General features: G+C 40.7%; 4 protein-coding genes across 7 annotated transcripts; 2 read left to right on the forward strand and 2 right to left on the reverse strand.

Moving 5' to 3' along the window:
- Window positions 1-516: 516 nt before the first annotated feature.
- On the reverse strand, window positions 517-4,828 carry ddx19a (DEAD-box helicase 19a). Of its 2 annotated transcripts, none has more exons than XM_068732997.1 (11): window positions 4,620-4,828; window positions 4,401-4,464; window positions 4,090-4,282; window positions 3,905-3,997; window positions 3,031-3,133; window positions 2,833-2,947; window positions 2,535-2,712; window positions 2,187-2,424; window positions 1,488-1,650; window positions 1,216-1,407; window positions 517-1,130 (listed from the first exon to the last, which is right to left on the reverse strand). In XM_068732997.1, exons 1-11 carry the CDS (start codon window positions 4,680-4,682, stop codon window positions 1,069-1,071), a joined length of 1,464 nt encoding a protein of 487 aa, XP_068589098.1. In that variant the 5' UTR covers window positions 4,683-4,828; the 3' UTR covers window positions 517-1,068. The 2 variants fall into 2 exon arrangements, with proteins under 2 accessions (XP_068589098.1, XP_068589097.1); XM_068732996.1 differs by having other exon boundaries at window positions 3,905-4,003.
- A 2,523-nt stretch (window positions 4,829-7,351) lies between these two features.
- Window positions 7,352-28,675, forward strand: vwa5b1 (von Willebrand factor A domain containing 5B1). The gene is made up of 22 exons (XM_068733725.1): window positions 7,352-7,564; window positions 9,977-10,133; window positions 10,291-10,452; window positions 11,439-11,658; window positions 11,876-12,012; window positions 13,057-13,188; window positions 14,515-14,639; window positions 15,628-15,804; window positions 16,922-17,032; window positions 17,146-17,348; window positions 18,500-18,614; window positions 18,835-19,020; window positions 19,272-19,461; window positions 19,997-20,196; window positions 21,312-21,552; window positions 22,129-22,422; window positions 22,537-22,674; window positions 22,993-23,127; window positions 23,679-23,750; window positions 24,194-24,263; window positions 25,198-25,321; window positions 25,970-28,675. The coding sequence occupies exons 2-22, from the start codon at window positions 9,995-9,997 to the stop codon at window positions 26,627-26,629; spliced, it is 3,831 nt and encodes a 1,276-aa protein (XP_068589826.1). The 5' UTR covers window positions 7,352-7,564; window positions 9,977-9,994; the 3' UTR covers window positions 26,630-28,675.
- A 6,162-nt stretch (window positions 28,676-34,837) lies between these two features.
- mul1 (mitochondrial E3 ubiquitin protein ligase 1) lies at window positions 34,838-39,533 on the reverse strand. 3 transcript variants are annotated; one of them, XM_068733668.1, is made up of 5 exons: window positions 39,462-39,533; window positions 38,540-38,682; window positions 38,343-38,430; window positions 38,115-38,235; window positions 34,838-37,058 (listed from the first exon to the last, which is right to left on the reverse strand). In XM_068733668.1, the coding sequence occupies exons 2-5, from the start codon at window positions 38,657-38,659 to the stop codon at window positions 36,329-36,331; spliced, it is 1,059 nt and encodes a 352-aa protein (XP_068589769.1). In that variant the 5' UTR covers window positions 38,660-38,682; window positions 39,462-39,533; the 3' UTR covers window positions 34,838-36,328. The 3 variants fall into 3 exon arrangements, with proteins under 3 accessions (XP_068589769.1, XP_068589770.1, XP_068589771.1); XM_068733669.1 differs by lacking the exon at window positions 39,462-39,533 and adding an exon at window positions 39,226-39,311; XM_068733670.1 differs by lacking the exon at window positions 39,462-39,533 and adding an exon at window positions 39,004-39,219.
- Window positions 39,534-49,044: 9,511 nt separating this feature from the next.
- Window positions 49,045-51,480, forward strand: fam43b (family with sequence similarity 43 member B). The gene has a single exon (XM_068733862.1). It carries the CDS (start codon window positions 49,188-49,190, stop codon window positions 50,196-50,198), a length of 1,011 nt encoding a protein of 336 aa, XP_068589963.1. The 5' UTR covers window positions 49,045-49,187; the 3' UTR covers window positions 50,199-51,480.
- The last annotated feature ends 20,123 nt before the right edge of the window (window positions 51,481-71,603 follow it).

Below are 71,603 nucleotides of genomic sequence, written 5' to 3' on the forward strand. Positions count from 1 at the left end.
ACTGGTTGTTGATTTGACAGACTTGTATGTGTCGAGTCACTTGTGGAGATAAGGTAACATCAAAATATTTTGAAACGCCGCAGAAGGAAAAGCACAGGTGTAATTATTAAAATTAAGTACGAACAATGCCGTCCTTGTTATTAGCAACACCTGTTGCTTCTCTGAGTGAAAATGGCCGCTGTGAAAAAAAGGTCATCTGCAATCAACCCTCAATGTGTTCTGAGAAAGAACTCCTTTTATACGTTTTCACACTGAATGGATCCATAAATAATCTCTGGATGGATGAAAGCTGTGTTCTCGATGAAGAGTGAAAGTACCACGACATGACGAATCAATCACCTGAATATACTGTATACTACCTGAAGAAATATACTTTCATGATATGTTTAATAAAAAGGTTCTGGGCAACATTCATTCCTTTAGATACACCAATAAAATAAATGTCAAAACCTTTTTCTCTGTATAGCTGAAGCTGTCGCGCAAAGAAAGCATTTCAACTGCAAGAAACGGAACAAGTTTAATATGCAACAGTAGTTATTTATTTTTTTTGTCCACACAAAAAGAGCAACGGCTCTGGCTTCACAGTCCAACATCAAACTGAGGAAACTAAGCGACAGAAACGGGCATTTAAACCTTAAAATGCTTCAAGTCACTCAAGGATATTTTATTTGAACTCAACCTCAATTTTTAGATCAAACATTCTTATATCTCTCCAATCCTCCATGAATAATTCACTTCAGATAATCGAATGCAACACTGCAAACCATCGACTGTAGTGTCATCACCACCCTTCTCAAATGCTGTTTTAACAGCTAGTGGCTGGTTTATAGTCTCTGGAAGACAGCGTAACGGCTTAAAGGTGACTTCAGTGATCAATCAAAGTCGGACACATCAAATGAAAAAAAACAAAACGTCGGCACAACTTACCGCCATGAAATAAGTTTGCATGTATATGAACATTAGCATGCATCTCTCTTCTGTAAACAATAGAAAGCAAACAATAAACCCTGGAAAGAACCCAACAGTTGAGGTCTAACTGTTCCAGTGTGGCGTCGCGCTCGTAGCGCTTCAGTTCATCAGCTTCTCCATTTCGTCGAGATTGCTGGTGTCGAGCTTGATGATGCTCCTGTCTGTGGGAGAAAGATAAGAGAGATACAAGTCATCCTTATATTTGCTGTTCTACGTGATTAAACTGAAAGAAAACAGGAAACGTACTGAAATGCATCTCAATTTGGTTGATGATATCCATGCTGTGTTTGCTGTCGACCATATTGACCGCAAATCCTCTTCTGCCGAAGCGTCCCGTGCGGCCGATCCGGTGGAGGTACGTCTCGTTGTCGGCATTCCCAGCCATGTCCACGGGGAGGTCAAAGTTCACCACAAGAGACACTTGTTCCACGTCGATACCTGTAATCAGCATAAACACTAATGAGACCTCAGAGCATAAAGATTTATTTATTATTGTATTTTTGTAAGCTCTCCCTCACCTCTGGAGCACACGTTTGTGGTCACGAGGACTTTCTCCTGGCCTTTCCGGAAGCGTTCGATGACGGCGGCTCTCTGCTCCACTGCCATTTGCCCGCTCAGTAAAGCCACCTGGTGCCCCTCTGCGATCAGGTTTGAAGCCAGCCAAGCAGCCATCTTGCGAGTCTAAAGAAAAAGTATCAGCTAAACACACTACGTCCTGTCAGGGGACATTTTTCCTGGAATTGGAAATATAAATAAATATACATCTTATCTGTCAGTCTACCAAAATTCAAGAACCCATTAACAACTGGCATTAAAATACCATTGGTATCTGGATATCTTAGGAGAGGAAGAGGGAGTGAGAGATGTGACCAGATCCTCTTAACGCAGTGACGATTCAGACATTTCATACATGAGACATGAATAACGCAGACCTGCTGATGTGCATACACTTTGGACCCGTTATGTGTGTATAGTACAGCACGTTTAAACATTATTACATTTAGAAAAAAAGGCTCCAATCCTCCAAAATTTAGAGCAAGCTCAGGTTGCCAGATCTATTTAAAAATAAAGAGCTAAAACCAAATCAAAAAGGTCCTAAAAATGAAATAGATTGCCTCCATGATCACTGTATATCCGACTACATTGAGCTCCCTCTAGTGCGCTAGGGTTAATCATAATCAAGTGCGTACTGAGCAGGGTTAGAACAGCTGACTCACATGGCAGAAGATCATGGCCTGTGCGACAGTGAGGCTCCCGTATAGATTACAGAGTGAGGTGAACTTGTCGTCCCTCTCCCGACAGATCACATAGAACTGCTTGATGGTGTCCAGCGTCTCCTCTTCGCGTTTCAGCCGGATGATGTTGGGATCGGGAACCACATGCTCGGCAAACCTCCACACAGAGTCCTCAAAGGTGGCAGAGAAGAGGAGCATCTGGCAGCCCTTCGTCAGCTGTCTGCGTCGACACAAAGAAAAGCGGGAAAAGCATTGTGACGAGAGAGTCGCATTGACTTGACAAAGCTCTTTTATTCTCATCATTGGTACGTTTCTCTGAGAGAAACCCACCTGTGGATCCGTAGGCTCTGGTCCCGATGACCCTGCGTGGCGATCATCACGTCAGCCTCGTCGAGCACAAACATAGTGATCTTCTTGGGGTCAATAAGCTTGTACTTGGTGCACCAGTCGAGGATTGTGCCCGGTGTTCCAATGACAATCTGTTCCTCTAACTTGACGCCTCGCTCCACTGAACAGAAAGCAGAAATCCATGTGGTGACATAACCGACTCTGGCTCTGTAAGGACTTGAAATACCATTTTTGCCGCCAATTTGAGCCGACGCAATTACAATTATGGTCAAATTCTTACTTCGGTTTCCCCGGATGCCGTAGGCCAGTTTCACATCGGGGCAGAATTCCCCCATCTGCTCGATTACTTGACCGATCTGCAGAGCGAGCTCGTATGTTGGCGAGATGCAAAGGCACTGAAAGAACCAAACGTATTTTAAATTTAGGGTGCATTTCAACGTCTACAACTGAACGTTGCAGATGTCACGTTGTGCTTTACCTGAGTCCACTTATTCTCTGGGATTACGTGGCTGAGCATGGCCAGAGAAAAAGCTGCAGTTTTACCCGTGCCAGACTGTGCCTGGGCGATCAGATTCTGAGTTCTGGAACAGGAGGAGATACACACACATATATTATTATTATTATAAATAATATGTCTGGATAAACCAGACAAACCTGATGTAAGGGACATTCTAATAGATTTTTATAACCACTGCAAGGACAACAGTTAGTCCATTTTAGTTTTTTTTTCAGTTCTGTAATATTTTACAGCTAAACAAGAAAATAATTAGCATTAACTGACAACAAAAATAATCATTAGTTACAGCCCTACACCATTAACTTCATGCCAAATTAGTTTTAATGTGTTCTCATTATTGTTATAGTACAACATTATGGTTCCCAGTCTAGTTGTCCAGAGTAGCAAAGTCATGGATATGATAATTGTATACATACGGTACTTTGAATTGACGTTTCCGTCATTTGAATGTGCTAGAACTGGCACAAAAAAGGTATATTTCTATCCACTAAAGCCAAATCCTGCACTGAACTGCATTTAATTGAATTAGTGCTGATTGCCAGAACATTCAGCAACACGTTTGATGATTGATTAATCTTACAAGTAGTTATTGTTATTCCAAGCAAAAAAAAAAAAAGTGCTGGTTCCAGGTCATCAGTAGTGAGGATTGACTGCTTTACAGTGGGGGGGGGGGGGGGGGTTCTAGGGAATTGTTGCTTCTTTTTTAAATTATTCTCTGACATTTAATTGAGTTCAAGGAGTTTTGTTTTTAGAGAGACTAAATCATTTTCAGACCCTTTACTTATGGATGAAAGCTTGTTTCATCATTACTTCAATAGAGTCAGAGTGAACTCACGGCTGTGCCAGCATCATGGGCAGAGCGTTCTCCTGGATCCTCGATGGTCTGTTGAACCCCAGGTTGTAGACCCCCTTCAGCAGTTCAGGTTTTCTATTGCTCCAAGTCAAAAGTTAGTGTTAGATGGAGGGAAAAACAACACACATATATCTGCTTCAAAGTCAAATTAAACTGCCAACACATACAGTCTCAACTCCTCAAAGGTCTTCACGGAGTACAGAGGAGATGTGGGGTCCTGCTGCAGGACCTCCACCTGGTTTCTGTTCCGCACCAGAGACCTGCGGATCAGTTTGTTCAACAGGGACTGTTCAGCCAGGTCCACTTGGTCCCCGCTTCTACTCAAATCTCCATCTTTAGTCTTCTCCGGCTCAATGTTGCCTGCACAGGTGGAAACACCCAAATAAACCAACCGTCAAGCACCACAATTAATGTTAGGGGGTAAAAATAGGTCCTCAATATGTTAATAATAATAAAAGACAAGATTTTTTAAAGTTACCATTTATGTCTCCTCTTATGTTACGTGGACCATACAGTCGGTCAACTTTCCTTGATAACTCCACCTGGTTAGAGAAAATACATTATTAGCTGAAAAAATGGTGGAATGATGTGTGCAGCTAGGTAGCGAATTAGCTTAATTGCTAATGAACGATGCGCACGTTAGCCCGTGTTTGGTGTTACTGTTTTTTTGAGGCGTTTGTCTCCATTTTAAACTCACCTGTATGGATGGAGTTGAAGCTTCTTGAACATCGACAGCAACCGCCCATGAGTCTTCGGACATTTTTAAACATTAACTGTGTGTTTCTTTCGAAACTGAACAACACTTTTCTTGTTTTAAATCAAAAGTTTGATGTCAGCGTGAATGATGTGCGTCAAAAGTGAAGTGACGACGTGCCAACGTGCCGTTGCCCCTGACCTGAACCAACGGCAACCCGCTGGACCACAACACTCATGCTGCCTTCAAACACATCGGAAATATCGGACTTTTCAAAAGATAGTACGCCAGAACGAGCTAATCAAAGTGATAAATAGCCGGGTAATAGGACGATACTGGTTATTTTTAACGTCAAATAATGTCAACCATAATTCCGTGGCATATCTTGTATGGAAATAAACCGTTTTAAGAATGCATTTATCTTTTATTGACGATTTAAGAATGACAGTTAAGTTTCTATGTCCCTATTTTTTGTATGTTAGCTATGAAATATGTGTATAATTATTTTATGTTTTTCTTTATGCTACTTTTAAACACAAATGGCTCTGTTCACTTGTCTAAACAACGTAAAAGAAACACTTGAATCCATGTGATATTCTATTTACGAAGTTTATAAATACTACTTGAAGGCACCGTAGTATTCCTACCCTGTTTGTAGAGTGAAACTGCTGACACATAACATTATGGACAAAGAACTGCTACGTAATAAGTAACTTTACCAATTAAATTAAATATACTTAACGTAGCTCTATGATCTATAATATACAACAAAAAAACCAAAACAAAATGTCATAAATCTTACTTTATTAATGCCAATTGAAGTGATTTAGTTTCTTCATAAAAGTCATTGTTGTAATCTTGATGTGTATCAATGTAAGTTTAAGTATTTTTTAATTCAAGACAAGTTTAAGTGTATTTTGTAGGCCTAGTGTCATGTAAAGTAACTAGAAAAGTGAGTGGGGCTTTAACCACATTTCTATTATTGATTATTGTGCATATTTATAAACTTTTTTTAAACTAATTGCATATTATTTTCTATATAGTAACTTAAATTTAGATGTTTTTGATCTTTAGCATTTTTTTTTTTTAATTAATCGATTAACCGTTTTGTTTATAAAGTGACAAAAGATAATGACTGATAATCACAAATTGTCGTCAAAAAGCTTGTTTTGTTGGCCAACAGTTCAAAACCTAAAAATATTCAATTTACTATCACATGAGATGCAGCAGCAAGTTTTTCTGAACCTGGGGAATGTTTGGCATTTTTGCTTGAACAATGTAACCGATTAATCAATTCAGAAAAATAGCATAAAAAACATAAATCATTCATCATAACTTCCTTTTCACCACATTAATTAATAACATGCTTGATTAGCTTGTGTTTGAAGAGGACACCGTCTCACTTTCAACGTAGAGCTGAGACAATTAGTAGACTAATTGTTGAGTCAATCCTCCAAGTAATGGTCTCTGGTTCCAGCTCATCTAACAGGATGATTTGGTTGTTTTCTTTGTCTTATGTGATCGCAACCTGAATTTATTTAAACAAGTTTATTACATCGCCTTGAGCTTTGAGAATGCTCTACGGCAAGTTTCACTATTTCCAACAATTTATAGACCAAATAATACATTTAAGAAAATAATCTACATCTGAAAATAAAATGAAAATAATCTTTAGCTGCAGCCCCATTATGTTACTATTTGTTACATAAAAAATACACTTTCAACCTTAAATTTGCCTTGAACCCTTCTACTATTTTGTTGTCATGAGACAGAGAAAGTGAAAAATTCAGATGGTGCCCGTGTGTGTGTGTGTGTGTGTGTGTGTGTGTGTCTGTGTGTTTGTGTGTGTGTGTGAGACTGTGTTGGAGAGGTTGAGAAACAGATAGACAATGAGGGAAAGCAGGGGGGGGGGGGGGGGGGGGGGGCACAACCTGGTTTTATTGGCTGCAAGTTAATTCAATTTGGAGGCGGATGCTGAGTTTCAGATAACCCACCCACACCCACACACTCACAAACACACAGACACCATCTACGTTTTCACGACTACGAAAATGACTCTGTATAGACAACATATTAATTGTCATGGTAACCTCTCAAGAAAAACAGATGGATAAAACCAAGTGATCACTAAAACATAGAGGCAGCCAAGCACCCACGCTGGATTTGAAACATTCAGGGCTTTTCCAATCACACCCGAGAGACGAAGAGAGAGAGAGAGAGAGAGAGAGAGAGAGAGAGAGAGAGAGAGAGAGAGAGAGAGAGAGAGAGAGATTATAGGGGATATGAGGGAGACATGTATTGCTCCCCCACCCACCTCTCTGTCCCTCCCAGCCTTTTTTCCCCCGCTCTCCTGGTCTTACCGTACCTGTCAAATACTCAGATCCCCGGCTATTATAAAGGATACCTGAATGTTTCCGGTTGTTATCGATACCAGGGAGGGCTGCTCGAGTGAGTGGGTGGGTGGTGCTGATGCTTTGAATGGGAAGGGGGATGTTTATTGGAATAACTGAACCCTCTGTCTCAGCCCTCTCTCTCTCTCTCTCTCTCTCTCTCTCTCTCTCTCTCTCTCTCTCTCTCTCTCTCTCTCTCTCTCAAAGCCCTCCAAATCCAGCATCCACAGGGAGGAGGAGGATGAAGAGGAGGCGGAGAATAAATGAAACTGTTTTTGCAACCACATGTTGCTGTGCTTGATTGAACTGCCTGCAAACAGCCTCTGGGCTCCCTACCTTGCCTTTCTTTGCAGTGTACATCCAACTAACGATGTGGCCGCTGCATCTGTAGTTTCTACCACCTGTGGCAGCACTCCTATTCCCTCTTCGCCACAGAGAGAGAACAAAAAAAAAAAGGGGAGCTGAGAGAGGTCGGAGAGGAGGGGGATATCTTTCATGATAAGTGGACTTCTGACAGAGAGAGATCCTTGCTGCATACCCAGTTCACACAAATGAAAGGTAAGATAATGAGCCTGATGCTGTGATCGTATCAGATGCATTTTAATGTCGCAGTGTGTCTCTCTGATGATGCATACATTAAAAATCCCTGTCATTTGTTTGAAAGGAAGAAAAGCTTGGCTAGTCAGATGATTAAAACTAGCAGATGCATCTTGATTCACAGTGTAAACAGATATACAAGACAGTGTGTTTCAACAGGTGGTTACCACAGCATCTGCTCTCTGTTTTGACACTAATGAGTGCGGAGAAGTGTGGCAACGCTGACAGGAAATGTTGAGAGTTGACGGTTTGGTGGTCTTTTAGCAAACCCCTGGAGGGTGGCAGGGTGATTCATGTGACGGAGCCAACCAGGAGGGAGGCATCCTGGGACTGCCACTTTCAACACAAATTATTATGAGCTGAAAGACCGTAAGAGAAAGGGACGCCTTGGAAAAACACCTGTCATGCAGCTCATGGAAATGTGTTGTTTTTTTTTGTTCAAGCTTAATATTAACTTATTTAGAATTTTAATTCACATCACCTTTTGTATGAGCTAGATATTTGTTGTTGTTCAGTGTCTGTATCTCATCACTTATGCTGTCATATTTTTAGCATTGGGATAGTTTGCAGTGCAGCAACCTGTATGAAGAGATTGTTTTTGATAGAGGGACAAAGGGATGTGTACCTGTTTGCTTCTCAATCTGAGGTCGACTGGACACATGATGGCACTGTCGAGACAGACAACTAAATAGACTGTAATTACATCAGTAGGACCTTTTCCTCACCATGAATAACCATGTCGTGTCTAAATGTTGGTTTTGACTAAGATCGTTTGGTTTGAGAAAGGCTGATTGAATTTTTATTGATTCTAAAGGACCGCCTGTGTGGCGAGGGAGTGTGAAAGTTGTGTCTTTGGAGACTAGTTGAACCTGTTTAAATTTCCCAGGTGAATGTGATTGTGTGTGAAGGAAAGAGATGGCTTTGTGTTTTAATTGCAATCAGTCACAGCATCATGAATAAAGGCATTACAACTGGTCAGTCTGCAGCCAAGCAAGCAAGCTGAGCTGTCTCTATGGAAATTGCTTTCGTCATAACACTTCCTATCAAGCCCGTGTGCTGGGGCTCTGGTCGTGCAGCAGGCACAGACCCTTGACAGCACATAACCAAGATTGCTGGTGGAGGAGACGACATTAACAATGAAGCACGGCCCAGAAGCAACAGATAATTACAACTTACTTGCTTCATTCCTCCTCAATGATATGTATCTGAAGATTCCTTTTTTTCTCCTTCACCTCACATGACACTGAATATTGCTTTTGTTTCTCTCTCCTGTTACATTGTTGGTGTGTTGTAATGATGATTTGACCCTAAATTAGTTTTATTGCTGTGACCTTTATCTCAAATGCTCACACATTTTAAAGGCTCTCTGGTTTTACATCACACCCTTGAAGATTAATGAGGTTGGAATATCTATAAAACCCGCTGCACTGAATTGTCATCTAGAAAGCTGCTTTCATCTAGTTTTATAGTCTGTAATGAGGTCTTGCTGTGTGTTTGATCTTCATGCTTGGTAACAAGATCCTTGCAGACCCTTTACACCCTGGACACAACCAAACTTCCACCTCTGGTACGCGGAAAACAACCAGACACAAGAACAGTTTCTTCCCACAGGCCGTCACTCTGATGCACACTCAGTCATGATCAATAACCCCGTAACACCAATAACATCCACAGCTCCCATTATAGATGGTAATTTTACAGTTTTTAACCCACAGAATTCTTATATGTAGATATCATCTGCCACTGTTAATACAAAAGCTGCACGCCATATATACATCATCTATGTACATACTGTCCATAATCCTCCAGCCCTCTTGTGTAAATCCTTTCTATGTTTGTTCAGCTTCGTTGTCCTTGTTCCTGGCTGTTATGTATATTTCTGTGTCGGTAAATTAAGAGCAATGTAATGCAAAACAATTAAGAGTCAAATTCCTTGTATGTGCACGTATAGGTTACTTGGCCAATGAAGGTGATTCTGATTCTAAACAAAGTTTTTGTTTCATAATGATATTGTTCCAACGTTTTATTAAAATCTTAAATGCATGACGTTTATGTGTAACAGAGTATTTCGACACTGTGGTATTGCTACTCTTCCACCCAAGCTATCAGGAGTTAACTGAGCTCGCTTGAGAGGCAGGGGGCAAGTGATTGGCTGGAGAAATGATCTGATAATGAATATCCAATACAACTCTGTTGTTATTAGAATAAGAATAATTAAATAACATTTCATAGTAATGAGTTACATTTTAATAATTGCTTCAATTGGTGTTTTAACTATAAGTTTACTTATTTCATTATGACAGCTTTTGTGTTATAAAATGATCTGATGATTTTTTTTTTTTGGCCTTTGTTTGACATGTGGCAACAAACCAGAATTCTAAAAGCAACACCATGCCTGGACTCATTAACAAGGAGAACCGGAGCGCTCTGCCCCTCAGTGTCTCTGACATCACTTCCTGTGTCAGGGGTTATACTCTGGCTATGACAGCCTCCATGACCTATGAAAATATTGAGGATCATGCAATTGAAGGTGAGTGTGTACAGGAGGCTAAGTTGTTCACTTGAGCTATGTCACTTTCAACCAACCTTATGCTCTGAAACACACTGCTGTGAAATCATTGGCTGGATGGTTCATTTTCTGGTTTTATGCCCTTATTTCTGTTTTTTCCTCTCCAACTGCCTTTTAGGGATCTTCATTTATCCACTGGAGGAAAATTCTATTGTTGTGGGATTTGAGTCCATGATATCGAGTCAGATTATAACACTGCAAATTAAAGACAAGGCAAAAATTGACGACTGTTATGTGGATTGCTGCAACACATCTAATGGAGCCCTCCAGAGTGGCAGCGGTAAGATTGAAGCTGCTCTAATCAATATTGTTATGTAAGTAATAGATCAAATTACTATGTGTAAAACCCTGTTTCTAGCAGCAGCAGGCAACCGTGAAATCTCACTGTACGCTATCTGCTCAGCACCAAACGACAGACAGACAAAGTTAGTGACGAGCTGGTGAACATTGTGGATCATTTAGCAGCTAAAGAGATGGATATTTTCCCAAGGAGTTGGTGGAGCCCAAAACAAAACAGAGCTAAAAGAGAATGACCTTTGAATTTACAGTTGCCATGTCGTCTGAAACAACACTTCCATGTTCATGTTAATGTTGCTCTGTGTCTGCTGGATGTGTAAATAGGCGACCGTTTCACCTTAAAAGGTGTTCATAACTCAATGTGTTGTTTACAGCGTGTTGTGCTGCACCCAAGTGACCAAAAATAATAATAATGTCATGTAGGTTTAAAGGGGCACTGCTGTACTTTAATGTTATGACTTCAGGGTTATCTCGTGTCAGGATTGTGACTACAAAATTTGAACAGAAAGCCTTTGTTACAAACCGAAAATGAGTGCTTTAAAAAAACAGGGAACAAGGGAAGGTTTCCATATGGGAATTGTAGGATTACATTTTTGGGAGATTGACTCGTTCTAAACATGAAAAGCCGGGACATGTCTGCCTATGCTGCTTCCATTTTAATCATTCTTTTTTAGTTAGTGGCTACTCTAAACGTACCAAAGCTTTATGGAAATGCATAATCATGTTTTTAGATAGATACAAGTGAAGTAATGCAGTACAATGGTTTCCTTGAAGTGTAATATTATTCTAATATAATATCATAGTGTGGTACTTCACCTAAACTAAGAAGCTCATTGTCACCCCCTTTAACTGAAAATGAAGTTGTATTTCAGGCATCAAAGATAAAAGCTTTGCATTAGCTTGGACACCTATATAAATTGTGGTAAATTAAAAGATTTGGTTGTTTGCTAATCCATTCTGGTTTTACAGGACATATAGTGATTGATGAGGATTTGGAGAGGACAGTGTTAGTGGTTAACCTCGGGATCATTCCTCCTATGGAGACGGTCCATATTCTGGTGAGCACCTCCTCTGAGCTGTCCACGCTGCCCAACGGAGGCATCAGGGTCTCGTCCCCACCGGTGTGTACACCTCGGGTACAGAGGACCATCAACGAGGAGCAGGGACTATCCCCAAACTTCTCCAGAACGTAAGAAAACAGATACAGTAATACGATATAAAAATCGCTGTCTTACACCATGTTACATGTTCAAATTTGCTATATTTTGAAGTTGGGTTTGACACTGTTAACTGGATTTGTAGGCCCCAAATGTTGTTTTGCATGGATAGAAACTGACTATACGAACATTGTATGTGTTCATTCAGGATGTCTCCGTTTTAATGGAGTTATGCTTTGCTAATTTTAGGCGGGACAGTCCTCACGATCAAACTCCCAACTCCCCTCAGCTGTGGTTGGCTTCACTGCTGGAGGAGGAGGCCATCAACTCCATGGACTACGAGTTTAACTTCCAGCTGGAGATACGGGCTCCTTATCTCCTCGCAGGTCAGAGAAATGACCCAATAGTGATATATTTGATTGCTTAGCTGTATAAATCTAGGGCAAAGCCACTTGGAAACCGTAGAATTGCACCCATAAGCTATCTAGAAGAGATAGAGATTTTCACTTGAGCTCTCCTGTAATCAAGCATTGCATTTCAGTGGTCCTTGAAAGTTGTCATGTCTGCAATAAGAGGCTGTAATTGTGATGCATCCAGCAGTTAAGTATAGAAAAAAAGCACAGTCCTTTTGTGTAATCACAGTTATGTGAGTGTGTCTGTTTTAATATGTCACATTGCTGAATGCTCTTATGGGTATTGGGAACATTATTGGGCAATACTAATTCTTATTAAAGTAATGATTTGACTTTTTGGGAAGTATGCAAAGTTGCTTTCCTGTCAGATGAGAAGGTTGACATCATGTCTGTCCATTCGATATGAAGCTACAGCCAGGAGACGGTTAGCTTAGCTTAGCATAAAGACTGGAAATAGGGGGAAACGGGTAGCCTGCCTCTTTTCCAATGGTACCAGCACCTCTACAACTCACCAATTATCACATTCTATCCAATTTGGTTAATCTGTGCACGTCTTGTTGAGGTTCTCAGGCAATTACAGGTGCTGGTAATTGCATTTTGTGACATTTGCACAGAGCCAAGCTAGCTGTTTCCAATCTTTATCCTACACTGTTGTCTACTGGCTGTAGCTTCATATTTATCCTACATATATGAGAGTGGTAATGATCTTTTCATCAAATGTTCAAGAAAGCATTTTTGATAAGCAAATCTCCCAAAATGAGGGATTGCTTTACATTTGGTGATTTTAGCATCATGGAAATGGTCACATTAAAACAATAATAATTGCTGGTTGTTTACTCAAACTGCAACAGCACTTGAAGGCATCAGCGCATAGGTTGCTTTTACATCTTGTGGAAGTTTTTTGTTCTCATAGTATGAGTGTTATGTATCAGTGGGACCAGCTGGTTTGTCATTTCTTTTATTACTGGAGGTGAAGCCACTGGTTATTTGATCTGCTGTGTCTGTTGCTCTGTGTAGGTGTAGAAAGCCCGTCTCACGCCATCCGAGCTGATGCAGACCCTCTGGCTCGCTCTGCCACGAGCGTCGTTATCACGCTGGCTGACAAGTACACTTATGACTGTCCTGTTAAAATCCTCATCTACCCCAGCGGTAGGTCCACAGCTTCAAAACTCACTAACAGCACCACCCTGCAATTCATTATCCTAACCTCTCAAGTACAATATTTTGAAATAGTTTTTTTCAGCTCTGTCAGGCTTATTAAATAGCATTTTTGGTGTCAAGGTCAGTATCATGTAATTCATCGCCTCACTTTGTGTTTCTCTTGTTGTATGACATGACAGTCAGACTGTATTGTGTGGGTGTGCAATGTCAGGTCTGTTTTTTTTCTTCCCTTGTGCTTTCATTTCCCTCTGCAGTCTTGACCTACACTATGTGTGGGCCAGTTGTCTTCCAGAGGCAGGAATGAGCAACGGCCTCACAGATCCAATAGCCCTTTTATGAAGGTTTTGTTCACAAACAGACCTGCTGCCACTGCTGGGCAATTTAATTCAGCTCAGACCGGCGCTGCAGTTTCAATCACAACATGGATGCTCAGCTCGAGCAGAGATGGACAAAACTGAGCGGCATTACAGGCATGCGTGTGTGTTATAATAAACAAAACGGAAAGGAGCGGTGAATTTTCATCACCAGCTTGGTTGATTAATGGACAGACACGCAATGCTTTGTCATATAAATTACTGCAAGGATTCTGCTGGGTTCACCAAGTTAAATTTTAGATTTTGAAAGACATTTTTAATACCGCATCAACAATCTAATACCTGTTTCATTGCCAAAGTAAGACCAATATCTATTAAACCAGGATGATAATGTCTATAGAGTTATTCACTGAATATATTCATTTATTGACATTTATATCACGTTGTGTCAGTATTTCCCTGCAGTATATATTAATAATTACCAATAATATAATTCAATTGACCAATAAACATAAACCTGGAACTGGATAAGCAGCAGAAATGATGGATTAACTGATTTAAAGGTAACTAATTAAGGGTCCACCTATGAATTTTACATCTGGACTGGTCTGGAACAATAGTACTGGAGATTTTCCAGTTAGTTTTTGCAAAAATCACATTTAAAAACATTGCAGCAGGTTATAAAGAATATTTAGGATATTTGTAAATAAATTGCAATCCTTTTAATTTAAGGCAATTTTAGTAGAAAACTGAGATCAATGCCTTCAAAGACTTTTCAAGACCTGCAGGTACCCGGCCTGCACTGATGAGAAAAAACACCCAAATCCTCAACATTCCCTCAACCCTCTGAGCTAATTTTGTCTTGAGGCCCAGCTGTGATACAGCATCTTTATACACAACCATCTCCTCTTTCTAAAAATACGTGGATAATTCTGCACCACAGATAGATATAATCTCTCTGTAATATTTATCTATATTTTGACCAAATGTGTCACTTTAGAGCCTCATCTACCAAATGTGCTCATTGAGAATGGAGACATGACGCAGGAGGAGTACGATGAATACATTCACGGCCGGAGCGATTTCATCAAGGCCGCCAAGAAGGACTCCAGCAATGAGAGGAAAGTGAGTGTGTCATCGATATCCGCACCATGTACTCGAACTGAAGGCAACATAATCGCACCACCGGGAGAGTAGTAAAGACTAGGCAGCAGCGCAATGTCCTGAACAATGCCCTGCAACTAATAGAATATTAGTGAAGCTGCAACGATTACGTCATATTGTTTTGCTGTATCTAACAACATAATGGAATCCAATACCAGTGGTGGAGGAAGTATATTCAGATCCATTGCTCAAGCAAAAGTACTAATACCACACTGTGAAAATACTCCTCTACAAGTAAATGTATTATCAGTAAAATATACTAAAAGTATTAAAAGTATAAGTACTCTTTCTGCATTAAGCTGTTGTGTTTTTCTATTAGTGATGTTTTTGGATTAATAGTATTGGTGCATTACTGTGTATACTGCTGTAGATGTTTGAGGTTAATGTTGAATCCTCCAGTTTTTTGGAAACATTTAAGTTTAAAGATCACCAAATTTGGAGATACAAGGTTTTCACTGGACAGGAAGGGTGTGAAAAATTGTAATTTGTGAAGTAATAAAAAATGTGAGACAAATGGAGTAAAAAGAACAATATTTGCCACGGAAATGTTTTGGGGTAGAAGTATTAAGTAGCATCATGAACAAGTAAAGTACAAGAAGCTTAAATTTGTACTTTAGTAAACTTAGTTACATTGTTTTTCTACCTGCCACGCGTTCATTCACATTTGTGATGTGTGCAGTTAAGTGACCAGTGGCGGTAAACAGAAGAAGAAAGAGCACTTAGCCATAAAATGGGTTTCTATGGAAACACTGCAAGGAAGCTTCACATTCGGATTGGAATTTCCAGCACGTCTACAATAATTGATGTGCTCTGCCTATCAGCCCGATCAAGTCCCTTTTATTGCCTCCTTTAACTGTTAAAATAAAGCCTGTCAATGCATAAAAAAGTCCAGTTATCTCACGGTGCCAAATCCCCACTTTTCATTTTTGTCATTCCTCTTTCTTTACAGATAGATATCATTCACAGGCGACTCCACAAGGACATCCTCCACAACCCGGTGGTCATGTTGAACTTTTGCCCTGACCTCAAGTCCATCAGTTCAGACCTGAGGAAGGTTCACGGCGAGTTTATCTTCCTCATTGACCGCAGCGGCAGCATGAGCGGTGTTAACATAAACTGCGTGAAGGTATTTTTAATCTCAGTGTGCTCAGTGTGTCGTATTTCTTGCATTGGTGGACACGCAAACACACAGGCAAACGCTGATTTACATATAAATTGTAATTTTTTTGGGGGATTTGTGATGGCTGAATTTGTGTGTTACAGTCGACACATCAAAATAAAGATATTAAATGGAAAGCTAATGCCTCAAAACAACATGATATGTCATTACACATATTATTATTATGTGTTATATTATTTGTATAACTGATTTCTAGGCTCACCACCAAACTGATTCTGCAATCTTTGGAGATTATGGATGTGGTTAGCCAGCTGTGTGAAGGGCATTGCACACAAGGATATATCGATCATACAAGTCATTCATTATTCCCCAAATGTCTCCCAGTTGCTAGGTTTTAGACAGAAAGACTTTGAGGTCTCGCAGACTTCATGTGACTTTTCTTCAATATCTACAGAGCCGACTCATTCAGGGCTAATATTTTTTTTCAATATATTGGTAGATTATTTGGCTGCTTGTGCGCTGACTCTGCCCTTTGGTGCGATGCTGACCGGCAGTGTTGATTTGTGACTCGAGACTTTTTTTTTATTGGATGTGTTTGAGGCTGGGCTTAAGGCACCGGTGAAGGCCAGTGATGTTATGACTATTTGCACCGACTTTCAAGAAATCCTGCAGAATGGCTTTAAAAAATGTCTCAAAACATTACATATTAATCTTTTTGTCTTTGATAATGCAACAGATGAGGTATTTAATTATAGATTAGTACGGTGTGGTCTTTGTGCTCTTCACCTGAATGAAGGTTGAGATAAGTGCTATTCCTCTAGACACTGCCCTTCTGCTGTAAAAGAAGCAGTGATGGATGAAAAGAAACTGCGTGATGCCACTCTCCACTTTTCTCCTCTCCTTGAGAAAATCTGCTGTGCAACGATAACAGCTGTGTAGAGCACCGTGCTTTCAGTCAACCAGACGTCAGTGGACGTAGTTGTAATGCAGTGGAAATGTTCAACAGGATAATAAACACCTAATGAACAGAAGAGCTTTGCTTTTTAAAAAAAATTCTTTCTTGTGTTCTACTTTCTGAACAAGAAGTGAATCGGCTCTCGGCCTCTCTCTCTCTCGTTCTCAGGATGCCATGGTGGTGATTCTCAAGAGCCTCGTTCCGGGCTGCCTTTTTAACATCGTAGGCTTCGGCTCCACATTCAAATCACTATTCACAACCAGCCAGAACTATGAGGAGGTAAAGCAGCCCTGGAATGCATTCAGTTCCTGGATTCAGTTCTGATTGCCGAAGCAATCGTAAGATGCTGTAACTCAAGAAATAAGTTTACTTTCTCTCCTCTTCATCTTCAGGAAGCCCTGGCCCTGGCTTGTGACTATGTCCGGAAGATAAGAGCCGACATGGGGGGGACCAACGTCCTGGCGCCGCTCAATTGGATCCTGAGGCAGTCGATGTTCAGCGGACACCCCCGCCTACTCTTCTTGCTCACCGACGGAGCCGCCAGCAACACGGGCAAAGTTATCGAGCTGGTCCGCAGCCATGCACGCTACATCAGGCAAGTATTACTGTCGAGGCTCACAACTCTATTCTGAATGTTAGAATAAAGGAAAAAGATCAATAATCAGTGACATTGTGTTTGTGGTAACTGCTGAGTTCAGAGTAAGCATAACAGTGGCTACTGTTGTAGTAACAGCACTGGCAGAGAGGCTACTGTATGTCAAAGCAAATGATAATAAATTCATCTTTTGTTTCTGACAATTATGCAAATAGCAACGACACAGCTGATGGGTGAGATGAAATCTCATCCAGGGATTGTCAGGGGCTTAAATGAATAACCGGTTATGTAGCAATAATCCGCTCAAAATGAAATCCGGAAATATGTATTGAATGTCAAACATTATGTACATCATCGCAAAGGATCTGTCAGAAGAGGAGAAGAAGAGGACATTTGTGCAGCTTTGATTTTAGATGAGAAAAGAAAAAAACATTGTTTTGATGTTGCATCTGGAGTAAGGATGCATGCACACTAACTGTCAACTGATAGTTGAGCGCCTGTGGCACAATATATCTGCAATACACTGGGAAATCATTTCATTTTGAAGCCTGCATCGAAGTCTCACACTGTGAATCCCTCTCTTGAGTCACTCTGGAAATAATTGACTTTTGTCTACCCCCTTTTAATGGATGACCGCCCCCAGAGGATTGCATTAGGTACACAGAGCCTGGCCAATTCATCGACACTGCCTGGGTCATTATCACACTATGCTTACAAATCAGCGCAGCCAGTCAGAGACAAGAACAAACAACGAGGAATCTCTGTCCCGAAAATACATGTTAGGTCCTCTTCTACCAACAGTATGTAAGAGGCGACGTTTCTGTTTTAACCTAGACTCCTAGCGTAGACTCAGCCAGCTCATCCCTCGGTGAAAAATTGAATAAAAATGGTAAAACACAGCATCAACCAACCTCCCCGGAGCACTCTGAGAGGCAGCAGGCATGTCTCAACGTTCCACCATGAAAGATGATTTTCCTGGCTCTTTTCCCAAAAAATCTCTATTTTACAACATGATTAGATATATACAAATTAGATATATCTCCAACGCAGCTCTTTAGATCTCTACGAAATGTGTGCCCATCTTGAGAAGACACCTGTTACCATTCTCTCGATCTGTCCATGGAGCCGCAGTGTTTAATGTGTTTGTGCAGATGCTTTACTTTTGGCATAGGACAGAAGGCTTGCAGGAGGCTGGTGCAGGGACTGGCGACAGTTTCCAAAGGAACAGCAGAGTTCCTGGCTGAAGGAGAGAGGCTGCAGCCCAAGGTACTCATTTCCAGCTTTGTGTATCACACCTAATGACTGCCAGCTAATCTGAGGGCCACTAGAGAGCCATTATACCTTAGGTACTAAGCACAGAGTGTCTTCCACTGATACCAATTGGGAAATCACATCTCAGAGACGCTTGAGCTGTAAGCACTGGTCAGCGAGAAGCTGTGTTTCATGTCTGGAAGTTTATTTTAGTCGTCCTACTTTTACTCCACAGATGATAAAGTCGCTGAAGAAAACCATGTCTCCAGTACTCAGTGACATTTCCATTGAATGGCTCTTTCCTGAGACGAAAGAAGTGCTGCTGACCCCTGTGGGCAACACTTTCCTGTTTCCAGGGGACAGTCTGATTGGCTACAGTGTGGTTTGCGACGCCACACGCTACCACGCCAACCCCAAGTCTGTAAGTGCAAGACATCAGCTGAAAGAAGACAAAAAGACTGCATGCAAAATGACCTTATGTGTTGTGAATATTTCAGTAAAGGAAATTCATTTTGTTAATGTTTAGCTTGATAAACAGTTTAGTTGTTTCATTTTAACGACTTGTTACCTCTGAAAGGTGTTTTCACGGAGAGTAAAAAAGCCAGAAGGCCAACTGTGAAGGACATTTTCTAATCAAACGTTGGATGTGTCCCCTCCTACAAATCTCAACAGGATAAGAGGAGGAGATACAGCATGATGCGCTCCATTGACTCAGCCAGCTCCGTGTTTTACCAATCTCAAGAGGAGGACGCGGTGAAGACAGGTAGCGACTTTCAGGGCTCCTCCAGAGAAGCATTGCTGTATGATTCCTACCAGGACTCCATGACAGACAGCCCTGCCACCACAGAGCAAGACACCGTGGGTAAGAACATACAGTACATGCATCTTATCTCAATTTCACTAGTCTTTTGTAACACTGATGTCGGCCTTGGAAATCAGCTGAAACTGTCTGTCAAGCCAGTTGGGCCAGCCAATATAGTTTAGCACAAACAATGTAGACAAAAGGCCTGATTAAGGTGCTAAGTATATGCTCTTTTCTCGTATGAGGGGAGGATTCAAAAGCAGTTTAAAGGTCCATTAGGTCAGAGAATGGTGTAGAAATGTTTCTTGTAATTAGAGGCTGCTTGTAAGACTAGTAGAGTTAGATCAACATTAACAGTGGGTGGTGGTTCTAATGGCACACAGATGAAACTGCCTATTAAGCCAAAGGGCCCAGCCAATATCATACAATGAAGAAATCAGAGCTCGAACAATAAATTGGCCAGGCTGATGACATTAGCTTATTTCAGATATATCCGTATCCTAAAACTGACAATTATTTGTATGAAATGTATGTCAAAGATTGCTATATTGACTCGTTTCGAGTTGACTATTTCTATTTTGCAACTCAACATCAGGGTTGGATTGTAAGACGTCTCCAAGAAGGCGCGCATACAGCACCAACCAGATAACAGAGTACAACCCGGCAAAGAAGGTCTTCACTCCCAGTGATCCCAGCTCTGTGGTGGCAAAGAATCCACTGAGGAGAGCCAAAGTCCAGGAGCTGATAGGCCAGATGAGCCCTGAGCATGAGGCCCAGTGGAGGAACGACTACCAGGTGGGGTAGAATAACATTAACATGATTGCGTTTAAGAGGACTTGCACTGGTTGGGTTTCCAATTTAGTTGTATCTCACAGATCTCAAACCAGTGCTGCCAAACTGAGCTTTCTTTAACAATGCTAATACACATGTTATATGTTTAAGTACACGCATGCACATTTAAGACAAAATCTGTTTTAACGGCAAAGGCAGGAGAATCTTATTTTGTGTCATGAAACAGTTGCCATATTGCCATTATATGGAAAACAACAACATTTGTATTCAGCCTGTGTTGATAAATTAAACAGCCATCTGACCCTCCGGACTGGAGTGCAATGAAGAACAGACTAATGTGCTCTCCTCAATAATGAAGGGCAACAAATATATGAATGGTAATTAGGTTTTAATATTGCTCGGGGAGCATCTCAGTATAACTAAACAGAGTTCGCTGGGCTGTGAAGACATTATATCTTCTATTTGTAAATTAAGCTGAGGATCCACTGCCCTCGTTCCATAATTCATTTATAGACAATAATTATGAGTTAATGTAGTAACTTTCTATTAATTTGTTTGTCTATTGCCAGAAAAAATAAAGACATTAAATTAAAGTATTAATTTAACCTGTGCAAGAGCAGTGAGAAAATGAAGGCTTTTACCGTCCTCCAAAAACTCAAAACAGACCTTCTGTTATGTTTATTTGTATTTTTTCATCACACTGCAGAAACCTTATGTGATAATAAAGTAAATATCTTTCTGGTTTTAGTCATTCGGTAAGAGAAAATGAAAAACTTGATCACATCAAGTTGGGTTTTAGGAAACTGTGTGAGGTACTATTTTGCTTTTTTCTGACATCTTATTAACCAAACAAGAAAATAAACATGAAAATGAACTAATTTTATTAATCTACAACAAAATTATTGTTTGCAACAGCCCTATCTGCAATATGGATGATTCACATGAGTATAATCAGTCAATGAGTCCTGAGGGTCCAACTGTTTGCTGTGGTATGTGTGTAAGAGTCTGTATCTCACTCAAAAGCACCATGAAATACACATCATTAAACACACGGAAATTACTAGTAGATGAGGTTCCATACCTCGTTTAAACCTGGGTATGTTGAATATTGTTTTCAGCCACAGTTGGCAAGCCTGTGTGCCACATCTTCCAGAGGGCATCCAGCCAGCTGTCACAGGCCGCTCACGCAACAGGAGCCGCTCCTGCAGCAGGAAGTGGACTCAGAGTTTCATTTCCAGCCTCAGGAAAATCCTCAGCCCAGCAGCATCAGCGCGCCGCCTGCAGCTCGCAACTCAGCTGGAGAAGATGGATCCAGGTCGTCCACTGACAGCCCTTCTGTTGGCAGCGTTGGAGATTCGGGTGAGACCACAAACACCACAAGTCTGTTTTACTGAAAATGCAAAGAACCAGATGTGTTATGTGCTATTTAGTGAGATTTAGAGGTGCTTGGCTAGTGGTTTCCACCTGTTTCCAGTCATTATGCTAAGCTAAGCTAAATGGCTGCTGGCTATCTCTCCAAATTTATTGTAAACACATGAGAGTATTATCAATCTTCTCATCTAACTCTCTGCAAGAAAACGATTAAGTTGATTATGTTCAAGTATTCTTTGAACTTCCTTTGATGATAGAAATCCTAATCACCGATTTCAAACAAAATCTGCTTTTAACTATAATGTAATTAAGACCACAGTGGACTTATTCAGTCTGATGTGACAAGCATCTTACGAACGGATTTAAATGACATCCATCCGAAATCCAAGATGAGAAATGATAACTGATGTTAAAGCACAGAGGGGACTCTTGAGAAAGACAGGAAACGGTTTTCTTCCAGTCGCAAGTGAGCAGTAGCAGATGACGAGCTTCAGGTGGATTTGAATACATGACTAGTCACAAAAGAAAAATACGCATTCAGGAATCCAACCTGTGATATTTCAGATGGCTATGGACACCAGTTATGTCAAGCAGAAACCCCACAGGAGACCCAAACTTCAGATCTGGGTGCAGCCATCCAGCCCAAAGGGGACTGCAAGGCCGTGGTGTCCGGGCTGCTGTGTGGGAAACCAGTGAAGTGGGAGGTCGTCTTTGATATCGAGCCCTTCCTGAACGGCCGAGAACGTGAGGAAAAGGTTCACGAGGAGCTGTGGAACGAGACCTTCCACCACATGGCTGGACGCTCCATCATACGCGACTTTGAGCACATGGCGGATAAGGAGTGTGAGATTGAGCACGGTGAGCTCGACCAGGATTTTATTGTTTAAAGGACATTTTTAGGATTTTAACAATATAATATGTAATCCTTTGATATGTTAATCACTTGTGATGATTTTATTTTATAATTCACAGGCTCTGGCAGGAAGTACCAGCTATACGCCATTCACACCAGCAAGGCCTGCAATATACTGAGCAAATACACAGCGTTTGTTCCCATTGACCTGGACACTAATGAGTATTTGCAGACATGTATTGAATACATAAACAGTGGTAAGTCATATGGATTTGCTGGAAATCTTAATATCCCCCATAGTACCATCCTCTCGACATGTATGAACAGAACATTGACCTCAAACAAAACCTGCAGCGACTGGAAATAGCTAGCCAGGCTCTGTTCTAAAGTTAAAAAAAAATCCTATTACCCACCTAGAACCACTAAAGCTCACCAATTAACATGTTTAGGTTTTGGTTCAGTCTAAAGCAAGCCTACATCCAAAAGCTAAAGAAGTACTTCCAAATTGTCCAGCTAGAAAACTGTTTATGCGGGCCTTCCTCAACCTGCCAAAAATGATTTAATGTTGTTTTCAGGTGACGGTCTGAAGCGGGGCTCACATTCAAGGTCTCGTTCAGGGAGCAGGAAGAACAGAGGGTACTCCATAGGTCTGGGTCGCTCTCAGTCTGGTGGCATGTCTGAGGAAGCTGAAGATGTCCTGCTGCCCAACAGTAGGCTTTATTCAATATATTTAGCTCACATTTCATTTCCAACCTCACTGGGATAGAAGTACACAGAGGGTCTCAGACTTCGAGAACCATTGCTATAGACAGATATCATATTTGAATGAGAAGGTGGAATGAGATTTATGTTCATCTATTAAAATCTATTCTAATATGAAATGGGAAAGGTTGCAGTCCTGAGATATTGAGCACTCAGAAAGCAGCGTGCTGCTTTACATTAAAAATACTTCAACTTCAGCAAAAGGGCACACTATTTTAAATTGGCTTTCAGTGGTGGCATAGCAACAGCAGGTGATCGAAACTAGCACACTGCTGGAGCATCTGCTCGCCACTGCCAGTTAAAAAGAAGAGGTGCACACACAGCGGGGGAACAGATGCAGATGAGCGTCAATGTTGGTAATGCTGTGGGTTTTTTTTTTTTTTTTTAAATGTCTAGTTATGTTTTTGAGGAAAAAGAGGGATTTTGTGAAAAAAAAATAAAAAATGAAACAAAATAAAGGACAGCTGAGATTTCATTTCAATCTTTGAAATTGTCTTAGGTGGAGAGGACGGCGGCTCTCCATGCAGCACCCCCTCCTCCACCGGCTGGGAGAGAAGTAGCTTCACAGAAGGTATGTGCAACACATCAACCGGTCAGTGAATTTGCTGCATCGCATCCATTTTCCTTGAGAAAGACCTTTGACATAAATTGTCTGCCAGTCTGTCTTTTTCTGGGCAAAAGTGTTGCATTGTTCCAAATGTGAATACATGAGACTGTTGACATTTAAGTCCCTCTTCTTGTAAGTGATGACTGAAGTCGACACAATGTTGTGGCTTGTATGGACAAATGCTGTCCAGACCTTTTAAAAGATAAAAAAAAAAACAATACAGTGAGCAAATACTGAAGGCAAAAACACAGAAGAAGAAGTGTTTTACCTGCAGAGGAATATGTGTCCTCCAGTTTCACGTCCATCTCATTGGGTGTTTCACCTCTTTGTTCTGTAAGACTCGTGTTGAGAACTAAACAGTTTCTTTCTCTCTCCTGCGCTTGTCTAATACTGCCCCTGTCTCCAAGTCTTCCAAAGGAGTCCGTCTGTGACTTCTGACCAATCACAGAAATTGGTGGAGAGCCTTTTTTCTGCCAGGTGGGTGATTGGAAACTGGTTGGCTGCACACATGTTGGGTACCAGTCGTGACCACGTAATAATGATTGACAATAGCTTCTCCTTTTAAAAAAAACAAGACCAAGAGTCTACAGCCATGCTAGCAGCTCTATGAGGCTTTACGTCTGGGTTATGCTAAAGAATGATATGTTCGTACTATGTGTTGTCTGACCTCTGGTGGCCTCACTCAAGGGAGAAAAGCTGGCAGTCAAAGAAAGGTGGCGAGACAGAAGGCATTCATAGTGTTGCACTCGCTTGATCACAGGAAAAGTGCGAGAGAAACTGTCTGACGCAATCGTACCTGATAGATAATACTATAGCCACAGCGGTGATTTGAGCTAAATGCTAACATGCAGGTACAATGTTTACCATGTTCAGCATTTTAGTTTAGCGTGTTTGCATGCTAACATTTGCTAATTAGCGCGAAACACAAAGTACAGCTGAGGCTGATGGGAATATCTTTAGTTTTGTAGGTATTTGGTCATTAACCAAAGTATTTGACACATTGAAATTCTGACCTGATGGATGAAAGGTTAAGTTATTACATTATATCTTGAGGGCAACATGAATGCATGCACAGTTGTTGGGACATTTCAAACAAAGCCTCATGGTGGAGCTCGAGGAAAAGTCAGGTGATCACCAAAGTGATTAGGATTCATCCTCTGGGGACAGTGAATGTATTTACAATCCATAGTTGTTGAGATATCTCAGTCTGAAACAAAGTGACTGCTCGACCCACATTGCCATAGCTAGAGCCACGCTGCTAAAAATCGTCAATTTATTGGCTTTCTATTGCAAATCTACAGATGTACCAGAATAATCAATAACAGTTGCTTTCCCTACCTTCGTGAAAACAGTATGTGGTGTGTGCTTAACATACTGTGATGTACACCCGCCTCTCCCTCTCCGCTTTAAGGTTGGCCCTCAGCAGGACTCGTCTCCTGACTCGAGCTGCCAAAGGATTCATGGGTCGATCTCACAGCAAGTCCGGTGATTCAATTGGAGAGAGTGACAACGAGAACAAAGACTACATTCCCCTGGTGAGCAGCACATCTATAACATGTGATTGCTCTTGTCAACCTGCATTTCTTTTCTTTTGTTGGACATTAATTTGGACTGACTTGACTGTAGTTTTGTCTAAAGAGACAAATGTGACAATGTGACAGTCTGTGTGTTTTGCACCATGCATATATGATTTAAATCCAACACCCAGGCCTGACTACAGGCTCTTTGAGAGCCCGCCTTACTTTGTGTGTGTGTTTGTTTGTGAGACACACATACTGTACACATACTCACAACATGACATTAAAACTGCTTAACTATTGTAAATCCACAATGGGGTGTGATCGTATTGTCATGTTTTACAATTTTATTGCAATCAAATAAAAATAAAAAAGCACCAACTGTCATTGATTATTGACTGCATGAATCGCCGAGAACAGTTTTTGCTACCTTGCACCATCATTTTCTCAGAAGGCAGACTGTTAAGGCTGTTAAAAAGTTAAGGCTGTTTCAGGTACAGACAGACAGACAGTATAAGAAAAATGTGATTTAATTAAATAATTAAAACCCAGACTACAAGTATGAGCCTGAGAATGAGCATGATATGTCCCCTTTAAAGGTTGGAGAAAAAACAACAACATAGGCTTTACTTTCTGTCAAACTGTAAACTATTTTCTTCTGCACAGGTGTTGTTGCAGTTGGCTAGTGGTGCATTTCCACTAGACACAGCTCTGTGTGAAGCCATTAGCGTTCCCATGGACAAGTTAAAGTGGACGTCCCCCTTCACCAGCCACCGCAGCAGCCTGGGCCACCTGTCTCACTCCAGCAGCCGCCGCGCTGAGAGTGCCGATGACGGACACAGATCACCGTGTGAAACAGAAACAAATCATCAACCTGCAGAACACACTGTGGGCATCTACAGCCCTTCTCAACTGTCCAGGAGTTTGTGGACGGATGCTGGTCCTTCCACGTTAGGCAGCCCATCCACGGCGTCTGAGCCCCCACCCTCCCCATACTCCCAGATGGACAGTGGACGGGGCTCTGGGTCGGGGGGCTTGGAAGCAGCATCGCCCAGCAGCGTGCCAAAGAGAATGCTGGATCCAGAGAGCATGGTGTGGGCCACCGCTGTGGCCCTCGCTTGGCTGGAGCACAGCTCTGCCAGTCATATCATAGAGTGGGAACTCGTAGCCGCCAAGGCCAGCATGTGGCTGAGTGCGCAGGAAATTCCAGAAGGCCGAGACTTAGCCTCCGTCAAGGCTGCTGCCAACCAGCTCTTCATGATCCTCAGACACTGGGATGAAAACCTGCAACTAAACATGCTCTGTTACAACCCTAACAGTGTCTGAGGCCTGCTAATCCAAGGATGAAACAGACCACGGAACGCACTCAATTCCATACTATGCTAACTGGGGCTGTAGTATTCTCTGTTTGGCAGTTTGTCCTCTGGAGTCTGATTTTGCCGTTGCAGTTGTGAACAATATGTATTGTCTTCTGTTATGTGCTGTACCTCCAAACATATCACAGGCTCTTCAGAGGCACTATGTGCAAGCTTTTACCTCGCTGGTGCCACATACTGTAGCTGGATCCCTGTTAGCTAAAGGATCTATTCAGATTTATTCCACAGATTTGAGTTTCATGGCAAAGAACGTCAGTGTTAAATTAGTAGCATGCTGGACCACTGACCGTCAACATCTGAGAAAAGCTCTTATTGTCATCATATTGATGTTATGGGGTGAATGCTGCAAAAACGATTGTAAGAGAAAAACTGTTCGACTACAGATTTTTCTGAATTGATTGTGTTGTGGAAAAAAACATCTGGGTACTTGCAAGCAGTACTGCCAGTCTTTTCTATTACCATTACAGTGTTCTTAATATTTGCCATTACTGCAGACACAGAAAAATATGCAAAAAGCTAAAGAAAATATAAAATACATGTTAAAATTTGTTTAAAAAATATGTGGCTTTGGTGGGAATCTATGAATGTGTATCCCACTAGCATGTCATTTACTATTTATTCTTTAATGATACATATCGTTTATATTTTCTCACTTATCTGAGTATACCTGTGTTAGAGGTTTTGATCATGCATTAGTTTTTTTGATTCAAAGAGAGTAACACAGACCAGGATTCAGTAGCCCCAAACAAAGATCGCCTCGTTATAACTAAATGTTTACTATGTACTATGGATATTTACACCTCACTAATTTAAAAAGGGGTTGCACCACACAAACCAGATCTCATAACATGAGATGCCCAAGACTTGGTGACAAATAATCCCATTAGAAAGGTGCACTCAGTAGAGCGCAGATCTCCGCCAGGTGTGTCTGCAACAACCACCACTGTAATGTGTGATTGAATGGATACAACCCACAGTTGGGTAACCCCCCTGGTCTTGAGACTAATGGGCTGTAAGGCATCGTAAAACACACTTATTCAAACTTAAAAACAAGCTGTGATGTACGCAGGCAAACGGCTCGAAGTTGTCCGATATGACATTTCATACAAACTTGCTAAAAACAAAACTAACTAAGCTGTATGCATGCGTAGCCGCTGCTGATTGTCGGCGATGTACTCAGTAATGTGTGTACTGGTAGTGCAAACGGTTCTCCCCTATTGTGTCTCTGTGTGACGAGTAGCGGCTGGGGTTCGGAGATGTAATATGTCATCTGACTGTCGGAGCTTCAAGAGACGATTGTCGGTTGTTTGTGAAACTTTCTTCACTTTGAGTTGATTTATTGAGAAACGTGACATCTGATCCGATCGTTCCCTGTTTCCTGCCACCGCAGAGCAAAACAAACGGACGAGTTTTATTCCAAAATCTGATGTTTTAATACTCCGGCTCTCCTGTTTGGACAACTAGAGTTAGATATTCCACATTGTGGACACCATAACGTGTCTAGACAAGAGAAGTGAGAAGTCAGCAGACAACAGGCAATAAAAGATGTTTTGAAAAAGTGTGAGTCACTGCAACCATGAGAAGTACTCGAGCATGCAGCCATAACTGGCCACCCGAACCATTATGCAGTTTGCTGCAGCAGAAAGCGAGATTAGCCGAGGTGCACACTCACTCACGGACGCGCACACACACACACACACACACACACACACACACACACACACACACACACACACACACACGACCGATTGCATGATCCTCCTGGCGGAGATAATCAGACAGCCCTTCTCCACTGCATCAAATTCATGTTGGCACTGAGAAAAATGTATTCATCGTTTTACAGACGCTCTTTTTCCAACGATGTGTTTGGGAACAATTCTTTTTGAGCTGCTGTGTGTCACATGATTAAGTTGCAATTCCCTGTGCAGCTAATACTATAAAAATCGACTGAGCTGCAGTCAAATAGTAAAAAAAAAAAAAAAAGAGAAGTCGAATGTCTTTTCCTAACCTCCGATGTCCCTCTAATCCTCGTTAATTATAAATGAGGACGTGCCGATACAAACAAAGTTAGTAATTGATTTATTCACAGCTGGTGCAACCTAATCCTGAGGAATATGGGCAGTCCTGCTCTGGAAATCAGAGACAAAGGAGCCCTGCTAGTTCTGTCATGCTCACAGCTCATTTACCGCAAGTGCCTGACCAAGGTCTAAAGTTGGCAGAAAATGTAGATCTGTTCATTGCAGTATAAGCTGCGTGGGTAATGATTGGCCCTTTTCCTGATATATAACCTTTCTTTCTTCTTTATGTGTTTCTTGAATCTGTGTGTGGCCTCTATGGGCATCTTTCTCTATTGATTGACTCTCTTATTCCATCACAGTGTTGCTTTACTCAGGTATTTCTTAATTTTTTTTCCACTCTGACTGAGTTGCATAAATCCTTCTGCATGAACACATGTGTTTATGTTACGATGTTTAATGACTGAATTGCCACGTTGGAGCCAGTAGTGCAGTATTTGCTCTCTGAAATGACAAATGCAGTAGATGTCATATAGTAATATTTTTGTGCTGTAATTGCAGTAGTTAAGTGCAGCTGTAAGTGTATGTAAGTTTTATGTACTCGGTCAGTTGTATAGTGCAGTACCTTTCAACTTGCTGTGTGTGCCTTTATAAATGATCGTTGACTGTTTGAGGGTGTTGAAAGCTTAGTGTCTTTATAAATGTTGATGCTATGATCAGCTCTGCAGGTGCATGTAATAAAATAACTACCACCAAAGTTGCAGGTTCTATAGCTGTTATTTTCCCGCTGCTAGCAACAAGGGGTCAGCAACAACAAGGATCAATGCTCGGACCCTTCTCTTCTTCATGCTCCCCAGTGGCACTTTGTGCGAAATGCGAAACTGTGCGTCGCGACACTTATTCTCAATGGCTTCTCCATCCACCGTGGTTTGGACTCTACCTTATTTGTAGGTCACTTTTAATAGAGTTATTTCTGTCTGCTCCACACTTTACAGTACAGTACACACCACATCTAGTTATTGTAATTAGCAATGAACATTGAGCTTCAATCGCGCACAAAGATGTGCTTAAACGGTGCATACAAGCGTTTTACACTCAGATCTATAGGATTTATCAATAACTTCTTACCCAAATCTGTTCGTGCTCTGCAGACAAATTTGGAACTGCTGAAAAAACACACACACACCCACACACCCACACACACACACGCACACGCACACACACACACACGCACACACACACACACACACACACACACACACACACACACACACACACACACACAGACATATTCAATAACTATGCAATTGACACCCTTTCATCCTTATCAGTTATTTTCATGATTGAAATATTCAACTATAAAAACTGTGTCTGCTGTACAATTGAGAATGTCAAAATTGAAAAGTAACAGATTTGGTTTTCAGAGTTTTCATTATGAATGGACGGTTACTTCCACCATTTTCTTATGCCTTCTGTAGTCAATGTTTAGTCGTTAAATTCGTATGCTTCTTTGCTTTAGAAGCCATGCGTCTCTCTTACAACAACTTCACCGCTTTCTCCAGGACACACCTCCCGGCTAATTTACACGTATTAGTGAATGAGGCCCATTGTCTTCATCAGTAGATCTCATAGTTCAAGACAATGCTGTATGGTTCCACCGGGCTCAGTAGGTAATGTTATGTCAAGGTGAAATTAACGGCATTGGTTGTATTTCTCCGGCACATGTGACACGGGCATGTTGCCTCATTAACAACAAAAGCTGCCATAATATGGCTCCTTAAAATTAAAGAGGGCGCTAGCAATTAGGATGACAAGACATCAATTAAAAAAATTCCACCCTTTACAAGATAAAACATGGAAGGCGTGAGAGAGAGGTAGAGAGAGAGAGAGAGAGAGAGAGAGAGAGAGAGAGACATTTGAAAAGCATGAGTGAATGACATAAAACAGAAAAATGCTTATTACAGTGTTGCTAATAGCCGCCCTCACCCCTCCTTCATAGATCAAACAAGACTCAACCCTGACAGTTAAGTGCTTTGAAGAGCACACATGAGATTTGTGTAAATCTATTCAGGTGCATTGTGATATTACATATGGAAACAGAGCGTGCCTATTCATTTTCCAAATACACAATCGAAGGGAAATTACCAGATAGAAGCACGTACTGTTGCTAGGCTACTGACTATAAGACAAGGCATGAGAACATTTATACTTTTTGAAATGACATAATTTCAATTTGTATATTAGGTGATGATTAAGTGAGAAGTTGCAGCAGAAGGGTTAGTTCCGTTCACTGATGGAAGCAGTAATCTAACTGAGATGTAGGCTGAAAAACATCAAACCTCTCATTTAGCGCCACACAATCGTCATTACGCTCCTTTATATTTCACACAGGTCTGTCTGACAGTCAATCTTCAGTGTGCCAATTATTCTCTTTGCATTAGAGCTACTTAAAACTACTCTGGCTGCAAAAAAACGGAAGCTGATGTCTAATTTGATCTAGGCCTCTAGATCACAACAGTTTAATGTACACATAAATAGCGCACAGAACAAACACAAGTAATTACACTGTGGCGGTTGAAAGCGAGTCCGGAGGCAGGTCCACTCGTGGGGTAAAATAAATGAAACGTGTCTCAACTTCGGGGATGATGAGCAGTTCCCATGGAAACCATTGTTTTTTTTTGTTCTCCGTTACATCGTCCATCAGAAGTGCTGCATAGAAACTCAACAATGATGTTTAGTTTGCTTTGGTCATAAGTGTCTCAGAATATTATAAACCGAATTATTCGCTGTATCTATTGATATGTATTGGCTTGATCATGGGTACATGTTAGTTTCACTTATATAGAAGATATGTCGTATTAATGTGAAATGAAGTATGAAAAGATACCTTGAGCATTAGTAATGCCATCTTCATATCTTTGAACAGCTAAAAGAGAAATATGATCTATCTAACAAACACTTTGTTTGTTATGTATTTGTAACTGAGAGCCTTCCTGAAAAAAAAAATAAAAAGTCCGGGTGAGAAAATTATATTACCTGGCCTGACAAAGGTGCTTCACAGGAACACATTTGGTGTGATTTATGTGACACCCCGATACAAGCCGAATCACGGATACACCAATCCCATTAGACTCCGAGCTCTGTCTCCTGGGAAAAGTCAGAGTTCTAGAAACAGCTTTGATATATCTGCTGCTGCTGTGTCCAGACTCTAACATGTAAGCTGTGTTCCCTCCTCTCTACAGCAACATAGAAATCACAGCTGAATAACTGCATGTCGTGAAAATAACGTATGAAGTGTTTTTAAGTATTTTGGCAGCCTTTGATTTAATATATGGAAACATTAACTCTATCAATGGCGGACTTGCTGTTACCTTTGAATTGGCTCCAATGTAAGTCAATTTTAATGTCTAATGGTTGAGGCATCTCAGTGACAATTAGGCAGTCATCACAAAATAATTGTACCATTGATGTTAATATACTTGTTTTCTGATTCTTATGTATTGTATTGTTGAGTTTGAGTGGGAAAGAGTTGTAATGTTGTTGTATATTTGAAAACTTTTAAATAAAATATCCCCATATATATATATATATATATATATATATATATATATATATATATATATATATATATATATAAAATTAAGTCCATACCCACCACACTTCATGAGCCATTACGTTATGAAGCCAACCGGAAATGTGTGATTTAGCGAATGACTGCAATATACTGTAACTCACTCATGCTTTTAGATGAACCTCATGTTTGAGTGTTTTTGAGTGAAAAGGACATTGTTATCTGTGATTGGCTGATTTAATGATTGCACGTCTGTACGACTGTACGTCACAATGCAATCACAATCAGCGGAGAAAGAAAAAAGTCTTATCAAAGGGTAAAGAATTAATGACGGACCAAACCGTTTTAGTCATGCTGATTAATTATTCCTAAAAATAAATCACTCAAGTTTTAAGCCATTAGCCAAGCTCCCACTTGTACGCAGTGACGGAGTGTCACTGAGTAGATCTACTCGAGGTGTGTACCCAAGTATAGTTTCATGTACTTATTTCCATTTGATGGAATGACACTACATTTCAGAGGACAATATCGCACTCACATTTACATTACAGTAGATTTGACAGCTACACTCAATATATAGCAAACACATCATATAAAATGTTACATTGTTATACATATATTTAATAGCTATATTTGATCCACCTCAAACAACTACAACATGAAAGTGCTGTTTACCTTGAAATACATTAGTAATATATTGATAATATAACACTAAAAGGGTCCATTGTACATAATAAGTGCTGTTATTTTATACTTGTAGTACCTTTTGTTGATAATATTAACTAAGATGTTGAATGCAGGGCTTGTGATGGAGTACTTTTACACTTTGGTATTGCAATTTTCATGTAAGATTTCAATACTTCTTCCATCACTGCATGCGCGCCTTCAACCACAACAAAATCCTACAGTCAGAAGCATGGACTATGTCAAGGTCCCTGTAGAATCAGCTTCATCTTGAAAACTATGAAATTGGAAATATTAATGCAAAATAATGACAGGACTCAAAAAGCTTCCCAAATACCCAAATGATTAGAAAATTCCTCTCATTTGGAAGTTCGATTAATTAACAGTATGGCTTCTAAAGAACCCTTTTATTGATTGCAACATAGCTGTGTACTGCAGTATAAAAGAACTTGTATGAGCTTTAAGTGCAGTGAAAAACATATCAAATACAAATAATTTAAAATAATATATGATGCCATTTCTATAAAAATGCAATAAATTACAGTACTAAAGAGCAGTGAGTTTTACATTTACATTCATGTATTTAAACCAAAGTGAAACCAACAGTTATTATTATTATAAATATTAATCTGACGATTTAGTCCCCATGGCTCGTCGGAGCAGATTACACAGTAATCACATGTTTTTCAGATCGACATGTCTCAGGTGGTATTCGCCTGTTTAATCTCACCGTCTGAGATCCTCTTTGTTTTAGCGAAAATGATATCCAACATGTTGCGTGTCAGACCAGACCGCTGTGTGAATTCTGAGGATTTGAATCAGGGCCAACTGGTGCATGTGCAGGAACATGTGATCTCTATTCAATTTTAAATTGGTGTTAATCTGATTTAAATGCTGTAAACATGTAAACGGCCTGCTATGTAGCTCTAGGTATAGTTCTTATCATGCGGTTCTTGCACTCCTCATGTGGTGCTGAAATTCAAAATCTCATTTGGGGGTGAATGGAGGGAAAGTGTTTGGTGGTTTTGCTCACTGTTTACGTGGCTTGAGGAGGGTCGCCGTCTCCTCATTGGTCCAAACAGATCGGATGTTTTCGTCTCTCCAGCGGAAACTTCAGCGGACATTTAATGTCACATGCTTCATGCAGGTCATGGTTTATGTGACTATTTATTCCACTCAGGTTTTTAATAAGCAAATTGTAAATGCGCATAAAAACAGGTTATGGAGATGTCCTCATTACCAGCCCCCTTAGAGCCACGCTGCATGCAGGGCAAACAAACAAACACAATGCAAGAAATCATGGAGCAGGAGACCAAGAAATGGAGTGATATGAATATTTGTAAGAATAGCTTAGGGTCAGTTATGGAACTGATAGTTAAGTGGCCGTGATGAGGCTTTTAGTGCCATCAATCCAGTACAAGAGAGAGTGCATAACGCTCTTCCTGCTTCATTACACTGTGTATCTGACATTTAGCTCAGGTTCCCAGAGACCAACCGGCGTCAGCTCCAAGAAAACAGATATCCGCGGGAAAGCTGCTGAATACTAATAATGCCAAAGCCCCAATGTAATGTGCAATAAAACATTCATGAGATGATGTGGAATAATAAAATGGATTTTTTTTTTTTTTTTTAGAATACAGAATCATTTGAAAGTAAAAGGGGATTCTTCTGTGCAAACTGCCTTAATATGTCTTTCTCTAGAGCCGGAGAGGGATCCCCTGCTGGCCGAACATTTAATCAAGCTTCAGCTTATTCTCCAGACTCTAAGCTGGCTCCGCTTTCGCTTTTCAATTGTCTGGCTAAAAATGTGCTTGAACGATCTAAAATAAATAAAGAAATGATAGACAGAATAAAGATTTTTAAAATGTGGCTGGATCACAGTGAAACACAACTTCAACCATTGATTTATTTAGGTTTATGTCACAAAGCTATACAGGGCCCAGCACTTACAAATTGCCTTTGGATAAATGGCTTTTAAAATATATTCTGTTCCTCATATTTCAATGTACAGCCAGTTTCAAATGAGGCCAAATAATAATAATAGCAAAATAAATTAAAAAACAGCAGGAGGTGAGAAGAGCTGCTTGCACTGGGGGGGAGCATGTGGCTTCAACATTTTATGTTTATTCATGTTCTCTGGATTCCAAATCTTCAAATCGCTGGTTTTCCTCACGGGCAGACATCCCCCTCTCCTGGCAGAAATCTACATTTCCTTCAAACTGCTTCTCTCCTAGTGTCTACGTTTTACACAATGATTGATTAACAGAGTATTTGATCTACATTTTTCTTTAATAAGATTTCTGTTGCACATAGACGCAGAGAAAAGTCCAACGCTGGGTGTCTGTGGTGGTTCAGAGGTGACCCCTGCAGGACTCTTTAACAACGCTTACATGTGATGTCAGTTGCTCTGTGCACTCGGAGCTAAATGCTTGTAGAACATGAGCTCAGGCTCTTTATAGGAGAGAAGTACGGGACAGGGTCAGCCTGTTCCCTTTCTCCGGAACAACCTGAGAGAAGCTTGTACAATTATCGCCCTGCCACGAGTCTTGCAGGCAATTTTCTTTTCTTTTTTTTGTGTGTGAACCACAAGCTTTTCCTCTGGCTCGTCTGCACTGCACAAAACACAACCTTTAATGAACCACAATAACTTAACAAAGCAAAATCCCATAACCAAAAGAATGTTCAGGTAGAATGTAAAAAGTGAGAATGACAACGTAGCTGGCCAAGCTTGGCCTTTTTGTGCCTCTGTTTATGAAAACAAAGCATTAAAACAAACTCAAGCAGGAGCAAAAAATTACTTTCCTGAACTTAATTCCACCCAATAGACACACAAGAGTGCAAAATGATAAGAACTATAGACCGTTAGCTACACATTAAGATGTTTTCAAAATGAAAACATTTCTATTGTGTCGTTCACAAAATGTAGTCTTTATTTTCAATATATACCACCACTTACTAACAGCTAAATACGCCTTTAAAGTGTATTCTGAAGGGCTTAACTCTGTGTGTGTGTGTGTGTGTGTGTGTGTGTGTGTGTGTGTGTGTGTGTGTGTGTGTGTGTGTGTGTGCACTCGCTCTTAAGCGCCGCATTGGACACATGTAAAAAAAGATCGACCAATATTTGTCAGTGTGAAGAAGTATGAAGAATGCAAAGAAGGAATTTCATTTTCTCTGATTTCACAGGTTTCAGAGTTCATTTGAACATTTCACGGGGAATATGATTGAGCACAGACACCTACCATTATTCTATCGATATTTAAAAAAAAAAAAGGCAACAAGATGCACCATGAATACCTTTGTCAAGCCAGCTTTTGAAAGACATATTTCCTGTGTTATGACTGTAAAATGAAAAGGTAGACTTCTCATGTGTATTACCGCATTAGCTGTTGTAAAGAGGCACCACCCTGTCTATCGTCGCCCTGCAGATGGGGCATTTCTTTGGCTCTGGCAGGACGTTGTAGCATTGGGTACAGGCACACACGTGGCCACACTCGAGAAACACACAGGACCGCTCGCGGCTCAGGCAGACGGTACAGCTGGTGGGCGACACGCTGCTCTCCTCTACGTTGAGTTCACGCATGCGCTTCTTCTGCTGCTCCTTGAACTCCTCGAGCATGCTCCTCTCCTTCTTGCTCTCTCTGTGGCGGAAGTATTGCTTCCACAGGAGGAAGAGGAGCGTGGAACAAGCAGCGACGCCAAAGACGACGGTCAGAATCCTCCACAGTCTGACGCTGTTCCCCTGCTTCCTGAGGAGAGCCTCGTAGTCCAGCCGCGTGAGGAAATAACGAAAGCCCTGTTTGGGAGGTTGGAGCTTGATCAGGTCGTTATCCAGGACCAGCTCTCCGACACCCGTGAAGCTGTCTCCCAGCCGCAGCATCTCCTCCGTTTCATGGATGCCCTTGGGTCGCTCCCCGCTGATGAAGTGGCCAATGACGTTGGACAAGGACTGGACAGTGGGGTGGAAGTTCTCGTACGTGGTCTCCAGGTCCAACTCGGCAGCGTCTAGCGGACGTATGACCCGAACTGTGGCAGCGATAGCGTCGTCATGAGACCCGAGAGAAAATGGAACCGTGTTGGTGCGCTGGTGGATGACTTTCTCTGTGTTGTTCCTGGTCACAAATATCACAAGTATTAATGATTTGTTTCGTGGGCTGCAACTAACGATTAGTTTCATTATCGATTAATCTGTCGATTATTTTCTCGATTTATCGAGTAGCTGCTTGCTCCGGCAGACAATATATTAAATACGTTATGGTATTTAAAGGAGAAAAACTGGAAATATTATAGGAGCAGGAATTTTTGGGGCATTTTTTTTTGTTTAAAAATTGCTCATAGGATTAAAATAGTATTAAACGAGTCGCAGATACATTTTCTGCCGATCGAGTTATCGTTTCAGCAATAGCTTTGTCAGATGTCAGATGTCTGTCACAATAAAGTCCAACTGAATATTTAGTCTGCAATAATGCAAACACATTTTAAAATTTTTGACATAATAAAAGAGGAAAAAAAGGGTCCTGTACCACTACTTTTCCCCTTAGTGGCTGGAGAGGCATGTCAGTGTCTGTGCTAAGAGTGAAGGACTCACCAACATTTGAATTGGACCAAAGTGACATTTACAGGAAACTTTGCACTCTGTTTAATGAGCTGCAGCAGCTAATTGGCCTTCTAGCCTGCAGACTGACGTTAGCAGGGCATTTTCACACTGTGAACGTTTGGTTTGGTCGTTCAGTACAAGAATAGTGTTCATTGTTTTTAAGTTAGATAAGAAGGTGACTTTAGCAGAAAAGCTAAGGTGGGTTGCCTAAGATAGAATAGTGTTGTTGTGTAATATTTGATTGTCTGTATGAAAACTAGTTATATTATCCACGCAGACTGAGACCCATCAGTATTCTGACAAATGAATGCAGAAAGTAAGAGAGATCATCATGAACCAAACTAATATAAAACGTACCCCTTTCAGTTTCTGACTTTTCTTTCCTTGGAGAACACATGACATGTGATTTGCAGAGCAGATATGTATGCTGTATTCACAATGGTTCTTGAATGCTATGTAATTTGAGTTGGACTTAAAAACAATAGCACAAACTGCCATTAGAAGCTCCATCATGCCTCCATACTAATGATTGTATGCACTTTACCATGAATAAACCCTTTCATTCACTTACCACAGATGAGTGGTGCGGTTCCACACCATCTTTTCCTCCTTTAACGTCAGTCTTTCAATCACGCCTTTGCAGTTATCAACAAACTGGCTGTTTAGAGTTTCCTTCACAGATCTTACTACACCTGCAGCGTGCAAAAAAAAAAACAGGACACAGTGTAAAACTACAGTAATAATCATGCATGGTACATTTCAGTTGTTATTTAGGCTTTTTCGAGGTGGCCAGACAAACCTTCTATGACAGCATACGGGACACATCTTCCAGGAGTCTCAGACAGGAGGTTTTTCAAATCCTGGTCAATGGAGACTTTCTTGGCTTCCTGTGGAAAGAAACATTGAAAGATGAACAAATAGAACACAACAGGCAATACATTAACCCACTGCTGACATTCACATGACCGAGACAGAATGCTCTGAAATGTGGCTGACCTTTAATCTGGCGACTGTTGTAGCTCGGCTCTTGTAAATAGAATAGAAGAGTGCAGTCAGCGCTGAGCTGGTGGCTAACACCACGATCTGCACGGTCGAGGGTTTCCCACTGGAGTCCATCCTGTGATTGGCAGCATTCAGTGCTGTTGGGACAGAGAGGACAGATTGAGAGGTTGTCTTTCAATCACAGATATGTTTGTTGTTGTTACAAGAAACCAGTGGTGGAAAATAAGTATAATTTGAAGCAACTTGTATTTTGTTTATTGTCATTTTCTTCTGAGTTCCTCTTCTACTCTAGAGCTAAAGCTACTAATAATAATTGTTTAAGTAATACAAGTAACGTCTAAGTGAGACGACTATAGCTTGATAAGTCAACAACGAGTACAATTAGAAGACATCGACACAGTGGTAAAATATCCATTATTTTGCTGGCTATGGCTTCTTAAATGACAACCATAACGTACTTCAATTGTGTATTGATGAACTTTGATTACTGAAGTCCAGTAGAGTTAACGTAACGTTAACTGAGCTGCTCATTCACCACTAACGTTAGCTGAAGTTAACCCAAGATAACTTAATGCTAACGCTAACTAAATCGCGACCTTTGTGATGCCATTGTCCTTGGCTAAATAACAGTTTAGTTTAAAGCCTCGAAAACCATAAAAACTTAGCGTTAAGCTCGTTACCTGGCAAACTAGCTAAATGCTACATGTTAGCAGTGCCAAACACTTCCTCAATTGAGCTCACTAGCTAGCTAGCGTTAACTGTTAAATGACCAGTTTGTCTGCTACTGTAGCTCGCGACGCCTCATCTAAATTAACAAGACGTGACCGCCCGTTTGAAGCCCATCGTAGCTGTTATGCTACAACGCATTTTAATAAGCGATAACTTATTTAAAGCGCTGTAAAGGGGGTTTTCTAACCTGTATTCACACTCGTCCCACTGTCAACAGAGGTTTAACAACAGCTGCAGGACTCCACGCTTCAAAATAAAAGCTCCTGAGGTGTAATATTCCTCCCTGCCAGCAGATGGCGGTGTAGAATCATTTATGGTAAAGAAAGACACGAATAGTGCAATTCATGATAGGACGTCTTAGTGAGCCATCTTTCATCTTATTAGTGCTTTTCCCAGTGGTGGAAAAAGTACTCAGAATATATGCATGTTAACGTGTCCACGTAAAACATGTAAAAGCAGCAGTACCACTAGTAAAACAATCAAGTGAAAGACTGCATGCAGAATGTTATTTAAGTAAGAGTTCAAAAGTACTGGAATCAAAATATACGTACAAAAAGTAAAAGTAACCTGAATCTGCAAAGTAACTAGTAACTTAAGTTATCAAATAAAAGTACTGGAGTATAAAGTGCAACTTTTTCTTATGAATTGAAGTGGAGTAGAAGTACAAAGTAGCAGGAGATGGCAACACTCAAGTAAAGTAAAAGTACCTCAAAACTGCACTACGAGTACAGTATATCAAAATACTCTACCACAAGTAAAACTCCTTAATTCAAAATGTGGCTTAATGCACTTAAAATGTGCATTCAAATGTATTATCAGCGAAATGTATTAAAAAAAAATCTAAATGAAAAGTACTTATCATGCAAAATGGCTCATTTATATTATTATAGACTATTAGATTATTCTGTTTTTCATTGCCAATGAATACATGTAAGAGCATTTTGCTATTGTAATATGTCAATGTGGAGTGAATTTTAGATACTTTGTCTATTGTAGATTAGTACTATTGTATAGACAACTGCATCATATCATATAAACATACTGTATCATGTGTTTTAATATGTCATAAGTAAATAGTAACTCTCAGTGTCAAATCAATATAGTGGAGTATAAAGTACAATATTTATCTGTAGTTTAGTGGAAGTATAAAATAGTATAAAATGGGATACTCAAGTACAAGTATCTGAAAATTAGAAGTGCTGTACTTGAGTAAATGTTCTCCTTCATTATTGGCTTTTCTAGTATGACAAAGTAAAAATGTCCTCCCCCACTGGACCCATAGCTGTGTCCTAATTACATAATAAACACAAATTCAAAGCAGGTTTTGAGTTGGAGTCTATTCACACCAAAAAAGCACAATGGACTTTATATGGAGACCAGAGTTGTGTAAAAGACACATTTGCAGAAACACTGCAAACGATGTGTGATTGCACACACAATTTACGAGCACATTTACAACCATGGATTTAGATCTAAAATCTCAGTCCATTTTAAGGTGTAAAGATCTCAAGTACCAGATGATAGTATCGGGTAATCAATTGTAATTAGTAAAACCTATATTCATTAAGGTCGTCTCATTGAGAGCAAGCTCTGTTTTGCAAGAAAGACTTGCTTAAAGCAGGAGAAAAAAGAAAATATGTTTACATAAGGGCACATTCTTTATCATTTCCTGTTTGTACAAAGCTTTTTATTATTTTTTAAACCATAAAAACAGTATTGTATGACAAGATTAGTACATAATACATACTGTATGCATGTAGTATGGATTGGGATACTGTGTTACTTGTGTTGTAGTGGTGCAACCATTAACATTAATGATGGCTCTGCTCCTTTTTGGAAGGCCATTCTTCCGTGCAACTACTTATTAATGTCATGCCTATCACGTATTTGCTTCTCTGCACCCAAATAAATAGAGTTGCAGTAATTGGTCAAATGTTCATAAATTCATTAATTGAATATCATGAAGCAATACATTGATGTCTAAGGAGATTTAAAGCAGCTTGTCTCTGTTTTACTCTGTTGGTGTTAAGAGAGTTTTCCATCTCACATTCCATATGTCTCCAGCACCCGTTTACACATTCTTCTTGTGCCACTGCAGAGGACATTAAGTCAGTTTTTTAGGAAAATTAATTCAGATTCCAACCCATAAAAATGTGAGGGGACACCGGCACCCACAGGCCACCTGGAGGGCATCAACACTTTCTTGCCCTGATTTGACCCTTTCAGCCACAGTTCATCTCTGCAGGCTGCATACAGATAATGCTTTCTGCTCTAGTGTTAACGGCACACTCCAACCTTAACCATGACTTTAGGTATATATTTATTATTATTATTATGATGTCGATTTCATACTGTATAAATATGGCCGGATGAACGACACAAATGACGGAACTGATGACTTGTAATGTAAATACATGCAATCAACAACAACATGACTTTGAGTTCTAATTCATAAAAATTGCACTCAGATAAATTTGGTTGAAAAAGAAAAAAATCCCAGGAAGATTGGATGTTGTCAGACAACAGATTGTTGGTAGATTTATAACAATGTGTGCAGAAAGCCTTTCGTTGTGATGAATTGCGCCTCATCTCTGACAAGCACCATATTTCAACTGGAATAACTGAATTTGCCTTTTCATATATTGCTTCATTGCACATTGTCATTGCATCATGCGTGTGGTGTACTTCTTCAGAGTTGTTAGGACCTCAACAGGAAGACGCTTCTCTGAACAAAAGCTGTTATTTTACTTGAAAATTCATGCACCGCTAACCAGTAGCGTGAGGTAGCTGTGACAGGCCCTGGTGCCGGTTAGTAAAGAAGCACACGCAACGACTCGCACCATTGTATTGTCGTGTCACATGATCAAATAGAGACAATCATCATTGAACGTCTAAAAATATGAAAATGTTCATTTAATTGAATGATTTCTTCACAGCTTTTATACTCGTAGAAGAAGCATAATACTTTAGCTTGATATCGCTACTGAAGGGAGGAAAAACCTTGATGGAGATGGGTTAGCTTTTTCAAGGTGTAACAAATGGCAAGACCACAAGTATGATACGAGTTTAAAATTAAACACAAGTGTATTTCTGAAGTGGGAAACAAGGATTTTATTAGATGGTCCAATCTCTCTTCACCCCCCCCACCCACACTGCCTGCACTGTCTATATTTACAGCCCTGCTGCTAGCACTGACTGAGACTGTTCATAATGTCAGGTGAAGCACACATTTAAAAATAAACATATATCATACATAGCACAGATTTTTGGAGTTTGAGTCAAGAGCAATATAGAAAGAATACTCTACTTCAGTGATTTGATTGTTTTTGATAAATTAATAGATTTTAATACACTACATAATAGAGACATCCAGATGATGGATCATATTGGAATTACACTTTATGCTTTGATTCTTTATTTGCTCCAGGTTCTCAAAAAAAGCCCCATTACAATCCAATAAAACACTGGAAGTGCACAGACAGTGTTAGCCTGCACCAGAGCAAGACGAGCTGCTCTGTGCTAAAAGAAAGAAGATATCTCTGTATCCAAAGCCTGTCGAAGCCTGGTCACTGACACTGACTGAGCCAATACTCTTCAGTCTGGAACAACCTTCTTAGTGGATGCTCTCTGTTGAAGTAGGAGACACAATTATGCCCTAATTACTTAGGACTGTACTGTAAATTACATTGCTCTGGTGACATTTTCAGCCTCTACATCAAAAATGAATCATCAAATAAAAAAGACAATTCCCACCATGTTAAATGTTTTTTTGTATGATATGAATTTTACTGTATTTACACTGTAAAAAGTGTTGACAGGCGCACAGCGGAGATAGATCTGTTCAGAATTTAAAAAGTACTTTAAGGAGGCTTGTTGAGCTAAATTATATCTCACAAAAGCAATGTGTGCAAACTGGTGAATCACTAAAGGGTTAAAGGATAGGTCTCAATTGATCATCTGTGTCAGCCAATCCAAAGCGTGATTGCATCCACTTTGGGGTCTTTGAGCCTTCTCTTTAATTATTTTTCTCTGCTGTCACTTGATCATATGTTTTATATAAACAAAAATATAACTTATTTGCAACATCAATGGCTTCTTCTCTGAACTACCCTTGAGAAACATTAAATATGAACAGGAATGGCTGCCACACAAAACTCCTCTGGCTGATTTAGTCTGACATAATCAATCTGACATGTGAGTGATCACCCTACAAGAATTTTGCGGCTCGCCTCAGAAGGGAAAAAAAGGTGCAACCATGTTTTCAACCCCAGCAAAAGAACAGAAATGTCCTCTGGGCTTCTATTCCACATTAGTCACCTAGTGCTGTGGACAAAGTCTACCTTGTAGAGCCTCTGCCTACGTAAAAGAAAAAAAGAAAAACTCCCACTTCCTTACTTCCTTTGTGTGCGTGTGTGTCACACAATGATTTCCGTTCAAATGCCAGCCTAACACACATTCATGTCAATTTCAGACAGACAGAAATAGCGACAGCAGATAGAGGCAGCAGCTTAAAGGGACGAGTACAATAGTCGAGAAGAACATCATATGTGTCCTCTTGAGCTGTTGTGTTGAAAGGATGACAGTTGGAATTTGCTATGACTGGTTCAGATAAGCCTCGCCTAACTGTGCGACATCCTCCAGACAAACTCTCCTCCTTGTAAAGTCTATCCAATTATACAATAAGAACCAAAACACACAAACAGTCACGTACACTTCACATAATGAGGTGTTGGATTTATAGCACAGATGTTGAAGTTACAAGTCCTTTTTAAAATGTCAAAGTAATTCAGTGTGGATCAGAAGAAATGAGACATTTCTTTTGTGTTGTTATTATGCAGCCAAAAAATAACTTTTGAACTTTTGAAATGTCAGATTTTAGCTGCAACACAGGACAAAGTTGGCCCTTACTGTCTCAAAGTTTCAGCAAAACTCTAAACTTGTAATGTCATTCTGTCTTGACAAATAGCATTGTTAAGCATATAAAAAGGAAACAGCATCAATCTCAAGTGTTATTTGACTTCAGTCAGGTGCCTTTGATGGACTCAAACATATGATATCGAGGATGCGATCAAAACTTTTGGAGCATTTGGACAAAAACTTCAGAAGCAGAGTCTTATGTAAAACCCATTTGAAATAATTTGAAGATTTTTCTTTTGTTGTTCTCTCACCGTATCGCACGGCTTTTAGCTCTACCCTGGCACGCAATCTGCTCATTCTCCCGCTGAAAAGCACATTATTTGGAAAAGTCTCAGTTCCTCGAGATATTGAAATCAGCTGGCATTCTGTGCCTGGAGGATTGCCTCTGAGGATTATGCAACAAGCGCACTGAATGAATAATGAAGCTATTTGGCACAGACTTTATTGTGGCATGCCTCATAGTCTGTCCCTCAAACCTTCAAACGTATTGCACATTTACCTGCAACACTTGATGAAACACTAATGATGCTACTGATGCTCAATATGGGGGTATCAGTGATGTCCGTATAGCACACTGTGAATAATGGATGATGCTGGATTTCTATCAAAGTGTCCACTCGTGGTTCATTAAATTTGATATTATGAGAGTATTATCAGTCTTCTTAACTAACTTTTGCAACCCGTTAAATACAGACGCTTGGTCAGCGACCCTCTGCATCTGATACCGACACACCGAGGCCTTAAGCGTCATATTTTGTCTCGTCAGTCACGTGACTCGTCAGGCATTCGCTTGTCAGGTGAGCCGTTAGTCAGTCAAGGTAGCATCAACCACAATCTTTTCCTTAATCCTAACTAAGTGGTTTTGTTGTCTTAAATTAACTTTAATTTGTGCTTCTAGCCAGACTTCTTCTACTCCAAGACTTCTCTGGCCCGACAAAGAAATAGTCCCCATTAAACAAGAAGTATTTTGAAATGAGAGTTTCACCAATCTTCTTCATTTAACTCTCAGCAAGGGAGGGAATAAACATATTTCTCCAAATGATGAACTATTCCTTCAAGTGCTTCAAATTCAGATCAAATACTGAAGTTACGTATAATTCTAATTAGTATGCACTGATTTGCTCTTATTTCTTATTTCATTTGGCTAATTTAAAAAAAAGAAAAAAAGAATTGACCTTACATGTAAACTGATAATCGCTTACTGTCGTGCAACACTTTCCCTGTGATGCAATGCCGGAGTCAATGAGGTGGAGTTGACCTGCAGGTCTCCTGTGGATGTATCATTCTCCTGATTAAAGGTGGGAATGAGCTTACTGTATCCAATCTCTTACACGCTCCCTGTTCATTAAACCACGACTGACTTGAACTGCATTATGTATTCATCCAAGCCAAAGGTAATCTATAGTGTCGGAATGAGATGATATTGATTTCAACCCTTTGAGACTTGTACTTTCTCTTTTTGTAAACAAAGGAATCACCTAAGCCCTGATGTTCATGTGGTTCCCTTATCCTTTCTTTTTTTTTTTGATTGGATGTATGGCTGTTATTTATGGCACCGGTCTGATTTATGAAGCATCCCTTTCTGGCATTATTCCCTCTCTCTCGTTCTTCACTGTGTGCTGGGCTGCCCCGCTGACGCCATCACGTACAGCCGTAAATCAGCCATCTAAGAGCTGGGACCCTCTCTGCCAGGCCCCTCTAATTGATTACACCACGCTAGGTAAGTGTCACGCGATGAAGAGAGAGACCAATTCAATTAGGCTTGCTTTGCTGGATATGTAGCATATGCTGCCCTGGATAACAGGATGTCTTCAAGAGCAATGAAAAAGGTGCCGAGGGTAAGGAAGGGGAGGATAAGGTAGGTGAGGGAGGAGTGTCACTCTGATAAAAGTAATTGGATTGCTATGATAACATTCTGCACCCTGGGTTGCTTGTGTGAGTTCATAATGGATGTGTATGTTCAGCTGAAGGAGAGCGAGAGAGGGAGGCAGAGTTACAGGGAATGAGGAGGCCTCAGGAGGCAGGACTGAGCTGGGGATCCTCTTTTAGCCTGAAATATCTCAGCAGCTATTGGATGGATTGAAATAAAATGTCCACGGTCCACAGAGGATGAAGCCTGCTGACTCTGGTGGTGATCGCCTGTTTTTGTCCTCGACGTCTTCGGTAGAAACTAATATCAAAATTCTCCACAACTATCGGATGGATTGGAATTCAATTTAGATACGTTGTAAGAGCAGAGAGTCAAGACATTTCCTAATTTCATCAGACAAACCCTCTTATTCAGGAGGGTAACTCGGATGGCAGATCAGTCAATACTGAATACACTTATCCATTTCTGTAAAGGCCAAACCGTGATGGATTATCTTCAATTTAGCATATCAGGGTCTGCGCTAATCTCCTGTGGTTAGAGATGAGCTATCTCACATCACAGAGATGAGTAATGGGACTACAGCTGTTTGTATGAGGCCTCCTCAATGTCTCTGCACTTTGGGGGCTCAAGAAGATACCAGCTCATCCTGGATCAGATCATGGTCATGCAATTTATTCACTGAACATCCAACTGCTGTCTAAATCACATCTACATATGAGATAGTGCCTTTAAACCCTTTGAATCTCTATATTTCTATCTTAATTAACAGTACATGCATCAAAGAGACATTCTTCTGTAGTGTAGCCACAGTAACTATACCCTCTCAGCATAGAATCAGCAAGCATAGATCTTCATCCACCATCCACACTTGAAAAATCATGTCCATGCTGCACGGACCAGCTCAGTGGCAGACACAGATTATACTTCTTTTGAATTATCGCACCGGAATCCTCCTCAAAGAGAGCAGCCGCCTTCTATCTGCCCTCGTTACACTGTGTCGGCCAGTCACACAGATGTTTACACCGTGTTCTCTAACTCATGTTCACTCCAATCTCCAAAACAAATTAATTTATAATACTAATTTGCAACAGCAGATATATATTTTTAAGGGACCATCTGGAGTTTATCATCAGCATAATAAGGCCAAGTTATATAATGAATATGTAGTTATTTTTCACTCACGGCACTTGTTTGCATTTTGAGAAAGATGGCAGCCATATTGGACAAGAGTCTACATCAATGCTACCAGCTCTGTGAGGTAACATCAGCATGCTCACAATGGCAATGTTATCGTGCTGGAATAATGTTTACCGTGTTCACCATCTTAGATAAGATCTGGGGTCGACAATCTTTTTCAATCAATTTCTAAATGTTCTTGTTTATCAGTGTGCCATGTCAACGTTAAGGTTAACATTAAGTTTAATTAGGTTTGCCATCCAAATGTGAGTATGCTAACACTTGCTAATTAGCACTAGACTCAAAGTACAGCTGAGGCTAATAGGAATGTCTTTAGTTTTGCAGGTATCTGGTCGAACTGAAGTATTAGAGAGATTAAAGTTTGACCTGATGATGGCACTAAATGATAAGTCAGAGGATTACCAATGTCATGACGATACATCCTATAGGAACCATGAATATCTGTCCAAAATGTTGTGCAATTTAACCCATTAGACGTTGAGCTATTTCCCCATTTAAGTGTAAGTTTTGACCTGCTGGTGGCACTGTAGGAAAAGACAGAGGATCATCACAGTTAGTGGGATTCAGCCTCTGGGGAGCATGAACGTCTGTACAAAGTTTCATAACAATCCATTTAACAGTTGTTGAGGAATGTCAGTCTAGACTGAAGTGGTGGACCGAGACACCGACTGTGATTGCCTTCTCTAGAGTGTTACTGTCAGCCTGGCTATAAGGTCAATAGTGACCTGAAGCACAAGACCGGATGTCCTTACATTATTAACACGTGACTAAAAATGTTGTCCTTCCCTAACCTGACCACCACACTCAGTACAGGAACCCCAGTCTGGGATGGCAAAGTCCTGCTCTTTGACCACCCATTAATTCCAAATGCAATTGGCAAAAACAACTAGTATGAACACAAGTCATGGCAAACAGCATTGAGAGTTTATATTATATTATTTTGCTTCATTGCTCTACTTCAAGTGATGACATGCAAGTTGTGATAAATTGCACTGTGTAGAATTTAAAGCACATTTGCAGTTACAAATGAGACTCCTTATATCAAATGCATAATTGATGTTTCATCCTCTGAATCTGTAGATGCAAGGGCTTACATGCTTTTTTTTATTACAGAAACTTGCTCTTCCTTTGAGTTGCTCTTGAATTAATTTGTAGCATCACTCTAATGGAAGTAATAAGTCGAGTCCATACATGCTTGTACTTTAAACCTGCTGATGCAACAAACGTTTTACAGCATGTAGAGGACAGTACTTAAAACTTAGAGTAAGTTGTTACACAATGATAGTGCACGTTTTAAAAGACTGACGGATTGATTAGTGTCATACCTGGTTGAGATTTTATGTTTTGGATCCAAACTTCTTTTATTCTCATGCTAATGAGATCAATCTTTTTACAAACGCATTTAAACCTCACTCTAAACATAAAGAATTAATAACACTGTGGACTCGACTGACTTTTACAGCAGAATTAACAAGTCACAAAAGTCCCCTGAGAGAAAGAGAGAGGTGCGTACCCTCTTCCCTCTTCCTCAGGTTTACAATAAACATGTACAGTGATACCTCAGGGCAAAGCTGGACGGATAAATAAAGCATTGGTAGGGAGCCATTTGGAAGCAAAACATTGAAGCAGGGAGGGGGTTGAGGGTGCCTGAGCGCCGGCTGAGGCTCCTGCACTGATCTGCGCTGCATGATGCAGACAACAGAGGAGAAAGAAGAGGAAGAGGAGGAGGGAGAGAGGAAGGAGGAGCGAGCGGGGTAACCGACTGGTTGAGGCTCGCAGCTCGCAGTCTCTCCTCTGTGCTTTGCGAAGCAGCTTCTCTCTGCTTTTCCTCTCTCCCTCGCACACACCGCCTTTTCCGACTCTTTTGCCTGAGCTGACAAGAGCAGACGTAGCGGCAGAGGGCTCACTCGCTCCAACTACTCACGCACCATGCTGCCCTGGAGAAGGAATAAGTTTGTTCTGGTGGAAGATGAGGCCAAGAGTAAACCCAAGAGCCTGGGGACTGGGCTGACCTACCACTCCATCCTCTCCTCTCTTCTGCGCTCCTGTCCGGACCTGCTGCCCGACTGCCCCTTCGACTGGGTGGGCAACATCTTCCATACCAAACGGCAAAAGGTGGAACTGAACAAAGAGGAGCCTGTTTACAATGTGCGCTACCTGGGGAGTGTGGTCACCATCACGGCAAAGGGAGACGGCTGCACCCAGGAGGCTGTGGCCAAGATCTGGGCGAGGAGCAACTACGGGGAGCAGAGTGTCAAGATGAGGTTGACAGTGGGACCGCAAGGCATCCGGATGAGTGCTGACAAATCTGGAAAAAAGAAACCCATCCATCTTTACTCTCTGAACAGAATCACCCATTGCGGCACTGACCCCTCACGGCCCAAGATCCTGGCTTGGATCTACAGGCACCAGGTCAAGAACATGGCGGTGGTGCTCCGGTGTCACGCCGTCCTGGTCAGCAAGTCGGAGAAGGCCCGGGCCATCGGCAACAGCCTCTACCAGAACGCCTCCTCCGCCTTCAGCGAGTTCAAGCGGCTGAAGCGTCAGAGCGATTTCCGGCACTGCCAGCAGCAGCTGCTGGGGGAGGAAGCGGTTCCCCTGATGCCGCTGAGGAGGCTGCTGAACGGGCAGTGCCACTACAGACCGCCTGCCGACAATCCCGGGAGCACCACCCGCCTCTGCTCCATCACGGAGGAAGAGGAAGAAGAAGAAGAAGAAGAGGACGACGAGGACAGTGAAGATGAGAAGCAGGAGATAGAGAAATCAGTGGAGGATGTAGAGGAGCAGCAGGGGAAACAGATTTTCACAACAAACACAGACCCGACTCAGTTATTATCAGAGTTGGACATTGGGGATATTGCCAGACTGGAGCAGTGCCAAATCAACTTTGTCTGTGACAGCAACAACAACACGTTTACATTTGTAACCTCTCTGGTGTGACAGCTTAAAGAACGCAGCACTAGAGTAACACATTCCTCTCTTAGCCCCTCACTGGTACCCGACTCAGGCTCACTCCTGCCCCGTCCATGTAATGTGAAGTGTTTACCAGAAACTTCTCCTACTACCGGGGGGGTGGGGGGGCTGGAGAAACAGGCGGACGATGGTTCTGTGGGAGTGATTTCTGTTCTGGCCAGATGGCTCAAATGCTGGTTTGACTGTTGCAGTTTGGGAAACTGCGTGTTTACAAAGAGGGCTGGTGATGCACAGACGAACGATATAGCACAACGACAAATGAGGACAACGGTTTCAGAAAAAAGAAAAAAAAAGGAGAGCTGACGCTGAGATCACTCGGTCACATATTGAACACGGCACCAAGCAGGATGCTTTCATTAGTCTTCTATCCTTTTATTTTTGTGAGTATGCTTAAAACCGTGTTTGCCAGCAGGGACATTTTTCAGATCGACTTGTAATATTTTTTCAGGGACGTTCTTTGTAAATGTATGTAATTTTTCTAGTATGACAATCCTCACTAAAATTGTTTGCAGACTGACCTTTTCCGAGAGCTTACAATCGCGGGAACTTTATTACGGTTTTACTAATGATCACGGTCAACTAATGAATAAGGCTATAATTTAGGAAGCAAGCCATTGAGTCGACGTGTTTATTGCTGTCATTTGTTACAGTCCTTATCATTTATGCATGCCGTGTCAGCAGTAACCTTTTCGTGCTGAGCTTTTGTCTTATTCATGTGAAACCTTTGATCCTTTGGCTTTTAAAATTAACACTGTGATAAATTTGTGGACAGGTTCAATGTCTAATTCATGTAATGCATTTCTTTTTATATACCTATCGTAGTGTCACCTGTCTTGCCAAACAGCAGCAACAACAACAACAACAACAACAACAACAACAAAACAGATCTCATGGCTTTGCTCTTTTTAGCCAAGTTTTGCAAATGCAGATTTTCCACATAAGCCCTGATGGACAATTACAATTTAACACAAACTGTTTTGAATATGACTTTAGTTAATTTCCTGTTGATAATATCTGTACAACCGTCTAAAGATGCATTGTGATTATTACAAGATGAAGCTATTTATTTTCCAAATATGATGAATAAAAATGACCCTCACTTGGGTTTTCTTCTTGAATCACAGGGGAGGGTATTTCTAGATGTTTTGGAAGAGATTATTCAAATGAATCCAACAACTTTGCATTCCACTAGTGAGCATTTGCATATTTACTGATTTTGAAAATGTGTCTGACCTACACTTCAAAGAGAGAAAAAACAACATATTTACACCAGCATGATCTGCTTCTTGAGCTATAAAACTGCATTAAAAAAAAGTATTTTTTCCCACGAGAAAAGACACAACTTAAAACTGCCAGTCAATCCCATTATTTGTTAATGTGGTTTGAGAAATGTCTGCAGGCCTTGAACTGGCTTCTCAGCCTTTTTACTCTGAGGGGAGCAATTAATCAGCGCATTGAATTGTTCAGGAAATGAACATAAAGCACCTGGCTCGGCAGGACTGCTGTCAGGCTCTGACGGAAGCGAGTGATCCAAAACGGGGAATAGGAAGTTGACTCACCCATCAACCATTTTACTGCAAACATCAGCCATTTCAGTGATGACGGAGTCTTCGAGATCTTTTCACAAACATCGGCGAGTGACGACGATGACACATTTAAAACCGAAGCATGTTTGAACTCTGGTGTTTTACAATCGGCATCCCCTGTCTTTTTAAAAACAATTTATTTGTTTAATATATTCCACATTATTTCATCACAATATAACATTGTAGTGCAATACATAATAATAATAATACCCTTTGAAATTATTGAAAATAATAATTAAATCGGTGGATTTGAAATGATTCTGATGGATGGTTCTGAAGGGATATTTTCTGCTGGAACCTTTAAGATCAATATTTTTCTTTTCCGGGACTAAGCCACCTCTGAAAAACAACAGGCTCTAATGTCAGAAGATAGATAATAAAGGATTCCCGTGTCCTTGCAACAAATCATCTCGTAGCAAGGATAACTACACATTGTGAATACTAAGGGAAAACATCTTTTTGTTGCCATACTTTTTATTTTCCCTCCATTTTAATCTTCAGTCAGTTCGACAGGCTCCTATTCTGCATATATAAAGTCACACACACACACACACACACACACACACACACACACGTACGCACACAAACACAGTATACAAGGTGATAAAGTCGGTCATGTATGCTCACTGACATTCATGCAGAAATGCATTGTGTTATATATGCTGCCAATGTATATAACATGTATTGGCTAGCAGAGGAACCATGGTGCTTTTGTGTTAACACAACTCTTGTCAGGCAAGCAGAATTGGAGGGAGCAGATGGCAGCAGCAAGGTGCATGCTGGGCTTCATCACAGTCGTCTTCCAGAATAATAAGGACTCAAGCGCAGATCCAAAGCTTGTTGCTGTTTTGTCACTTCATTCAGCCGCAGGAGATGCTCTTACAGAACACGAGATCTAATCAAACGTGGCACACACTGGCCTGTCAAGTATCGCATATAATCGTGCCATTTTACAGCAGGGTGTCTTCGGAGAGCCAACAAGCTGCTTGTGCCCGCACACAGCTGTTCAAAAGCTTCCTCATCCCAAAGCAGCGTCTGTGAAGCAAGCATAGGGAGAGTGACAGCGCCAGGGGACCGGCTCGTCTCCCATCATGACAGGGAGGAGCGGAGGAACAAAATGTTGTGCCCGAGAGCAGCTGGCAGCAGGTGGTAGTCCGTTTTGTTCCAGTGATAATTGTAAAAAAAAAAAAAAAAAAAGGTGTTGAGCAGCTTCTGCGTGAGGATGGCAGAGAGGATGGACACTCTTTCTGCAAACTTTGCCCAAGGAAATTACCCACAATTCATAGCAATGTGACAGTAAACACGGGGTTATCAATGGAAGCATGGAGAAAAAAATGCACATCTGTTTTCAGGCAGGAAAATTACATCAACTCAGAAACATTAAGGCTTAAAGATGGAACATAAAAACACATGAAATCAGAGCAATGGAAGCAGAGGCGATATTACACAGATTTATTCATCAAACTGTTTTGACATAAATGAGTAAATAGATTATTTTAAATGACCTCTCATCTTGTGAGGAAAGAGCCTGGAAGACCATCAAATCAATCAGGGAGGAAAAAGTTCAAATAAATACCCACAATTGTACATGTTTTTTGACTTTGTCATGGTAACGCATTGTCCCATTCGTATTTACACCATTTCAAGCCCTCACAGTCTCTCACACTCAACCATGTACCAGGTGATGTCAGTAAGTCCCTGAGGGTTCAGGTTTTTAAGGAGGACATTGGGATTGTGCCGAGCCCATTGGCCTTTTTTTCCACAGCAGCCATTTTGACATATCATTGGAAGGTAAACATGTGTAATTAATAACATTAATTATGGCCCTGTTCCATTGTACGTGGGCCCGGGCACTAATAGTATGCATGCTGGCTCACTGGAATGTCTGTGACACACTCAATAGAACGGGAACATAATTCACTTCATCAAATACACCCACACATGAAATGAAATGTCAAAATGTCTGCTGTAAAGAAAAACGGCTATTCCACTCTCAAAAACAAACTCCGACAGGCCACACAAAGGTGAGATTAATGCTTTATGTCAAGTCTTTTCAAACAGTATTGTTTGGTGCTGCAGAAAAGACTTCGGGGACAAAGAAGACTAACTCGTTGGTTTTGCAAATGTACATCGAGTTATGTTCACCATCTCCATTAAAGAGCAGCACACAGCTGCTTCCCTAAGAACCCCTAAGCCCTTTTTCTAGTCTTGAACAGGGCTATATAAAACCATTGCTTGACATTACATATGCCATTTTGAAATGCTAAAACTGCCAATGCTCTCATTCTTCTGGAGACAACAGTGTTCTTACATTATTTGGTCCTCCTATCATTTTACAGTCGAAGGAGAAAACTTGAGTTAGAGTTACAAGTTCAAATGATGCGACTATCAAAGCTCACAAGCATCGTTTTCTATCTCATACATATCTTATAGCATATTCTGAGCAAAGGAGTTGCACACCTGGCAATTTGCAAATGAGACGCCCTGCATTATGCTGCTCAGCAACAATGTCAAAATCTGAGAGGGAGGATGGTCTCCCTGTTGGTACAAACAATAAAACTGCACTCTAAATGTAAGATGCACATTCAGGATTTTCTTTTTTAGATTGACTGAAATATCATACGACACAGCTTCTCTACTCTTAAAGAGAGTGAGAAGTCATTAGACTACGTTGTCAAATAATTTCCCGAGGCCACAGCTGTTCCTGTTGAGTGTAAAGAATCCCGCAGGAAAAATCTTGAGTGCTAGAGAGTATAACTATACAGCCAACTAATTCATGAGAATCAGGGATTCGTTACTGCAATAAAACCTTTATGGTTTCATACCATAAAAACATAATAAGCAACACCAAAATTGTTAGGGAGAAATTCCTGCAATGAAAAATTCTGCCTAAGGAAATGCTTTTTGCTTAATGTAGTGGTGTCCAGGAAAGTGAATGACATCTCCGTCGTCTCTTTCCTACAACAGTATGTGTCAGTCGGCTTCCCTGCACTCATTTTTGCTGCTGAGCTTATTGAATATGAGCCACAGATATTCCATTGCCCTTTCCGCCGTGATTTCACTTTTACACCTGTTTGTATTACAAAATCTTTGCAAATAATGATACGCAAATGTGAGCAGATTCTTTTATTAAACCTACAAGAGGAAATGTAATAACCCTGTCACACACCAGCTGATGTCTTTCTACCACAGGCTACAGAACGGGGAGATTGCAGGAAGGTTGCACATATCTTTCGTCCCCTGACACCATTAAACAGACTGATTATGAAATCAATAACCTGGGAGCACCATAGTGTGTTCTTTTACGGCACCCAATTGGCGACGGTGCAGCTTGTGTCCTTGCTGGGTCTGCTGTTAATTGTTTTTGTTTGTTGTGCGTCAGCCGCATCGCTGGTTGTAATGGTGGGGTCTGGTTACACGCTGCATCGATCTTGTGCGACACGATGACCGCTGTAACTACATACTGACATCAGCAGTGCTCACAGAAAAACAAAGCTAAATATAGAGATAAGAGGTTTTGTAATTTTACTGCATGCGATTTTGAAGGAATACCTTTTGAGAAATATGATAATCTGTTTCCCTGACTTCCCCAGATGTAGACTAGAGATGGGCAAATCACGAGCTACTCATTACTCGACTACTTACTAAATCATGGAGATATGTGTATAGAAACGTGTCTGACATTTGTACTTGGCCCGTCACATGACTGTTGCCAAACTAAACTTAAAGGACTGGGCAGCGTCAAAAGTCCCAAAACACGCTGTGGTCAGAAAGTAGGCTGGCAGATTAACAGGCAGGGGAAAATGTTCAGCACAAAGGCTGATGAGAGAGACTGATAAGGGGAATGAGGGACAGGAGTTCACGCACATGAAGTGCAGGTGGTGACTGAAGTCAAGGTTCCATCCAAATGTGACACACGTTTTAACAGAATTTCTAGAAAATGTGCAAAAGAAAATGCGAATTGATGGATGTTTCCATCCACTGCTGTTACGCAAATGTTAGGAGTTGAAAATAATTCTCCAGTTGGGTGCCATGAAACCCTTGAGGAAGAAGGTGCATCAATATGACTTAATTAAGGAGTATAGCGAAAGAAGGCTATAAGCTGTAGGTGGGAAATTTCAACAAATTGACCCCAGGAAACATACAATGAACATAGAAGATATTAAGCTGGGGAACATAGGACCCTGTATGCTCCTGCATTGAACAAACAAGATTTAGCGTGAGTTTTTGTGAGCTCTAGAGGTGCGAGTTTCCTGGCTGTAGCTTCATACTTAACAGCAAATAATGGTATTTAATCAAGTGCCACTAGCAATTCCTTCAAGAAACGGGAGACACAAGTGCAATGAAATCATTAATGGATCAAATATGGCACATTTTTCTTTTTTGCATTTCCTGTAACACCTCTATAATAAGCTATTTTAGATTAATAACATCCACTGGGTTACAAAAAAAGATAATGTACCCATTAGATGTCTTCTTTGTCTTTCCTTCAAAGTCACTTCTGCAGATGGAGAGAGGCATTAACACCAAGTCACAAAACACCAAGGGATCACAGGAGTAATTGACTGCAATTATCACCACATTTGCCACTATTTGCAGTAACAGTGGAGGTGTTGTCATTATACCTGTAAATCTCTGAGGCTCAGTCTGATGCAGCATTGTCAGCTCTTCCATGTCTTAGTAAAAGGCACAACTAATATCGTGATGAAAGTGTTGTGAAGTAGAAGAAAACAAGGCTCCATCACGAAGAGAAAAATATTCCTATTTACCCCTGAAGCATTTTGTTGGACAGCATAGAGGCAATCATTCCAGCATCCGTTTGTCTCCAAGTTTCCTATTACCTGAGGAGCAGCGAAACAAGGTACTGGAGAGCAATCACTTAGACACACACACACACACACACACACACACACACACACACAAACTGGGTCAGGACACACAAACATGCACACGCAGAGCTGGGGGCATTTCATTTAGGTAGACTGTTTTCGAGAATAAGATAAGGCTTTTTTTCTGCCTTTGATGAGCTACAGAGAGTGGCAGGTGGATAAAGCGGGCAGTGGAGTGGGTGTACTTGGCCGGCATGTGAGTGGGTTGGTACATGCCACAGAGGAGGCCGTGTGTGGACATGAGCCATGGCCACAGTACCTGAATAAACAAGGATGCACCAAAACAAACAGGATGGACCTCAGCAGCCTATCGGAGAGGACACGCCACGGTACATTTTAAGCTGCCGCAGCTTCACTTTATGCTCTGCTGACCATCAGTGTCAGTGACTGATGGCTGATTTAAACTTCCCCTAAAGTGAATTTTTCTTTTGTTGTTTGTTATTCTCTCCTTTTATTCAATTTAAATACAACAGCATTAAAAGACAGCAACAACAATAGATAAGTAAATATATAAACAATTGCAGACTTTACATATTTATATTGCCGGCCCTTTCATGCATTTCAATGCCAGAACAGATCATTTTGGATTGGACCCTTATTTCGGGTGTAGGGGTATATTGCAAATTATTCAAAAGATCAAGATGAATAAATGTATAAATTGTAGGGACATACAGAAAGATATTAAAATGTCTGTTAATGACAATATAGCAATCAAGTTGCTGGAAAGGACAAGCAGATGATATTGTATTTTGTACTTGATCCACTTAATCTTCAAGTTGAAGGCACATCATATCCTTTTTAATCCACCGCCTTCCTACTTTTGAGGATTACTTGTTTCTATGCTTTGCAAATATTGTCACAATATTGTGACGTCGAGGACAGCTGGCAGCAGAATTGGATGTTTTCGTCCAAATATCTCGATGAGTGAATGCAATCAATGGCGCGATCCCAGGTGGTGTCAGGGCTAGTCATACTAAGTTTAGTTGTTGCTGTTGTTGGAAGATTGCTGTTCTGAATTATGCCTTGTCATATAAACAACCTAAATGAAAAGTTAAGAGATCGTCGGACGTTATTGCAATTCATCCGTATTTGTTGAGACATTTTATCCCAAATCACACAACTGTTAACCTCATGGTGGCGCTAGAGGAAAAGCCAGGTGATCACCAAAGTCAGTAGGCTTCATCTACTGCATCACCAAATACTGGACAAATATTTCATGGAGATCTATCAAACAGTTGCTGAGATATTTTAGAGTGAACCAAAGATGCGGCCCGACGATGATGACCACCATCTCTCCAGCAACACTGCTAGCTCTGCCAAAACGCTAATTAAGGGTTAATCATCATTTTGGATTGTCGAAGTACGTTTTGTCTTTTTTTTCCTAAATCTTTCTTAATTTAATCTTAACCCGTGCCAAATAATAAAAAAAATTAATAAACGCCTACTCATGATAGAATTGAGGAATTTTCTATTTTTCTTGGGTTATTTAAATCAGTCTAATGTTTTCCTATCCGGAGGTATTGCGTTCCACTTGTATTACCCCATTTGGCGATTTACATGCATGACAAATCCCTCTTGCTCTCTCAAACAGTTGTCTGCGTTCATTTGGAATCAGCGGGAATTCCTTATGAAAGCTGCCAATCTCAGGGTGCAACCTTGAAGCACGAGGTTATCATCCGAGGCGTGTTTCAATAAAAGATTACCTAGATTAAAGATGCAACACGCTACATCACATGGAGGCTTAATTCAGGCTAAAAAGGTCGGGTGACATTAGTTTATTTTTAACAGCATTGCATGACGCATGCAAATGCTTGAACATTCAAGCATCTGTAATTGTCTGCGTTTACTCGCTGCCAAGTTTTCTTCATCGTTTCAGTTGAAGTCCTTTTGCCCTTTTTTGTCCATTTTTGTCCATTATCTTGCCAACACTGCGTGACACGCCAACTCCTAAAATTGACAAGCGCTGGAGGGGAATATTGATGTGGTCTCTGAAAACATCACACACACACACACACACACACACACACACACACACACATACACTGTAATGCTAATTCATTTTCAAACTCATCATCTCCCGTGTGAGTTAGGAAAACAGACAGCCATCATCACAGATCGTTCAAATAATGCTCCCTGAATATCCTCCTGCCTCCTGCTCACGCTGTGCTTGATTTCTTTCATCAAGAGTCGTCATTACCTTTCACGGGTAGAGACTGAACGTGTGCTGTTAGCTTGATACGCATCTTAAGCAACTTAAAGTTCAACTGAAAATCAAACTCCCCTCACTTTTTGTGAACTATTGTTCGGATGACATCGAAGCATATTTGTTGAGCATATTTTTTTTTCCATTTTTTGCAAAAGAGGCTTTCATTTTTTGGGGGCACAATTTTGTGTTCACACAGAACGCTGCATACAGAGTCAATGGAAAGAGGCGATTAGATGTGAATTGGCCCAGGGCGGCGCGAATTGCTGTGAAGACGCGCCCTTGCAAGTTCACAATGTTTTAACTTTTTCCAAATTTGTCTCGGAGCTTAATGGATCTATAAATGTACAAAGTTGAGTAGAAGAAGGAGAAAGACTGGATGAAAAATAAGTTAACTGAAGAACTAGTTTCTGAGTTCAATCAGTGAGTTTGAGCTTACACAAATAAATACGCACACAGTCGGTATGTCCACTGCTAACTAGCTTACAGCTAACACCAATATGCCGTATTTGCCTCCGATTGGCTTTACCTATCTTACTCTAACCCAACCCAATCTCCCTCCTCATGCCTAAATGTAACCAATGACAACAGTGAGTACTAGCCAATCAGAGGCGGGCGGGTCATGACTCCTAGGAACAGGAATTAGCTAACTGTACAGTGGGTGTATTGGCTGGCTGTATATTCCCTGTAGTGAGGGAAACGTGGACGAGACGCCTTTTCCCTGTTTTTTCAACAGTTTCACATTTGTGTAACAAAATGTATGTTGTGCATAAATACAGAGGCAGATTTACAGATACAAATCACTCTGAATATATTTATGCATTGTGTTTTATGGGAAACGAGTAACGTGACATTTCACGAGTCACATATTCCTGTATTTGTGGATTTTGTGTGAAACAGCACCGTAAAATAGTCTATATGTACAAGTTGTAAATTACAGATGAGGCACAGATTTAGATAAAGATTTACAGATACAACTCACTCTGCATTTACTGTTTTTGTGCATTCTGTCATATGAGTTATATAACTTGACATTTGTCTATGAATACTTATGAGACAGTTTCAACAGCATAGGACACGTTCAAAGACTGAAAAAAAAAGAAAGCTGTTATCCCTGCTGTGGTGGAGTTCCTGAGATGTATGAATGGAGAAATGTAGCTGTCATTTTGTGAGAAGGCTGCATAAGAGGAGCCTCCAGATGACCTCGGTGAAGTCGTTTCATCTTCTTAATGGGTAAAGTAGGATGTATAGAAATAACAACTCAAAAGGCCAGGCTGAAGGTTTGCTTTGAAAAATGATAAATGTAGGGAATGAATATGTCTTCTTGACAACTCAGATCTGCTTCTCACATTTTAAACACAGTTAGGGGTCAAATTAATATCTTGGTTATTTCGCCAGGTGGGAAAAATACTATTCTGCTACAATTAACGTCATGAAATAGCAATGTTCTTTTGGGGTTCTCCTGCACAATAGCAGCCTACAGTCTTCTTGTTTACCACAGCTCTGACTCACATTGTTTGTCCTTGAATGTTTGTGGTTTTCTCACGGTAAATATCCTGTTGATGTGGCTTTTGCACAATATTTCATTAACTGACAGTTAAAAGTATATACACTACCATCCCAAATTACTGTCATTTCAAATTTGTGGTTTGCAATTTATAGTTTGTCATCTTCCAAGCTTCTCAATTTTACTTTGGGCTTCTTAGTTCCTCTGTGCTTGGTCAGGCGGCAGCTTATTCATTTGAACACACATTAATTTTCGTATCTCATTTAAATTACTTTTCTGTTTAATTCAATGCCCACTCGGTTCTCCCCAGATGTCAGAGTCGGTCCTCGGGCTATGCTTTCTCTCTAGCACACTGGTTCTGGCCTTTGATCTGCAAGTGCTAAGCTACTGTACATGCACACTGTCACGTGGCTCTGCCCTGCTGTGTCAGCTCTGTCCCCGCACCCTGGTAAATAGATTGATGAAGGGGATTTTATGGTGATTTATCACAGCTAATCATATCAAAAGAAATAGCCAGGACACTTACGTAACTTTCATCAGTAGCAAGAGTTAACATGGTGCTCATGTGGAGTGTGTGAATGTCTGTATTATGCACAAGAACTACACTTACATGCAGCTGAACAAGAAGAGCACCTTGTATGGAATTGTATAATATAATATTTTGTAGAGAAATGTTTAATATGCAAAAAAAATATTAAATTTGAGTGAGAAAAAAATCTTGCAGCTCACCTCCCCTTTTTTGGTTTTCCATTTGCAAAAGTTTTGGACAGTAGCTGGTACTTTTGTAGTCCTTTCTGTCTACTTCTCTCTGATAAATTTGCCATAATTTCCTTTGGAATATCTATCACCGATATTGTTGAAAACGTCATGTTGACATGTGATGTGCAAAGCTCGACTGGTACAGCAACAGTACAAGTGGATGGTCTGAACAAACCTTGTTGTGTTTTACTTCACATACTTACTTCCATGATGTTTTTCCTAAATCGTTCAAATTCACAACATTAACCACGTATTTAATGTCACCGTAGTGGAGCATCATATGTGATGCTTTCTAAGGTTTCTGACCATGAGTCAGTATGTGACGAGTTGGAAATGAGAATGTGTTGCCAGCAGTTAGAGGGCAACATTAACATTCAGTGAATGTAAATCCAATATCTACTCTCCTTTCAGCTCTGTTTTGGTGTCCATAACTCCTAAAGCTAATTTCAATAATAATTGAAGGTGCATGAAGTCAATGATAAAAATATTGATGACGTTCTCTATCTTGGTAGAGACTGTCACTCCTACTTGCAGCTTCCTAGTGGATACAGATGAGATGGATAGATGGATGGATAAAAGATCACGGTGGTGAAGTGATAGTCTAGCCACCAGAACTACTACAGAGAGCTGCCTGTCACTACAATAACACAAAATACAATTGTAAGGTGATTAAGAATAGTAAATAGTAAGAACAGTGAAAGAATAATGACTTAACTACAAATTGAAGATATGAACAGGTACAAATGCATGAGGCTAACATAGCCAGTAACTTACAGATGGAATGCCATCTGTAGATTTGACGCCAGCAGGAAACCTTGTCGGCCAGGCAGATTTGTTAGGACGTTTAGCATGGCCAAGGATCATCTCCGTTTAGCCATGAACCAGGCTTTGCTCAGCAGGATCCTTTTTAGCTTCCCAGAGACTCCTCAGACCGGGACAGCTGCCGCTCTGCACTCAGCAGCCAGAGAGCTGTGGCACCACAACAGAGCCCGCAACCTCACAGCCTGAAAGACAGAAATATCATGTTTTTTGAAGGACAGAAGGACACATTGACAGTCTCACTAAAGGGAAAGTTAGATTTACATTACTCAACCATGAAGAACAGATAGACTACAGCCATGCTGGGAGCTCTGTGAGACTGGACTTAGAACAGTGGTGCATATTCACAATGCTAACATGCTGATATTTTGCAGGTGTAAGAGCTGGGTAATGCGAAAGTGCTGACTGACTTCCATCCTCGTTATCAGTGGAAGTAAGATGTGGTGAGATTTGGGTATCAATTCAGATTTTCCTCCAAGCAGAACTCTACTGAATATGGCATGAACAGATGTTACTACAAACCGTTTTCTTGCAAATGAGAACTTTAGGTTTTCATTTGCCGATTGAGGCCACTGGGCGGGTTTCTCATTACAAGTTTCCACAACCTTTTTCCAAGAAAACTGTCTGCAGAACAACTCTATTTTCTACATATTCAGAGTCAGACAAGATTTAAATCTATGTTGAATAGTACTGAAAAATGGATGTCTATGGGGTCAAGCAGGACCGTCTGTCAGAAGTAGGAACTTTTCCAAAAAAACCCCCCACTAATTGTCAGAAATAACAAATGTGACAGAGAGAGATAGGCTGAGACGCCGTTTTCTCCACTGTGGTGTTGCTGTGTTTTTCTGGCAGTCTTTTGCTTTTTGGGACTATTTCAATGATGCATACCGAAGACAATTACCTCCGATCATGCTTGGTAGAGAGAGAGAGAGAGAGTAATAGGATGGGCTGCTAACAAGGTATTTAACAGCGTAAAATGAATGCTGCAGTGCGCACAGCAAGCCACCTCGAGTCTTCATTACTCATTTATGTACACTATTTGCCGAAAGATGGAGGAACTAGCACTTTATGGTACATCCTCCGTAATGACCTGAGAGGAGCCACTTATCAAGACCGCTGTGGATAAAGTGTGAGCTTTTCTCATGACATTAGCATGTATACACTCTGCCTATGGTGATGGACACAGGCTCAATATTTCCTCAAATCTTATTTGAATCTAAAAATGCAGAAAACCAAAGAGCCAAAGCCTCCATCTGGTGCAATCATCAAGAGACGGAAGTTGGAGCTGTTCCACTAATATTTAATGCTGAAAAGGATGATTTTTTTTTTTTTTTACTGTATTGCCAGAGGCTTTGAACTCAGGGAGAAACATTGTTATGTGCCATTCAGATTAATTTGATGTCAGTGAAGCAGCTGTAGGATTTGAGTTTTTGTTGTATCACCAAGACAGGCTGGGCTCCCTTCTCTCTTGCTTGAAAGAACCTTTCATGTTCAGAAACCACAAATCCTTACCCTCAGGAAAAGTCCAAAATCCACATAAACAAGAATCAGAAACACAATACTCGCCCTGAATTACACTGTATTCTTTTCAAAAGCTTCAGTTGGATTTGACTTTAAATTGTTCTGCTTTCAATATTTTGCTTTTGTCTCTATTAACGAAAACATTAAGGCTTACTCATCGGGTAGACGACATGGCTCTGAGCCTCCATGCCATATGCTGAGCTCTATAAACATATGCTGTGAAATTTTGGGGGTTCCTGTAGTTAAAGTTTGTGAGAGTAGTTTCTAATCTCAGATAGAGGAATCGGCAGCTAAGGCAGTCCTTCCTTGAACTTGATTGGTTTTAAAATATGTAAAGAGAAGCCAGAGGGAGCCGCACATATCAAATCAAGAAACTGCCTCAGCTATTTTCATTAGTCTCAACACTAATGTTAGTTGAGGGAATATACATAGAAACATAGAAGGCCAAACACTATAATACTACACATGGAAACTTACTAACTAAAACTGATCATTTAAACTGAGATACATGCTATACAAAAGACTAAAGTACAAATTTGATGTACTTTTTTAATATCACCATTTTTGGTATATTTCTACTGCACTACATTTAAGCAGTGAAATACAACACAAACATTAATGCAGCAGCAATAATTAATTAATCCAAAAACCTCATATGTAATAGTTAAACACTCAGCATTTAATACTTTTACCTCAGTAAGGTTTTGAATGCAGGACTTTTTAGTGAAACATAGTGACATCTTTGACAATGTGATGTTAGTACTTCTACTTAAGTAAAGGAGCAGAATACTTCTTCCAACACAGTTTAAAACACACTAGAAGACTTGATCTGGTGCTCTGGTGAAGTTGTGAGAAATTAATGATCTCTCCAGATAATGAACATGATGCCCAGTTTACATTATATCATTTGATTAGCAATATGTTTTCCTTGTCAGTTAATGTAATCAGTGGATTGTGTGTTCTAGTCTGAGGTTGGACGTCCTGGAAAGCTGTATTAGTTGCTATGGAGGCTCGGTGTCAGCCCACCCACAAATAAATTGGATCCGAAGGATTTACGGCATACCTGATTGCAGCGACTTGGGGGTAATGAGAACCTTTTAAAATGAGATTGCTTTTGGGTGGGGGCATCGCCGAAGGGCCTTGACCTCTGTCCCCGTCCCCCACACACAGTTCTAACAACACTGCAGACATTTTCCTGCTCCTACTCTTCAGCTGGAATAAGCACACCTGCCTGTCAGGGCCACCCAGAGAGCCAGACCCAGACCCGACTTCCATTCAGCAAGCCTGCTGTAAATTTGGTAGCAGTCATATCAGCGCCTGGCAGAGGCTGTGGCTCAGCTAATCTCTTGAAGCTTTAAACAATGTGGCTGTCAGAGGCTGGGCCCGCCAAGCCCCTCAGCTAAGCTGAGAGCGGCAAATGATCCCCAGCAACACTCGTCTCTCTGCTCTGCTGTGCTGCAGCCAGATGTGGAGTGCAGAAATGTGCATCGGAGTGCTTGAAGCAAGTCCACTGCTGCAAAGGAGCCTCATTCTTTCATCTTTTAGCCACGCTAGCTGTGTGGCTCGAGGAATGGTCCGTCGGACGGTTCATTGCTTTGGTCCAGATTGATGTGGTCCAGACGTATTTCAACAACTATTGATGAATTGCAATTGAAGTTTGTACAGACATTCATGGTTACCAGGGGATGTGTCCTTATGGCTTTGTTGATCCCCTGATTTTTTTTCTTTTGCACCACTATAAGCTTGACATTTATGGTTTTGAGTGAAAGGTTTCCATACATATTGAGTGGTAGCCATGACATTTAGTACAGTTATTCATGTTCCCCAGTGGAGGAATCCTGAATAACTCCATTGGCTTTTAATCTAATATTATCATCAGGCCAAAGTTCTCACTTATCTAGTGATATATCCAAACAGTTGCCAGAAAGATTGGCACAACATTTAGTGGAGACATTCATGGTTCAAAGACGATGTATTCTGAAGATTTGAATAACCTTTTTCTCTGGTGTTACGAGCAGGTTGATATTTGGGTTTTGAGAGAAACATCTTAACCAAATATTGAATGTATCAGCATGAAATTTGGTTCAGACATTCATGTTTTTCTCAGGGTGAACTGCAAAAATCCCATCAATGTGCCAAAATTTCCAATATTTTGGTTTATGATCACAAGAATAATGACATTCAGCCTCTGCTGTGTTGTGGATTTTGTGCTAAATAGCAAATGTTATGCTGACACTAAACTAAGATGGTGCTATTCATCAGCATGCTAGCATTGTGAGCTCGTGATGATGCTGATGTTAGCATTTAGCACAAAGCATCGGTGTGCTTAAGAACAGCCTCACAGAGCTGCTCGTGTGGCTGTAGACTCCTGCTTCAACACACTTGTTTATCAGGCTACGTTGTAATTCATGTAATTTTCCTCCTTGAATATGAAGCATATGTTTGTTTCCCCCCCCCCCCCTCCTTCTTCCTCTATTTTATATTAACAAAGTGAAGGGCATCAAGGAGGCAGGCTGCAGATGAGATACCAAAGCCATTAGATAAATCACATGGGCAGGATCAGTAGAGAGGAAGGGTACGGTGTAAATTTCCCAGTGTGTGAAAGCATTGCCTCCCACACTTGACACAGTTAATCAGGAAGCTCTCAGTGACGTCCATAAATAGCCCCACATTAGTCAGTTCACACCGCCCCAGTGTTCTGCGGGAGACGCGTGGATGACACTGCTGTGACTCCATGATAAAACGTAGGAGTGGTAATGTCCGCACACTGAGTCCATGCACTGGTAAATTCTGTTTCACTGAAGCAATCAGACTTGTGCTATTTAAGAATGCCGCTGTAGAGGGCCGCCTACATCCTGACCCTCTGTGAAGGAAAGGAAACCTGGCTCATATGATGAAAGTTAGCCTCTGAATAGTGTTGAGGAGACTAGCGGTGGGAAATATTTGGAGCTGATTGAGATCTTGACGCCGTTTTTGTTCACCAATATCTGCCTTCCACTCACAGTGAGGTGCAGACCAGTGTGTGAGTTATCTTGTCCTCATCACAGCAGTGTCTGAGGTTAATTCTGGTTTCCTTATATGCATTGGTTGGCCATGTGACACACAAGAAATATCCAAAATAACATTATAATCCTCTCTTTTAGATACTTCTAAAAAGCAGCCACAAAATACCATATTTTCACTTTACCATCAATCAGTAAAAGGTTGAATCCACATTTTTTTTTAAACACATATAGACACTAATCTCTTGAACTGACAATAAACCTTTTGAAAACAGCACCATTTGCTGCAGCGAAACCTTCATATTTCATCCTTTATCTGTTTGGAAAACGTGCTGTATCACTGTTGAATAATCTGTCGTGAGCTATACTATAATGTCAGCGAGTTTACACACGGCATTAAGGTGATTCACATCTTGGTGCCGGGGTACAGTACGCACCGGAGATAGGACGGACGGCGGCTGTGCAAATGTCAATTAGATATTGCCTGTCAGAGCTGAGAATGAAAATTCTCCTTACAGACGAGTTCTCATGGGGCAGTCTTGAAAATAATAAGTAAGCAAAGCTCTAATTGTTTCATACAAAGTTAGGTTTTATGAACCCTTCCCACCTCCGAGACGCTCAAACCCCAAAATGCGCTGTTCATTAAAAATCAGCCATTATAAAATGCATCTTAAACCTCTGTCTGAGTCGAGAGCAGACACACTGCTTCAGTCCAGGCAAGGATGCAGTGTTTCACGTCCACTGAGAACACCAAGGCTTTGAATAATATATGGCAGAATGTTTCTTGACTTCATAAAGCTTAGTACACTTCACAACTTTAACCTTAATATACAGCCTCTGCAGTACTTTAATACATGTTCTGTATTGGGTTTGTCTATTTACCCTGATTTAAGGGTGTTACACTAATATAATCTATTTTAAATTCAGATCATTTTACGGTTTTACATTTTCAGGTTTTGTTATCCACTGAAATGCATCCAATTTTAAACCATACACATGACTCATTAAAAAGCCTTGATGATGCTAATATGTGACAAAGCGCACATGATCAGCTCCAGGCTGCAGACTGAAACACAGAATTGTAAAGTGATAAAAAAAATAGCAGACAAAATGCCCGTCAAGCTATAGCTGGCTTGCTTTGACCCCCTGTGCTCACTTTGACTTACTTGTTCTCTGTTTCGTCCTCATTGGCCAATGCTGGAAAATACTGAAACCTGCAAGTGGGAGCTACGCGTAACATGTTATGTGATCGCTGTGATTGAAACGGTGTCCTTATCCACTGGACCATCACTGCAGGCTGCAAAACTTGACATACTCAAGAACAGAATACTGAAACACACTGGATGTTTCATGAAACACGTTCACACTAAAACAGATTCACGCTAACAAACTCTAATTATTCTCTGTGTGAGACTCACTTCACTTCTCAGAGTCTTGACAGCAAAGCTGGTAGAGAAAGAGCCTTACAGTCTGAAGGTTGTGTGTTCAAACCCTTCTGGTTTTGTTTGTGTCTTTTTCCTGTTACACCTCAGAAAGCTGTTTCATGTCTCTTACTGTGAAGAATCTGTATTTACTGAGCATAACAAACTGAACCAGGATCTGTTTCATAAAGACAGTGACATACATTCGGTTCCTCTTTTAGGACGTTGAGTACAAATATTTGATCAGCTTTCCCAGCATGTGAAGTGACTCATATCTCAGCCGAAATGTATCGGAGCTGCAGAGGAGTTTTGAACCTGTCAGCAGCTGCTGATGGAGCTCACACTGATGACATTAATTTATTCAAAGAGATTTTGGACAAAAAGCTAATATAATTTATTCATTCTTAAACTTAACTTTGGGGAGCCATCACAGCCCTGATGGCTCAGCTGTTATAGAAAGAGATTTGAGGTTGTGAGTTAAAATCCCTTGTGGACTGTTTGTGTTTTCTTTCTCTAAAACGCCAAAGGGCTATTTCTTAGAGCTTCCTTTAAGATATGTTTACACCTTAAAAACTTTTTAAACATGCAGATAATCCATTAAAATACAGTTGAAAAGAAATGTAAGATTGGCTCAAATTAAAAGACAGAAAACTAAAGTTATTGAGGGATTAAAAAAACCTTCAATGGAGGAGATGACTAATTAAAACCCTTTAACATATGTGTTTTTATTCATCGTGTGATGGCCCAAGAACAGCTGCTGTTCTGGGTCATCAGAGCAACATGGCTGCACCTGAGAGGAGGGAGTGGCTTGAGGTACAAACAGGACTGCTCTCCCAAGCTGTGCTCTCTATTGCTTTCAACCAAATGAGGTGTGCCGTACTGTTCCTTTCCCCGTTATCGTGACTGTGGGACTCATGTCTATTAAATAGACATTTTCCATTTTAGGGAAAATGCTAAAAAGTTGCCGTGTAGTAAACGTCTGGCTCATGGTGAAAGCCTCTCTGAGAATGACAGAATGAACTGAGTTAATTCAGTACATCTCTCTACGGAAAAGTCAGCTGACGTGACTTTTTATTTAATAAAGAATGGCAATTTAAACCACCAAATATTTATACAACTACCGAGATGCATGAATCACAGATCTCTGCAGAGAGGCTCCCCTGATGGAAAAGCAAATAATGAAAGACTGGAAAAGCATTTGGATAAGCTTTCTTTGCCTCTATATTTTTTTGACTGAATGGGGTCTAAATCTTACTGATGGTATAAAGGAAACAATAATAGCACACATCTGCAGAATAATGGCAGCGAAGGAAAGGACACGAGGAGACAGACAAGGCAAGAGCAGATTAGGAAAAGGGGCTTTCACAGCCACAGTGTGACAGAGAAAGCAAACAGGTCGGGAAAAGCAGAATGAGTGTTGGGAATCCCTCCTCTGAGCATGCATACAGAAATATCAAAAAGAACATTCCCAGAGCAGAATTATTAATTTATGAACCTCGTGGTTGTTTTGAAGAAACAGAGCAGAGCGACTGACTGAAATATTCTGCATATAACTTACACCACATTCACAGGTAATAACTGTGAGCCGAGAACACAGCCAGAAGCACAGAGCACACCTTTAATTGCATTAAATATTCAAATGTAGTTGCATCAGCTTTCTTCAGCCAAATGACGACAGGGCATTGGGCATTCTGCAGCCCCCAAAAACGTATCTGTCTCATTGGCGAAGAATTCAGTAATCTTGTTATATTGCTATGATTTAAAGTATTGCTTTGCGTCCTGCATCCTATTTGGATGTGCGCTGAATGTAAAATTACACCCTTGAAGTTGGTTTGAGAAAGTGCCCCTCTTTCTTTTGTGCTTGCACTGCAAACTGTTGAAGTGCTCTCCCTCAGTGGGAAGAAGAAAGAGCAAATTTACATTTCAATTTAGCAGCTGGTAATTAGGCTACACAGGAAAGCTCCCCCGTAAAGTCTGACTCATGTTAATTGTATAGTCAGAATAAAAGCGTTTCACATTAATGGACCCCAAAACTCCCCTCATTTGAGTCCTTATGCCAAAAAAACCTGAAAAGTTGATGATCAAATATTGATGCCAGCAGTGATTTTGCATTCAGAAAGCATCATCCTCTGCTTTTGTTTTCACAGTTCAGTTGCTGCGACCCTGAAGTCAAGAAACAACATGATGAGGGCAAGTTTGAGAAAGTGAATACCAGCAGTGTGCTACTGTGATGGAGCCTGTAGATCCAATAATTTCTCTTGATGAATACTGCGCTTCATGCTGGTTGATTATTTATTTATTTATATGGCTCATAATGGGAAAGTGATGGCTTTTTAAACTCATTTTCTTAATCATTTGTCCTCTAAACACAGTGTGACATGCAGCGGTGTACTCAGGCTGTCTGAAGGGCAGGGGTGAAAGAAAGGAATGGCACCAGCGAGGAGAACGTTTTCCAGAAAGTAGGGCAGCCTATATGGCATCGTTTTTCTCCAGTGGTAAGGCACACTAGAGGGCACTTTATCGTGCCTTAAATCATAGGTGCATCCAGGAGGGCACTTTTAAAATCTCCTTCAACCACTGGACCGTCTCTGACGCCGGTCAACACGAAGAACCACAAATTCAAACGGAAGCTGCAGAAACTCCGTCTTCATCCACCTGCAGAGAAAAAGTTTATCAGTGTCCCACACAGAGGAGAATTAGACCTTGTTGGTGGGAACATGTTTCAGTGTGAAATCCGTAATCTTTGATCTTCATTCTCTCTCTGGTCCTTGTGTTGATCGGCGCTGGACAATAGCCCAGTGGATATCTCCTCCGTTTAAGTTTTCTTTCATAAAATGGTTTGAGGGTTTTTTGAGGGTTGAAAATCACTTTAAAGGCACCTTTATGAAACCTTTATGGGTTGAAAATCAATTTAAAGGCACCTTTACAAATCCCCAACATCTCAGCCCCATGCATTGTCTTAACGTCAGGCTGGTTTAGTCTTCTTCTCATCCTTTCCTGGACAAAATATCAAAAATGGTTTGAAAGAAGACTACCAACCCTGCCTTTAAACAATTGTATTTGAAATAAACTTTATATGATATAGATGGTTTAATAACACAACAGTGTGTACAAAAAGTACTTTATGTACGTCACACTCTTTCACTTTCATGATGTACAAGCCCAAATGGAGTACTGATACTGTTGTTAAATGACCCTCTTGTGGATATCCACCAATTGTCCAGTTTCACAGGATAGATTTCCCATTAAAAAGCAGGAGCTGGAAAATGAGCAATCTGAGGGAGGGAGCCCAAGTGAGACATTAATGTGGAGGGTGGGGAAGAGAAATGGCTTGCAATTTACTTCTCCCACCTAAGACATGCACACATGCACACACACTAGCAAACACACACACACACACACACACACACACACACACACACACACACACACACACACACACACACACACACACACAACACTCTCTCTCTGTACAAAAGCCCATAACTTGTGTTTCACTCTACAGCAGTTGAACCATAGAGACGCCACATAAATACAAACAACAACTATTACGAAGATATTCAGCTTCCAGTGGGGGCAAGAGAAAGCTACTTCACAAACTTTCTGCCATGTTGGTTTTATTTGTTATATCGCAGAAGATAAGTCAGATATATATCAACACTGTT

This window comes from Cebidichthys violaceus, unplaced genomic scaffold (genome assembly GCF_023349555.1).
Source record: "Cebidichthys violaceus isolate CVI_PGR_0920_01 unplaced genomic scaffold, fCebVio1.0.p SCAF_6, whole genome shotgun sequence".
Taxonomy (NCBI): Eukaryota; Metazoa; Chordata; class Actinopteri; order Perciformes; family Stichaeidae; genus Cebidichthys; species Cebidichthys violaceus.

Excerpts from the sequence above, each read along its gene's own strand:
- vwa5b1 (XM_068733725.1), top strand. The coding sequence starts at position 9,995 with ATGCCTGGACTCATTAACAAGGAGAACCGGAGCGCTCTGCCCCTCAGT. Across the intron at positions 12,013-13,056 it reads GGCTCCTTATCTCCTCGCAG|GTGTAGAAAGCCCGTCTCAC; the intron begins GTCAGAGAAATG and ends TGCTCTGTGTAG. Across the intron at positions 13,189-14,514 it reads AATCCTCATCTACCCCAGCG|AGCCTCATCTACCAAATGTG; the intron begins GTAGGTCCACAG and ends GTGTCACTTTAG.
- fam43b (XM_068733862.1), top strand. The coding sequence starts at position 49,188 with ATGCTGCCCTGGAGAAGGAATAAGTTTGTTCTGGTGGAAGATGAGGCC.
- mul1 (XM_068733668.1), bottom strand. The coding sequence starts at position 38,659 with ATGGACTCCAGTGGGAAACCCTCGACCGTGCAGATCGTGGTGTTAGCC. Across the intron at positions 38,431-38,539 it reads CAACAGTCGCCAGATTAAAG|GAAGCCAAGAAAGTCTCCAT; the intron begins GTCAGCCACATT and ends TTCTTTCCACAG. Across the intron at positions 37,059-38,114 it reads AACCGCACCACTCATCTGTG|GAACAACACAGAGAAAGTCA; the intron begins GTAAGTGAATGA and ends ATTTGTGACCAG.
- ddx19a (XM_068732996.1), bottom strand. The coding sequence starts at position 4,682 with ATGTCCGAAGACTCATGGGCGGTTGCTGTCGATGTTCAAGAAGCTTCA. Across the intron at positions 2,948-3,030 it reads CAGAGAATAAGTGGACTCAG|TGCCTTTGCATCTCGCCAAC; the intron begins GTAAAGCACAAC and ends TGGTTCTTTCAG. Across the intron at positions 1,131-1,215 it reads CCAAATTGAGATGCATTTCA|ACAGGAGCATCATCAAGCTC; the intron begins GTACGTTTCCTG and ends TTTCTCCCACAG.